The 68793-nt window shown below is 56.0% G+C and overlaps 3 protein-coding genes, 4 non-coding genes and 1 pseudogene across 8 annotated transcripts; 7 read left to right on the top strand and 1 right to left on the bottom strand.

Moving 5' to 3' along the window:
* Positions 1–10344: 10344 nt before the first annotated feature.
* On the top strand, positions 10345–19073 carry KLK15 (kallikrein related peptidase 15). Of its 2 annotated transcripts, XM_058529964.1 has the most exons (6): positions 10362–10742; positions 13919–13992; positions 16815–16971; positions 17279–17562; positions 17674–17810; positions 18423–19073. In XM_058529964.1, the coding sequence occupies exons 1-6, from the start codon at positions 10684–10686 to the stop codon at positions 18573–18575; spliced, it is 864 nt and encodes a 287-aa protein (XP_058385947.1). In that variant the 5' UTR covers positions 10362–10683; the 3' UTR covers positions 18576–19073. The 2 variants fall into 2 exon arrangements, with proteins under 2 accessions (XP_058385948.1, XP_058385947.1); XM_058529965.1 differs by lacking the exon at positions 17674–17810 and having other exon boundaries at positions 10345–10742; positions 18423–18480.
* Positions 19074–22040: 2967 nt separating this feature from the next.
* Positions 22041–24927, top strand: KLK1 (kallikrein 1; the record flags this gene model as incomplete). Its single annotated transcript, XM_058529983.1, has 4 exons — positions 22041–22207; positions 23558–23844; positions 23963–24099; positions 24698–24927. Coding segments are annotated over 4 exons (747 nt in total), but the record flags the coding sequence as incomplete, so codon positions are not given.
* Positions 24928–42988: 18061 nt separating this feature from the next.
* LOC131397649 (uncharacterized) lies at positions 42989–49812 on the top strand (annotated as a pseudogene).
* Positions 44779–44869, top strand: LOC131398015 (small nucleolar RNA SNORD88). The gene has a single exon (XR_009216812.1). It is a non-coding gene; the product is annotated as a small nucleolar RNA SNORD88 (small nucleolar RNA).
* Positions 47075–47165, top strand: LOC131398016 (small nucleolar RNA SNORD88). The gene has a single exon (XR_009216813.1). It is a non-coding gene; the product is annotated as a small nucleolar RNA SNORD88 (small nucleolar RNA).
* LOC131398018 (small nucleolar RNA SNORD88) lies at positions 48050–48140 on the top strand. Its single transcript, XR_009216815.1, has one exon. It is a non-coding gene; the product is annotated as a small nucleolar RNA SNORD88 (small nucleolar RNA).
* LOC131398017 (small nucleolar RNA SNORD88) lies at positions 48488–48578 on the top strand. The gene has a single exon (XR_009216814.1). It is a non-coding gene; the product is annotated as a small nucleolar RNA SNORD88 (small nucleolar RNA).
* A 2327-nt stretch (positions 49813–52139) lies between the features above and the next one.
* Positions 52140–56694, bottom strand: ACP4 (acid phosphatase 4). The gene is made up of 10 exons (XM_058530734.1): positions 56593–56694; positions 56412–56516; positions 56254–56340; positions 55270–55416; positions 54831–54929; positions 54494–54589; positions 53587–53719; positions 53407–53489; positions 52845–52969; positions 52140–52621 (listed from the first exon to the last, which is right to left on the bottom strand). Exons 1-10 carry the CDS (start codon positions 56692–56694, stop codon positions 52252–52254), a joined length of 1347 nt encoding a protein of 448 aa, XP_058386717.1. The 3' UTR covers positions 52140–52251.
* Positions 56695–68793: the final 12099 nt, after the last annotated feature.

The raw sequence follows: 68793 nt of genomic DNA, 5'->3' as shown, positions 1-68793 counted from the left end.
CCTCAAGATCAAGCCCCCAGGAACCACATGCCTGGTGCTATCTGGCCTTGGCCCCCAAAAATGCATCCAGGGTGATCGAAGACCTACAGGAAATAAGTTCTTGTTCCCCCTCCCCTTCAACAGCCTTGTGTATGGGAGGAGTTGTTCAGCTCCCAGGCAGCAGGGGCAGGGCCTTGGCCAGCATCTGGGTGCCAGCAGGGCAGGGGTGGGGCCCTAGGGGAACCAGAGCTTTAAAAGGCTCCCCAGGGAGTCTCTCTACCTCCAACCTCACCGCCTCCCTGCCCCTGGACACCTCTGTCACCATGTGGTTCCTGGTTCTGTGCTTTGACTTATCCCTGGTGGAGACTGGTGAGACAGTGGGGGGGATCCAGGAAGGGCAGCGGGCCATCTCCTCTGCATAAGACCTTCCCCTCTCACCCAGCACTCAAGCTTCATCCCCCAACCCATAGTCCGTTCCAAGACAGCCCTCCAACCCACAGTCCATCCCAGGTACCAGGATCTCCCCAGTCTCTCCAGCTCCACCCTAAAATCCTACCCCAGCCCCTCCACCTTTGTCAAATTCCTCACAGCCCTCATTCCCACACTAAGTCCCTGCTCCCTCCCAGGGCTTCCAGGAACCTTCTCCCCTTCCCCAGCCAACTCCCTGCCCCCAGCCACTTTACCAAAGAGGCGAATCCCGGGCCAGCTCTGTCTCTCTCTCAGGACTCCCATTCTTCCAAGGACTTCTCCCAATCACACTGGTCCCTGGGACCCTGGTCATCCCCTTCTACCCCCTGGTTCTCTACAGCTCAATGCTCTGGTGCCTGAGCCCATGCATCCCACCATATCCCAGTGACATTCCGCATCTAGCTGCCAGCTCTCAGTCCTGTCCCCCAGACCTTACCTCTGGCCTGCTGCTCCTGCTCCCAGGACACCCAAATTCCTCCAACCTCTCTTGCTTCTTCCCAGCCAAACTGCTTGACCTGTGACTCCATCTGGGCTCCCCATCCTGTTGTGGGGGTTCTGAACATTCCCCCTCCCTCACCGAATCTTTGCTCCAGACCCCCATCCAGCACCTTCTCCAGTCTTCTCCACCAAGACAAATACCCAGACCCCCCAACAGAAACTCCTTTCTCGCAGAATTTCCACCACTCCCCCACTTCAGGTCTTCTCCCATGCAAATCCCTTCCTTTAGCATCTCTGATTTTCTGGGACCCCCAAGATCCCCAGTACTTTACAAGCCCAGCTGTTCTGCCCTGACCTCCCTTGTGTACCCCAAGAGGTGATTCTAGGATTCCCAATCAAGCAGGGCCTTGAGTCCACTCCACATCTGCTTGGCCCCCGTGTCCCTCTCTTCTCCATTCCTGTCCTTGGAGCACACCAAAAGAACCATGAATCCCTTCAGGACCCTCACTCCATGACCCCCAGCCCCTTCAAACACAAGAATCCCAATCCACGTCCTATCCCATTGAGTGTCACTCACCACCCCCCCAGCCCTGCCCCAGCCTGACCCCAAATGTATCCCCGAGACCCCTCACCCCAGAGAATGCCATTCCTGGTTCACAGGACCCCAAACTCTCACAGGATCCCTTCCAGCCTAACCCTTTCATTCGCTCTTTGACCTGGAAACCCAAATTCCCCCTGCTCTCCCAGCGCCAATCCAGGACCTTAAATCACACCCAGATTCCCCAGCTCAGATGCTCCTCGTGGCCTCTCAGACCTGATTCCCCACATCTGCATCCTTTTCAGAACCTGAAAGGCCCAACCCAGGCCCTAAATGTTCCCTCAGCCTGGGGTCCCCTTAACCTCCCAAATCCTTCCTCCCCCAGCCTCTGAGCCACCCCCTTGGGGCCTTTATCCCTGGTTTTTAGAATCTCTTTCTCCTCTCAGAATTCACCACCTCCTGTCCCTCAGTCCAAGACCCCAAATCATCCCAAACACCCGACTCCCACACCACATGCTGCGTCAGACGCTGCCTTGTCTCCTACCCTGATCCCTGATCCCTGGGGTCGGCTCTGCTCTCAGCATAACATCACCTCACCCAGAACAACTACTATCCCACAATCCCAGGGACAATTCAGGAGTGCCAGGTCCTTCCCAACACCCACAGCCCATGTCCCCAGCCTGGTCCTCCGCCCCCGGGCCCCTCCAACCCCACAGTACAGCTCCCTCTCCTAGCGCAGCCCCCAGTCCCATTGCTAACTTCCACCCATCCTGACTCAGTACCCCTCTCACAGGTGCCGTGCCCCCCATCCAGTCCCGGATCACAGGAGGCTGGGAGTGTGAGAAGCATTCTCAACCCTGGCAGGCGGCTCTGTATCATGACAGCAACTTCCAGTGTGGGGGCGTCCTGGTGCACCCCCAGTGGGTGCTCACAGCCGCCCACTGCAAGACCAAGTGAGCAGGAGCAGGGGGTCTGGGGAGGGGGGCGTCTGTGCTCCCACAGGAATGGTCAGTCAGGGCCATTCCCCTGGGATCACCTCAGGGGAGGCTGGGGGCTGAGGAAGAGAAGGATGGGACTGGTCCAGGTCCCACGGAGAGAGGCAGGGCTGGGACTGGACGACCCCAGGGAAGCCCTCCCATGGCTGCCTGGTCTCTCTCTGTGTCTCCCCGTGTAACTATCTCTCTGTCTCCGTGTCTCCGTGTCTCTCCCTGTCTCTGTCCATCTCTGGGTCTCTCAGCTGTCACCCCTGTCTCTGTAGGTCTCACCTTCCATCTCTCTGCCCCGTCTCTGTCTCTGGTCTCTGCCTCACTCCCTCTCTCCATCACCGCTGAGCACAGTCAACCCCAAGATGGGACTGCGGGGGACCCCCAGGGAAAAGGATGCGATCATCCCCAACATGTGTGTGTGTCTGGGGGGGCTTCTCACACTGCCCAGCACCTCCCTCCAGGACAGTCGTCCATCCAGGGGGACACAGGGGAGGGCTGGTTTCAGCTGGCGCTGGTGGGGGCAGTGGAGGAAGGAGGAGGAGAAGTAAGGAGCAAGGGGGAAAGGTTCTGAGGAGGGAAGGGGGACGCCCACCTTGGGCTGGGGACCAGGCCACACGGCTGCTGGGGAACCAGCCCCACAGCCCCAGCTGCAGCTGAGCTGCTCTCAGGACCGCTCCTCCCTCCTGCCCCACCACCCGCCCTCCCTCCCTCTCCCCCTCACACTCTGTCTCCCCTCCCCACCTCTCCTCTGTTTCTCATCCGCTCTTTCTACTTCCTGCGTCCCTGCTCACTGTGTCTCTTTCTCCTTCTCCCGCCTCTTCTGTCTTTTCTCTCCTGCTTCTTCCCTGTGAGGAGTTCTCGCTGTCTGTTTTCCTCCTCCCATCTCCTTCGTGCTCTCTCTAGCTCACTGTTCACCTGCCTTCCTCATTCCCTGTATTTTTTTAAGTTTTCTCTTTTTCACTCCATTTCTCTTTGTCTGTGGGTCTGCCTTTCATATTGTCACATCCTTTTTTTTTCTCACTGTCTCTATTTCTCCATGACTCTAAATCTTTCCTTCTCTCTCTGTCTCTGTCTCTGTCTCTGTCTCTCTCTGTCTCTGTCTCTGTCTCTCTCTCTCTCTCTCTCTCATTTTCTCCTTGTTTCTCTTTGTCTCTTTGGGACCGTCTCCCAGGCTCCCTGCCCCGTCTCCCTTCCCCCCTCCTCTATCCTCCTCATTCCCTCCATCCCCCTCTCTTCCCAGCAATTAGCAGCCTGTTTGAGGATGAAGACACAGTCCAGTGCTTCCGGGTCACTCACAGCTTCCCACACCCTGACTTCAACCTGAGCCTTCTGGAGAACCACACCCGCCTTCCAGGAAAAGACTACAGCCACGACCTCATGCTGCTCCGCCTAGCACAGCCCGCCCAGATAACCAATGCCGTGAAGGTCCTGGCCCTGCCGACCCAGGAACCCGTCCTGGGGAGCACCTGCTATGCCTCCTGCTGGGGCAGTGTCAGACCAGAGAAGTGTATGTCAGGGGCCAGACAGTGCAGCCTGGACCCCAGACCCCTGGGTGTAAGGGAGGAGGGCTGAGGACACGTGGGTGTCTTTGTTTTCCTGGCCCGTAGTCACGTACCCAGATGATCTCCAGTGTATGGACCTCAAACTCACGTCCAGTGACCTGTGTGACACAGCCTACACTGAAAAGACTACAGAGTTCATGGTGTGGGTTGGGCTCTTGAAGGGCAGCAAATACTGCATGGTGAGACAGGCTTTCACCCAAAGGCCTTGAAGGAAGAGAAGGGAGGTGACCATGATTCTGGGCTGAAACATCAGAGCTAACCAGGCATCTGTCCCACTGCTTCCCAGCTGTAGCCCCCCTCCCACCAGTGCCTCAGCTCTCTCCCTGGTGCCCCCTTCCCCTTCCCACATCCCCATCCAGGCACCACCTGCATCTCACTCCCCCACATCACCCTTCACCCCTTCCTCCATGCAACATGTGTTCCTGAGCATCTGTGTGCCCAGCACTGTCCTCCCCCTTCAAGAAGACAGAAGTGACCAGACAGAACAGTCCCCTCACACAGCCCCGCTTCTGGCGAGAGGAGACAGACAGAAACAGTGAACATGACACAGAAGTGATGGTGCGTGTCAGGAGGTGATGGTGCTCTGGGATGGGAGGAGAGAGAGCAGAGCCAGGTAGTAGCCGGTGTGATGGGGGAGGAGACCTCCTGCGGAAGGTGAGGTGGAGCAGACACCTGCGGCAGGTGAGAGGGAGCCGTGTGCAGCAGGGGAAGGGCAGAGGGCACAGCAGGTCAGAGGCCCCAAGGGTTGTGGGCCTGGTGTGTGAGGACCAGCGAGGCGAGTGTGGACAGAGCCCAGTGAGCAGGGGAGAGGGGGAGGGGACAGCAGAGGGAGGAGAGGGGCCCATCCTGCGGGGCATCCCCTGGGGCCACGGGGGTGGGGGGGACTTTGCTCTTCCTCTGAGTGACCCGGCAGCTGTGGGCGGTGCTGAGCAGGAGAAGGACAGGGTCTGACTTGGGTGTCACAGGTCCCTCTGGCGTCCGTGTGGGGTCAGAGTGCAGGAGGAGGAGAGGCAGGGGGCCCAGGGGGGTGAGGACGGGGCTGACAGGGTGGTGGCAGGGAGGGGGAGACGGGGTCCACTCCCGACACCTCTAAAGGGAGCCCACGGGATTCGCTGACCGAGTGCAAGTGGGAGTGAGAGGCAGCGAGGACTCAAGATGATCCTGAGCTTTGAGCTAAGCGTCAGCTGAGCAACTTCAAGGAGCCGTCTACACCCCCCACCACACACACATACACACACACACAGCCCTGCACGTTCACCACGTCTTACTTGAGCCCAGCGTTTTCCGCCAAACCCGCTCCTCCTCCACACCCCCCCCCCGACCCCTAAGTCTCCGGGCCGCCCCCTTTCTTCCCGCCCCCAACCCATCAGTCCCCAAGCCTGGTCCCTCCTGCCCCCCGACTCTCACTGACTGTCCCCTCCTCTCTGTTGCACTAACTCCACTGACAGGTGGCTTTGTTCCCACCTGTTCTCACCCCAGCCTTCTTCACAGGCTCCCGACTCTTAGTCTCCCCTCTATTGTACCTTCCCCTGCCCCAGTCGGTCATTCTAATCTCAGCACTGACCTTGCCCGTGTGGTCACTTCAGGGCAGTGCTACAAGTAGGGAGCCCCGCGCTCTACCAGCCTGAGCTCACTCCACAAGCTTCGCTCTGTGACCTGCGCGCCGCCAGGACTGGGGGCGGGGCCTCGGCTCGTGGGCGTGGCTGGGCAGGGGCGTGGCCTCTGTTCCGTGGGTGGACCTGGGGCGTGGTCTCAGCTCCGTGGGCAGGGCTGGGCCAGGGGCGTGCCTCTGCTCCATGGGCGGGACTGGAAAGGGGCGTGGTCTCAGCTCCGTGGGCAGAACTGGGAAGGGGCGTGGCCTCTGCTCCGTGGGCGGGACTGGGAAGGGGCGTGGCCTCTACTCCATGGGCGGGACTGGGAAGGCTGTGTGGACTAAGCTCCGCGGGCAGGCCTGGATGGGGCCATGGCCTGGGGTGGCTGTTCTGTGGACAGGTCTAGGCGAGGCTGTGGAATTAAGTTAAATCTCTACTCCGGTGAGGGCAAGTGACCCAGCTAGGGAGACTCAGTATGAAGAGAAGGCTTTGAACCTGGACAAGAAGACCCAGCGAGTAGGGCAGAGGGTGGAGTGTGTTGTGATGGAGACTCCTTCAGCTCTGGGTACGAAGCCCAGCTCAGTCTCTCAGGCAGTGAGCAAGATCAGGCAAGCTGTCTTCAGTGAGCCCTGAGTCTTCATCCTTGGGGTAAAGGATGGAGATGTAACTGGAGATGAGTTTGGGGTTGAGGGTGGAGCTGGGCTCGTGATGGGGATGGAGACGCAGATGCGGTTGCCGAGGAACTGACCTGCCCACTCGTCCTCAGCTCCTATACCAGCAGGCTGGGTCTGCATAGCCTGACCACAACCGAGAGCTGGGCAGCCAGGTGATGGAGGCCATGTTCTCCATGCCACACCAGCCTGCAGCCACTCCACCAACATCAGCAACCTCATGCCACTCAAGCTGAATGCAGCATCCGCCGTGTCAGACTGCATCAGCTCCATCCGCATCACCTCCCAGTGTGCCAGCCCAGGTACCCCCTGCCTTATCTCCAGCTGGGGCTGGAGGAGGAAAAGTGAGCCCTGTCTTTGAGTCTCGCTGTTGTCTGTGCTTGACTCTCTCCCCTCCTCGGGGTGTGTCCCAGGCCAGCTCCCAGTGCTGCAGTGTGGCAATGTGCAGGAGGTGACCAAGGAGGTCTGCAAAGCCACCTGCTCATTGCTGTGCCTCTCAGCATGTTCTGGTCTAGCAGAGGCCAAAAGGCCAGAGGCCCTGCGTGTCACATCTGGGAAAGGCAGGTTTGGGGAGAGAGGAGGAGACCTGTACACACAGGGAGACAGGAGTGGGGCAGAGAGAAGGAGAGAGTGAGAACCAGGACACAGGGATGGGGAGAGATGAAATATGGAGACACAGGGAGGCCAAACAGAGCAAGATCCAGGCCCCATTCAGAGAGAGAGGGCAGGAGGAAGGGGAGATGTGGATCGCAGAGGGACACGTGAGGCTGGAGGCATAAAGGGAGAACAAAATGGAGAGAGCGGGATGGAGAGGAACAAGGGCCATCAGGGGAAAACGAGGAGGGAGATGTCCACACTGAGATAAGAGAGATGGAGGGAGGGAGAAAATCAGACACAGAGAGGCAGGGAAAAGGGTAAAGAAAACAAAGAAACAGAGGGAACCAGAGGTAAAATAGAGAAACAGAGAGAGAGAGACCGACACTGTGGGACGCTCGGAACGGCAGAGATTAAACTTGAGGAGGAGCGAGGAGAGGCACACAGAGGAGGAACGGCACCAGGGGAGCAGCAGGAGAAGGAAGCGATGGAGTGTGCAGGCGGGGTCCAGGCTCTGAGACAGGACTTCTTGAGGGTGGAGGCTGGGTTTTGGGGGAAAGGCCTGTCCCGCCTGTCGTTGTCTTATGTCCTGTTTTCTCTCTCTATCCCTCTTCTCCATCTCCCTCTCTCTCTCTCTCTCTCTCTCTCTCTCTCTCTTCCCCCCACCTTTGACATTCTGCCTGACTGGAGTTTTGGTCCGCCTCTCCCTCTCTCCCAGGGAGATGCTGGGAGCCCTCTGGTCTGGGGTGGGGTGATACCTGTGGGGCCTCAGTCCATGGGAGAGCACCCCTGTGGGAAACCCAACATGCCAAAGTTCTACACAAACTTGTGCAAGTTAACTAATTGGATCCAAAACGCCTGCAGACCAATTAAGGACCAAGGAGTCTCCAGCCTCCCCTCCCTGCAGCCACCAAGATCCACCACCTTCTTCAGTCAGTTAAACAATTCTTTTTTGGGGGTGGTTGGCGGGGGTGAGGAAGATTGCCCCTGAGCCAACATCCACTGCAATCCACTGCAAATCTTCCTCTTTTTGCTTGAGGAAGGTTGTCCCTAAGCTAACGTCTGTGCCCATCGTCCTCTATTTTGTATGTGAGACACCGCCACAGCATGGCTTGATGAGTGGTGTGTAGGTTCCGGGCGGGGATCCAGACTGGCAAACCCAGGGCCGCCAAAGCGGAGCACGCAATGTTGACCACTACACCATTGGGCGGGCCTCAGAGTTCCAGAATTCTAAGTCCTTCCTCCAGCCCCCTCCTCCCCCAGAAGCGAGCATCCGGGACACCCCCCCCCCCGCCCCCTCTTCCCCCGGAACCGGGGGTCGGCGCCCCCAGCCCCCTCCTCCTCCCCCAGACCTCGGGGGTCCGCGCCCCCTGGCACCCTCCTCCCCCAGACCCAGGAGAAAACCTCCTACAGACAAACGCACATTGGCGCCATCTGGCGGCGGGACCCTCCCAGGACAAGAAGAGAAGAGGCGGGTTTTCAGGCTCCGTTCCCTCCGCTCCCCACAGGCCAGCCCAAGAAATAAAGTCTCAGAGAAAGATTAGGCTCTGCGTCGCGTGGCGCCTCCCTGCTGGATGTCACACTCACGCTGGGGCCTCACAGATCCGCTTCCTCTCCCTGAGCCTCTGTTTCTCCATCTGTCTTGATAAAGGGGTTTCAGAGAAAGGTGCCACCCCTGAGAAATCACGAGACCCGGCTTCTTCAAGTCCCGGATCTGCCACTGCCTGGCTGTGTCATCTGAGAATGACCCCACGACCACCCCTCCCCAGGATTCTATTCCCAGGGGAAACTGATAATAATGGCCCAGGATTACTCAGCACTGAGTAAGAGCCAGGCACGGATTTCAGGCATGAAGACCTCAAAACTCTCCAAGGCAGAGCGATTATTATTCCCATGATACAGATGAGGAAACTGAGGCACAGAGAGGCCAAGTGACTTGCCCAAGAATGCACAGTATTATGTGTTGGAGGCAGGATTCGAACCCAGGCCGCCTGGCTCCAGAGTCCATGTCTGAATCACGTCCTGCAGTAACTGGTCTTTCAAGCACCAGCCTAATTTTATGATTTACACACCTGCTCCATGCATATTACCTCATCCACCCCTATCGACCATCCCACCCCTTTTCCACTCCTACCCCACCCTAAGATCACTTCACAGGTGAGCACCTGATAACCAGAGAGGTGATGTCTGCACCCAACATGCAACAGGACATGCCCCTCACCCTCAGCTTCTGCAGCCTGAGTGACCTTGAATAACCGGGGCCCCTCCTCCTCCACCGCTTGCTCACATGTAAAACAGGGTGAGATTAACAGTCATGGTCCACTACGTGCTCTTAGCTCCTTACACGCACTGACTCTTAGATACCCCTCGAAAAACTCTATCAGAGTCCTCTGATCATCCGATTTCGTGGATGAGAAACTGAAGCACGAAGAAGGGAAGACACTTACCAGGGTCTCCCAAATTAGCAAGTGGTGGAGCCGGGGTCTGAGCCCAGACCGTCTGACTGCAGAGCCAGCACCCTGAAACACCATCCTGGACTGGTCCCATAATGAATGGGGCTGTGTTGAGAGGAAATTACAGGAGGGCCGGCACCACGTGGGGGTTCATTCCCTCAGGCACCAGGAGTCGGGTCCCCCTCCCAGGGTGGGCAGGCCACAGTGACTCTCTCCCTGGGGGAGGGGGTTCAAGATGAGGCTTGTTCCAGCAGGGGGATCCAAAAGGGCTTCAAATGCCAGGCTGAGGGCGGGGACCTTGTCCAGGGGCAATGGGGAGTCACCACGGACAGGCAATGAGCAGAGGAGGTGGGGTCAGCTCTGAGTGTGGAGAGACCCTCTGAGGCCACCTAGTGATGGACAGGAGGGGACAGACTGGAGGGTGAGAGGACAGGGAAGAGGATGGGGTGGGGGTCCAGGGGAAGAGGAAGATGCCTGAGCTGCACCCAGGCCAAGGGGACAGAGAGGAGGTAACGGAGCAGAAAAAGGCAGGGCAGGGAAGGACGGGGATGGGGACCGTTGGGCGGTAGGGGATGAAGGGAGGGAGGGGTGCCCCAGGGGTCAAGCCACAGGACTAGGAGGATGGTGGGGCTGTCCCTGAGATGGGAAACATGGGAGGAGAGTTTGTGACACAGTCAGTGAGAGGGGCCTGGGGACACTGGGGAGGGGGGCTCCCAGGAGCAGGTGGCCGCCCTAGGCAGGAGCTCGGGGTCAAATGAGGAGAGCTGTGTGGCTGGTGACGGAACCCCAGGAGTTGAGGAGAGTCGGGGGGAGGAGGAGGAGCAAGGCAGAGGGCGGAACACAGGCCGCGGTGGGGGTGAAGGACATCTGGGGAGATGCCCCGGGATCGCAGGTATGACTCGAAAGAGGGGGTGGGAGGAGGGGCACTGACGTCACCGCTTGGGGCGGGGCGACCTCCCAGGGATTCTCCCAAGCGCTCAGTGTCCACATCTGTGTCATGGGGACGCTGACAGTACCTGCCTCTGTGCGTTAGTGGGAGGACCACGTGCGACCATGATGGAAAGCGCTTAGCCTGGCACTTCGGAAGCCACCCCTGTGGCTCACTTCCTTCCCCTCGCCACCACCCACGCCCAACAGAGGGAGGTGGCTCCAGGGCTGGGGGCAAAGGGCCAACCAGGTGTCCCTAGAGTCAGGACACTGGATTCCTCTTGCCCTTTGTGTAGCCTTTCCCTGTGATGCCCTTCTCTTGCCCTCAGTTTCCTCCATATTAGGGAGAAAGCCATAATAACCACCTGAGGATAAATGAGGATAAATGTCCAGAGGATAAATGAGATCATGTAAGCAGCGACTGCTCAGCTGAAGCTGTGGCCTACTGTGAATTTGAGTACAAATTTGAGGCGAGATGAAGGAACAAAGGAGTTCTAGAATAGCTCTCAGCCCGGGAATCCAGAATGCCTTAAGGTCTGGGGGTTCCAGAACATCTGGAGATCTAGGGTTCTAGGGTGTCTGGAGATCAGAGGTTCTAGATTATTTTTACATCTCGGGTTCTAGAGTGTCTGAGGACCTAGACTTCCAGAATGTCTTAGGGCCTGAGATTCTAGAAGGTCTGGTATTCTACAGATTTTGAGGGTCTGTGGTTCTAGAATGACTGGAACCCTAGGGTTCTAGAATAACTGAGGGTCTGTGGTTCCGGAATGTCTGAAAAACATCTGGCATTTACAGGCCATCATTCTCCCATATTATCTATGGGGAAATCAGGGTCCAGGGACCCTGGGCACTAGGCACTGATCTCCTAAACAGCCTCTTCCCATAAAGGTGATGCCTTTCCAGACACAGGGAGGGACCATACTTATAATAGGACTCATCCTTCACTGAGTGTTCTGAGGTCAATTCCTACTGCTCTCTGTGTCTCCTCACTAGTTAAACAAGCCAGGATAGACTCTACATAATTGTTCAGGGCCCTCTATGGTCTTGAGATACTGGAAGACAACTTCAAATTCCCAAAGCCTTGGGTCATCTTACTGATGATATCCAGCCTCAAAAAGCAGAATCCAGATTTCAAGCCTCAGAACCCAGAATCAAGACTGCAGGATCCAGAATAAAGGCTCCAGTCTCCCAGTCTCTAAATTCATACTCTAGAGTCAAGGGTCTAGGAATCTCAGAATCGTGGAAGCAAGGCCCATGTCTCCCTGCCCAGCCTCTTAAATGCACAATGCATATTTGAAACTCCAGATTTCACAATCCAAAGTCAACCCATGAAACCTCAGAATCAAGACCCAGACTCTAGAATCCAAGCCCCAAAACTCAAAATCCAAAATCTACCATTCATACCCCAGGCCCCAGGCTTCACACAGCAGCTGTAAAGGTTTCTGACCTCGAGTCCCAGATTCCAAACACCAGACTTCAGAATCCTAGTCTGGACTCTAGATGTGAAGGGCCAGGGTCTAGAATCCAAGCCTGAGACTTGTCATTCGAAGGCCAAACTCCAGGATCCAGATTCCAAAACCAAACTCCAGAACTCACACTCCAAAATCCACATTCTAGACTTCAGATCATGAATGCCCAACTCTAGCCCCCCAAACTGAGAATCCAGAATTGGAGGTTCAGAATCAAAGATCCAGAACCTGAGATCTGGATCCAGAATCCAGAACCAGAGATTAAGATCTAGAATCCACGATCCAGAATCTATAATTGGGAGGTCCAGAATCCAAGACCCAGAATTGGAGGTCTAGATGCAGAATCCACTGTCCAGAATCCAGAATCAGAGATTCAAAATCCAGAATCCAGACTTGAGAGTCCAGAATCCAGACTTGAGAGTCCAGAATCCAGAATAGGAGGTCTAGATCTAGGTCCAGGATCCAAGATCCAGAACCCTACTCCAGACACAAGAAGCATGACTCTAGAACCCAGTTTTGACTCTCCAGACCCCAAATTCCAGATTACAGGCTCCAGACTCCAGGCTTTATATTTTGATATCCTCTGATTTTCTGCTCTTTCCCTCCTGCCTCCTCCTCCTTTAGGAACTGCCCCTGACAGGGAATTCCTCCTTGCAGACTCAGACAAAAGCTTCAGACTAATAAATGCTCATTAGGCATCATCCCCCGCCCCACCAGCCACCCAGGCGTCCCGCCTGTAAACCCATCTTCAGCCACCTCCCACCCCACCCCACCCGGGTGGGTCTGGGATCTTATAAATTCAGGCATTTAGGTGCCTGCTCCCCTTCTTCTAGCATTCAGGCTGCCACAGATGCTGCTGGAGGATCTGGAGGGGGTAAGATCTTTGAGACAGAAGTGGCAGGGTGGGGAGAAACAGGTCTGCCCTGGTCTAGGGGAGATATAGATGCCTTGATCCCAGGGGACACACATGGATCACCCTGAGGGAGTTGAGTGCCCTTGACACTCAAGGGCACCTGGGTAGGTCCGTGTGTCCTTCACTGAGGCCCCAAGTTGAACCTGAACCAAGAAAACGTCCTGGAGATGCAAGAAGGAGCTGCAGTGGGGTGGAGGGGGAGGGGATGGCATGAATCAGGAGGACGTCCCTGAAAGCACTTGTACCAGAGCCAAGAACAGGGTCAGGAGTTATCACGGGTTCAGGTCAGCTCAGCACAGCCTCCCGCAGGCGACCTGTGTGCCCGGCCCCACACTGGGCAGTGCTGGAGACATAGAAAAGACCCAACCTGAGCATTCCTGGGGATCTGTGCTGTGGGACCCAGAAGAGATACCTGTAAGGTATCGGCGCCTCTCAGAAGAGGTGGGGGCTGAGCCTCAGAGGGCAAATATGAATTTGGAAGGGGGAGGGAGGAAGGACTTTAATTCATTCCCAAAGCTTGCCAAGGACAGGACCCTGCAGCTGGCAGTGCTGGGGATCCAGAGTCCACCCACACTGAGCCTGCCCTCAGGGAGTTCCCAGTCTGCTGGGGGAGGCAGACATCACTGACAGGGGGAGGTCAGAAAAAGCCTCAAGGAGGAAGTGGGCTTTGAAGGGAGTGGCATACCTGGGAGGAAGAACGGCCTGAGCAAAGGCACAGAGGCATGAAATTGCAGGAAGGAAAATGGAAGCATCGGCTGTGTCTAGAACAGCAAGGTCACGAGAGACCTGGCCAGAGGGGCTGGAAGGGGAGAGGTCACTCCTGTCCTCAAAAGTGAGGCTGGGGGTTGGGACCTTGGAACTTATACTGGGAGTGGTGGACATCCATGATGGCTGTGAGCAGGAAGGGGACATGGCCAACTCTGGGTGTAGAAAGACCCTGCAGGGCCACATAGGGGGACAGGCTGGGGGGTGGGGACATGAGTGGACGGACAGATTGGTGGGGGGGACCCAAGAGGCCAGATAGGAGCCTGGGATAGCGTCTGGGGAGAGAATGTATCCTGAGCCAGGCTTTGGGGATGGAGAGAGATCCAGGGGGCAAGTGGGATGGTGCTGGGGTCTGACGGGCTGGGGGTCTGTCCTGGAGCCTGGAGGAACAGCAGATCCTTCAGAGATGGGCAACCCAGGACGAAGAGCAAGTCGCGGGTGGAGAACAAGGATGTTGAAAACAAGTTTCTTAAGCAGCAGGTGGGATGAGTTTGTGTCTAGAGGTATCCAAGTGGGGACAGGAGGGTCCAGCCTCACCCTGGTTCATTCTCTCCCCTCCCTAGACTTCAGCAGAGCCCTGGTCCCTCCTCCACAATGTGGCTTCTCCTCACCTTCTCCTTGCTGCTGATGTCTGCAGGTGAGCGGGGCCAGGTCAGGTCCGGGGCTGTGGGAGTGCGGTGCCACCTTACGCCTCCATCCCGAGCATATGTGGGCCCTGCAATCTGCCAGCCCCTCTCTGACCTGGAGACCATGTGATGATCCCTCCCTCACTCCCACCTCCACCTCATCCCTGAGTTCTTACCCCACCCCAAGAGCTGTCAGGGGCCTGGGGCTGCTCTGGAGTCCCCACAACAATGAACACAGTCCTGGGGCGACATAGACCTGAGTTTGAGTTCTGGAGCTGCCCCTTCCTTGCTGTGTGACCTTGAGGAAACTACTTCTCCTCTCTGGGCTTCAAAAGCCTTCTCTAGAAGATGGCACCTACCTGCGACAATAATGATGAAGTTTCAACAGCATAATGTGGGTAAAGCTCATAATAAGCATTAAACAAGCATTGAGAGGCCAAGAACACAGACTCTGGTTCGAATCCCACCTCTGCCACTTTCTAGTTCCCCACCGTCTCTGTGACTCAGGTTGTCCAACTGTACCGTGGACACTAACAATAGACGTGTGGGCACTAGAAGGTGCGTGGCCCGGGGTAGTGCCCTGTAAGGGTGTGTTAGCATTGCCAGGCACTTAGTATATACCAGGCACAGGGCCCAGCACTAGGATGCTCATCTAATCCTCTGTGGGTGGGCTCTACTGGCCTCAATTGACAGGGGAGGGGGCTGTGGCTCAGAGAGGGACAGCCACTAGGTCAAGGTGACCTTGAGTGGCAGGAAAACTCCAGACCCGGTGTTCAGCCACCACCTGTGGAGAAATTAATTGTAACCTGATGCCTGCACCCTGGAGAAGTCGAGGATGGATTTTCATTGAACCCCCCCCCACCATCACCCTCGTCCCTGGGGGCCCCTCATCCCCCGCCCCTTGCTGCCAGCCTCCCCTCGGGCTCTCTCCGTACTCTCTCCTGCCTGCCTCCTGTCTGCCCGCTGCGCCCAGCTAGGGCCTCCCCTCGTCCGGCTTGGACTGGCCAAGTGCGGCCTCGGTGCCCAGCTGTTCAGCCGTACTCTCTGTCCTTTGCAGGACGCCCCACCCTTTTCTTGTTAAGCCCCTCGTCCAACACATCCGCCTTCCCCCTGCCTTCCTGGGGCCCTTGGCCCAGTTCCTCACCCTGGAAGGCAGACTGTGGGCATTTGGTCTGTCTGTGCAAATCCTGGCCCAGTGTGGGTGTCTGTGTGCCTGGCTGTGACCCTGAGGGGACATATCCACATTGCCCAGTGTGGGGGGTCGTAGTCTTGTGACCTTGAAACATCTCTGTTTATGTCCCTGTGCATGGTGCAGTTCTGTGTGTGTGTGGTGAGTGGGCAAGGCCCTGTGTGTCCACATTCTTCCCAACTGTGTGAACCAGATCCCCAGACACCAAACCCGATATGCGCCCTTGGAACCAAGTGACTGACTTAGCGGCTGATCTAGAAATGGATAAACATGTCCTGTCCTGGCTGCCTGTGTCTCTAGTTGTGTGTCTTTGATCTTGAATGCCCAGCCCTGTGTCCAGGTGTCGCCCTGGGGTCTGATCTAGTGGGTCCACATCTGAGTGTGGGCCTCTGGGTCGGTGTCTATAAGTTTGAATCTCCACAAAGAGGCTTGGTGATGAATCACAGTTTTGATCTTGGCTATCTTCATCCAGGTCTGCAGGTATGTCTGGCTTACTTTGGCCGTATTTGAGTCCACAACCTGAACACCCACACGTATGTCTGCATAAATAAATATGTCTCCTTTGTTTAAAATAACCAATATTTATTAGGAAGTTACAATGTGCCAGACACCACATCCACACATACGCACACACCTATTTACTTCTTACAACAATCCCATTTTACAGATGAGGAAACAGAAGCACAGAGAGGTCCAATATTTTGCTCAAAGTCTCACAGATAATATGTTTGGGCTCAGGGGACTTTATCACTCCAGATTTAACCACTATATGATAGACTCATATGTGTGAACGAGTCTCTGGGGGCCTGAATGCATATCGGTGTCTCTCCCCACGTACCCTTATTAAGGACCCAACCTTAGTACCCTTATTAAGGACCCCACCTTTTGTGTTCAGACCCCATGTGCAAGTGTGCGCATCTGGACCTAGTATATGCAGACCCACACTGTAAATTTAGGTCTGAGCTTCTACGTCCAAAGCTGAGTCTGTGAACGTGTTTTTGTGCCCGTGTCTTAACTGTCCGTATTCACACCCACATATGCACGTCTGTGCTATGATTCTTGAAGCTGCAACCCATGTGCGTGCAAGCTAGTTTCTGCTTAAAGCATTTTCCATATCAGTTCCTAAGTTTGGAAGGCTGGTTGTGGCTGTATGTTTGCCCACGACCTTGTGCGGCCGCATCTGTGTCCTTGTATGACACATTGCATTTGGCTGAGATGTCCAGACTCTGGAGCCAAGACTGTGTGTCATTCATACTGAATGGCCACATCCATTTGATGTCTGTGACAGCTCAGTGACCTTGAATGGCTGGTTCCAAGTGACCACCTGTCTGGACCTGTATCCATTGTCCCTGCCTCCACTCCCTATCACAGAGGACTTCTTGCCCTCTAGTCCTCTCAATTCCTCTCTCTCCCAGAGTCCTGCAGCGAATGGGGTCGGGGGGCGAGGGCAGGGGGACGGTTCTGGAGAAAACAAGCAGCAGTTGTAAAAGCTAGAGAGAAGGCAGTGCTTAAAAATCAACACCAGAGACGTCTTAAGGGAAGACAAGGATGAAAAATATGTAGTGAGGGCAGGGTGCAAGGAAGGCGTAGGGTATGAGGAAAAGGACTCTGTCCTCAGGCACCCTCCTCTGGCCCCTCTCCCAGCCTCGCAGGACGGCAGGGACAAGATACCGAGAGGTGAGGCGTGTGCACCCCACTCCCAGCCGTGGCAAGTGGCCCTCTTCGAGCGTGGACGTTTTAACTGTGGTGCTTCCCTCATCTCCCCACGCTGGGTGCTGTCTGCAGCCCACTGCCAAACCCGGTATGAAGGCAGGGCTCAAGGTCCTGAGGGGGCATGGTGGGAAGGGTCTAAGGGGATCTGGGGATCTGAGGATCTTGGATTCGGAGAAAGAAAGAGCTGAAGCCAGGGTGTGAGTTCAAAGTGTGTGCCTGACTCTGGACACCTTGGTCCCCGAGGGGCAGGGGCTGACACTATTGGCTTCAGGGCCTTGAGGAGAGGGCAATGGGATACCCAGATTCCCAAAGGGGCAGGGGACCCCAGGCGGCCTGCTCTTCGACTTTCCTATCTACTCCTCACTCCACCTGCGGGTAATCACTCGCCCGCACAGCTCCATGCGAGTGCGGCTGGGCGAGCACAATCTGCGCAAGCGCGAGGGCCCAGAGCAACTGCGGGCTGTTTCCCGCGTCATCCCACATCCGGGCTACGCAGCGCGCGGCCATCTCCATGACGTAATGTTGCTGCGACTAAGCCGGCCCGCGCTCCTCTCCCCGGAAGTGCGCCCCGTGGCGCTGCCCACGCGCTGCCCCCGACCTGGAGAGGTCTGCGTGGTGTCCGGCTGGGGCCTGGTGTCTGGCAGCGAGTCTAGGACCACGGGGAGCCGAGAGTCACAAGGTGCGTGAAAGGATGGAGCTGGATGTCAGGCCACCGGGGGCTCTATTCTCCAGGGCTCTTGGGCGGAGGGGACAAGGGCCTGAAAATTGATGGATTCGCTGTCCTCCCCAGTGAGTCTCCCAGATAAGTTGCATTGTGCCAACATCAGCATTATCTCGGCCGCGTCTTGTAGCAAGGACTACCCGGGGTGCCTGATGGACACCATGGTGTGTGCAGGCGTGGAGGGCGGAGGCACGAACTCCTGTGAGGTCAGAGCCGCGGGAGGGGAGAGGGTTGGGAGTGGGGATGGGTCGGGTCTTGCTTGCTTTGGGCCAGAGGAGATGCCCGGGGTAGGTGTGGGGCTGGAGAAGGAAGCGCAGTTAGAATAGGAGTGAGGTTGGAGTTGGGGTTAGAGATGGTGATGGGGTTGGGTTGGGTTTGGGGTGGACGATGTGGTGGTTGGTTTGGGATGGCACAGGCTGGAGTTGAGAATGGGAACGGGTTTGGTTTGATGTTGGATGGGAAATATGTCAGGGTTGAATTGGGGATGGGGGTAAATTCTGTTTGGGATGCGGAAAACATGACGATTGGGGTTGGGTTGTATTGGAAGTGAAGATGGGCATGGGTGTGGTTTAACTTTAAATGGGAAGATGTGGTTGGGTTGACTTGGCGTGGCATGGGGTGGGGTTGGACATGCGTTTGCTGAGTTGCACTGAGTTGTGTTGGGTTGGATTGGTTTGGGTTACGTTGAGTTGAGTTGAGGTGGGTTTGCATGGAGTGGGGTTGGACTGGATTTTGATTGAGTTTGGATGGTGATTAGGATGGGGATGCGGGCACCGGATCCAGCAGATTCCCATTCAAGCTTCCTCTTTTTCTCACAGGGTGACTCCGGGGGACCCCTGGTCTGTGGGGGCGTCCTACAGGGCATTGTGTCCTGGGGTGACGTCCCCTGTGACACCACCACCAAGCCTGGTGTCTATACTAAAGTCTGCCGCTACTTGGAGTGGATCAGGGAAACGGTGAAGAGGAACTGACTGTTTTGGCCTACCACCTGTGTCTCCGACTGAGCAGAAGCTCCCATGGCTGGCCAGCAGTCCCGACCTGACCTGGGATAGAATTGAGCCATCCCCCAAGACCCCATTTGTCCAAGGCCCAGATGTTAGCCAAGGACTTGTCCCTCTGAGGCCAGAGCTGGTGCTCTAGGTCACCTGTTTAACACCAAGATAACAGAGCGCTGATGCAAGTTTCTCTGTAGAACTTTCTGTGACTTTCTTCTGGGGATGGAGTGAAATGGAAGCCAGACACTGTCCACGGTTCCTTGTCACCCACTGCACGAATCCGTAGGTGAGGAGAGGTGGCTTGAAAGAGGGCTCTGTTCATTCAACACATAGGATCAGCTGTGTGATCTTAAGAAAAAGATCCAAGCTCACTCAGCCTCAGTTTTCCCATCTGTAAAACTGGCACTGGGAAAATATTCTATATCTCTGGACCCCGGTGAAAGGACCCAGCACACAATAAATGATCAAGAATGACTTCGTTTTTTTCAAGATTTAGTTCTGGGCTTCCTGGTAGCCATAGCAAAAAGGCAAATACTTTCCTTGGGGAGGTTCCTGACATACAGCAGCGACTGGGACCCTGTAACCTGCTTTGATTTTCCTAAAGAGCCAAGGGAACAGTCGGAAGCCCGTGGGTTTACCATTGAGGCTGCAGCAATCTGGTTCCCGATTCCCTTCAGAGATTCCAAATATGTGACTTTCAACGTCATTGAATGTTGAAATACATGAACCTGGCTCCTGAGACCTAAATATTTTATTGGGGGAGGGGGATTGGAATTTGTGGAGAGGATACTCTTGACCTTGGAGGGCAAGTAGTTTGGGATTCCTGGGACTTTGGACGACATAACCTTGAGCATCCAGATTTGGAGAACACGGTGTGGGTGGTAATGGGAACCCCAACATTGGGGGGGACATTGGATTTCAAAATGCTGGGAACTTATTCAGGGAAACCATTGAAATTTCATGTTCTGGGTCTAGGATGCTAGGATTGTGGTGACGGGTACCCTAAGATTTTACTATGAGAAGAACAGTAGGTTTGGGGGCCTAGGTCTGAGTCGGGGTATGAGAATAGAAAGCTATGTTTCAGGGGGAGTTGAAAGCTGAGAAGCTGACGTCTTGGGTCTGAGCGGTGCGGGGAGGGATCAGGGAATCAGCAGAACCCCGCTGCTGGTATTTGAGGGTACACTGGGTCTTGGGGTGCACGGCCTTACTTGGGGTTCAGGTGTATGGGCTTCGTATTACGGATCAGTGATTCCCCCCACTCCTGTTTCTGCTCCCACTCACTCTGACCTCTGCTCACTGGCTCTGTCCCCAAGAGCAAGGCCCCAGGAGCTCCAGGCCCTGCCCTGTCTGGCCGCAGGCCCCAGGAATGCTTCCAGCATGATTGAGGGCCTACAGCTCAACAGGTGCTCACGCTCCCTTTCCCCTGGGGTGGGAGGAGGTGTCCAGCCCCCAGGCAGCAGGGGCAGGGCCTTGGCCAGTGTCTGGGTGCCAGCAGGGCAGGGGTGGGGCCCAGGGGGATGAAGGCTTTAAAACCCTCCTCCAGGAGGCTCTCCAGCTCCTAGCTTACCGCCTGACTGCCCCTGGACACCTCTGTCACCATGTGGTTCCTGGTTCTGTGCCTTGCCCTGTCCCTGGCAGGGACCGGTGAGACAGTGGGGAAGATGCGGGAGGGGGAGCGGGCCCCGACTCTCATGCTGCCCTTCCCCCGCCCCCCATAAGTCCTTCCCCTCTTACCCGGAACCCCAGACTGTGCCCAGATCAGGGTAGCAGGCTCTTTCCTATCTCTCCCAGCCACAGCCTAAGATCCTACCCCAGCTCCTCTTCGTCAGTCCTCACTCCCACACTAGGTCTTCCCAGGAACTCCCAGAACTTTCTCCTCCCCACTCAGATCCCTGCCCCCACTCCCTTTACCAAAAGGGCAGATCCTGGGCCATCTCTGTCTCTCCCTTTGGGAGACTCCAACTCTTCCAAGGAGCCCCCCCAATCCCACCAGACCCTGGGACCCTGATCACCTCTTCCTACCCCCTAGTTCTTTATGACCCAATGGTCTGGCTCCTGAGTCCCCAGATCCTACCACACCCTGGTGACTTTTCCCATCCAGCTGTCAGCTGTCAACTAGGTCCTCCAGGTCATGGCGTCTGGTCTCCCCCAGTCCTCCCAGGACCCCCAAATTCCACCAGACACCTACACTTCTTCCCAAACAGACTTTCTGGTCCATGACACCCAGTGGGCCCCCCATCCTGGTTGGGGGTTCTGTGCATGTCTCTTCCTTCCCTGACTCTTTGCCCTAGAGCTTCCATTCAGCACCCCCAGCCTTCTACCCCAGGAAAAGCACCAGAATCCCCAACCACATGCTCCTTGGTAGAATTTCCATCCTTTCTCAAGCTCCAGCCCTTCTCCAACTGCGTCCCTCCTGTACAGGTCTGGTTTTCTGAGACCCTATCCCCGGATTCCCAAATCCCTTCCCAGCCCAGCTGTCCTGCCCTACCTCACCCAAGTACCCCAACATGTGATTATAAAACCCCACAACAAAGGGGTCCTCTCTGTGTTCCCACAGCTGCCTGGCCCCTGACATGCCTCCTCCATTTCTGCTCCCAAAAGAACCCCAGATCTTGCCAGTACCCTCCGACCATGAACCCCATCCCCACGGAATCACCTGATCCCAGAATGACTAACACTTGGCTCTCCCTCCTCTTGAGCCCAACCCAATCCTGACCCCAAACCTGGTCCCAGGGCCCCCACCCCTCTTAGAATGCCATTCCTGGTTCACAGGACCCCAAACCCTCATGGGATTATTCTCCCAACCTAACCCTTTCATTCACTCTTTGACCTGGAACCCCAAATTCTTCCAACTCTCCCAGCCCAGTTGACCCCTTCCAGTCCCAAATCCAGGGACCCCAAATTCCCCAGCCCAGATGCTCTCCTTGGCCTCTCAGACCTGATTCCCCACATCTGCATCCTTTTCAGAACCCCAAGAGCCCAACCTGGGCCTAAACATTTCCTCACCTGATAGCGCCTCAACCTTCCTCCAGATCCTCGCACAGCTCTGAACCTCTCCCTTAGGGTCGTTATTCCTGCTTTCTAGAATCTCTTTCCCCTCTCTGAACCCACAGCCCCCTAGCCCTCATCCAAGACCCCAAGTCACCCAACCCCCACACTCGATGCGTGCTCCAGCCGCCGTCTTGTCTCCACCCTGATTTCTGGGGTGGGCTCTGCTCTCAGCATAACGTCTCCCCAGCCAGGACCAGCCATCAACCCGCAATCCCAGGGATGGCACCAGAATTCCAGGCCCTTCCCAACACCTGTTGCTCATGTCCCCAGACCCCCAATCTGGCCCTCTGCCCCCCTGTCCCTTCAACCCCACAGCACAGCTGCCTCTCCTCGTCCAGTCCCCTGGCCTCTCCTGTCAGCCTTCACCCCCACCCCTGACCCACCACCCCTTTGGCAGGTGCCGTGCCCCCCATCCAGTCCCGGATCATAGGAGGCTGGGTGTGTGAGAATCATTCTCAACCCTGGCAGGCGGCTCTGTACCGTTACACTGACTTCCAGTGCGGGGGTGTCCTGGTGGACCCCCAATGGGTGCTCACAGCCGCCCACTGCAAGAGCGAGTGAGTAGGAACAGGGGGTCTGGGGATGGGGGGAGGGGAAGGGGCTTCCACAGGAATGCTCAGCCAGGGCCGTTAGCCCGGGATCACCTCAAGGGAGGCTGGGGGCTGAGGGAGAAAAGGATGGGACTGGTCCAGGTCCCACGGAGAGAGGCAGGGCTGGGACTGGACGACCCCAGGGAAGCCCTCCCATGGCTGCCTGGTCTCTCTCTGTGTCTCCCCGTGTAACTATCTCTCTGTCTTCCTGTGTCTCCCTGTGTGACTGTCTCTCTGTCTTCCTGTGCCCCCTCTGTCCTGTCTCTCAGTGTCTCTTGGTAACTGGCTCTGTTGTGTGTCTCCTTGTGTGACTATGATTTGTCTCTGTCTCCCTCTCTTCTGTCTCCATGTCTCTGTGTCTCTCCCTGTCTCTGTCCATCTCTGGGTCTCTCAGCTGTCACCCCTGTCTCTGTAGGTCTCACCCTCCATCTCTCTGCTCCGTCTCTGTCTCTGGTCTCTGCCTCACTCCCTCTCTCCATCACTGCAGAGCACAGTCACCCCCAGGATGGGACTGCGGGGGACCCCCAGAGAAAAGGAAGGGACTTCCCCAACATGTGGCGGGGGGGGGGGGGGCGGCGGCTTCTCACGCTGCCCAGCCCCTCCCTCCAGGACAACCGTCCATCCAGGGGGACACGGGGAAGGGCTGGTTTCAGCTGGCACTGGTGGGGGCAGTGGAGGGAGGAGGAGGAGGAGGAGAAGGGGAGAGAGGTGCTGGGTGGGAGGGGCCCGCCGGCCTTGGGGAACCGGCCCCACAGGCCCAGCTGCAGCTGAGCTGCTCTCAGGACCCCTCCTCCCTCCTGCCCCACCGCCGGCCCTCCGTCCCTCTCCCCTCTCACACTCTGTCTCCCCCTCCCCTCCTCTCCTCTGTTTCTCCTTCCCTCTTTTTACTTCCTGGGTCCCTGCTCACTGTGTCTCTGTCTCCTTCTCCCGCCTCTTCCATCTTTTCTCTCCTGCTTCTTCCCTGTGAGGAGTCCTCGCCATCTGTTCTCCTCCCATCTCCTTCGTGCTCTCTCTAGCTCACTGTTCACCTGCCTTCCTCACTCCCTGTGTTTTTTAAGGTTTCTCTTTTTCACTGCATTTCTCTTTGTCTGTGGACCTGCCTTTCACGCTGTCACATTCTTTTTTTTTCTCACTCTCTATTTCTCCATGACTCTAAATCTTTACTTCTTTCCCTGTCTCTCTCCCCCTCTCCCCCCCCCCCTCATGTTTTCTCACTGTTTTCTCATTCTCTCTTTGGGACCCTCCCCCAGGCTCCCCTGCCCCGTCTCCCTTCCCCCCTCCTCTCTCCTCATTCCCTCCATCCCCCTCTCTCTCCAGCAATTACCAGATCTGGCTGGGTCGCCACAACCTGTTTGAGGATGAAGACACAGTCCAGTACTTCTGGGTCACTCACAGCTTCCCACACCCTGACTTCAACCTGAGCCTCCTGGAGAACCACACCCGCCTTCCAGGAGAGGACTACAGCCACGACCTCATGCTGCTCCGCCTGGCGCAGCCCGCCCAGATAACAGATGCCGTGAAGGTCCTGGCCCTGCCCACCCAGGAACCCGTCCTGGGGAGCACCTGCTATGCCTCCGGCTGGGGCAGCATCGAACCAGATAAGTGTATGTTGGGGGCCAGACCATGCAGCCTGGAGTAGGGGAGGAGGGCTGGGACCTGCACTCCAGGGTCTGAGGGAGGAGGGCTCAGGACACTGGGTGCCTTTGTCTCCCTGGCCCATAGTCAAGTACCCAGATGAACTCCGGTGTGTGGACCTCAAACTCCTGTCCAACGACGTGTGTGACAACGCTCACCTCCAGAAGGTGACAGAGTTCATGCTGTGTGCTGGACACTTGGAGGGCGGCAAGGACACATGCGTGGTAAGCCAGCCTGTCCCCCCAGGTCTTCAAGGGCTGGGGGAGGGGACTTAGATTCGGGACTGGGTGTGAGACCTAAGCAGCCATCTGTCCCACTCTTCCCAGCTGTAGCCCACCCCCCGACCCCGCCTCAGCTCTCTCCCTGCCCCGTCTCTTTCCCAAACCCCCATCCAGGAATCACTGTATCTCCCTCCTCCACATCATAGTTCACCCGTTCCTCCCTCTAACACATATTTACTGTCAGTCAGAGAAAGCTTCTTAGGAGAGGTGACATCTGAGATGAGCCCTGAGGGTGGAAGGGTCCCATGGATGGATCCTGCTCCCCCTCCCCACTGACCTGTCTGCAGGGACTGTCCTCCCGGACACTACTGCCTGTGCAGAACCTGGACCCTGGAGTCCCATCCCCATGGGCCAGGACTTGAGCCACTGTGCCCTCTGTTGAAATCCCTGCATACCCCCTCTGGGAGTGGACTCTGGGGATACTGCCTCTCCCCATAGCTGGGGGGTCGCTGTGTGTGATCTGTGAGCCCAGGTCTGAGAGCTGGGGCTCTGCAGGCAGAACCCGGGCCTTGCTGACCTCTCTCTCCTCCTCGTGCTGTAGGGTGACTCAGGGGGCCCACTGATCTGCGATGGTGTGTTTCAAGGAACCACGTCATGGGGCCACATCCCGTGTGGCAGCCCCAATAGGCCGGCCGTCTACACCAAAGTGTTACCCCACGTGCAGTGGATCCAGGAGACCATAGCAGCCAATCCCTGAATGCCCCGCCCTGTCCCCTACCCCATTAAAATCTAATACGCATCAAGTCCTGGTATCATTGGGACTTCCCGGCGCTGGGCACTTCTGGAGGGGTGCAGCCATGAGCAGAGGGGAAGGGAGGGGCAGAGACAGGCATAGACCAACAGGCAGAGAGAGGCTGAGACCCCCAAAGGGCAAGGCAGGGACTCGAGCCCGGTTCGCACACGCTGGGCCTGACCCTGCCCTGGGAGCAGAGGAGGGCAATGGAGGGTCGGACTCTGAGAGGCTGACTGGTGCCCAGGTTTTATTGTGGCTGGGAAGCCAGGAAGGGGGCGGAGGGAGGTTATGGCAAGCCCCGCCTTCCTGGAGAGGGGCCTGTTCTGCAGAAGGGCGGGCTACACCAAATGCTGGGCGGTGTTCTGTCCGCCTGGGGCGAGACTGGACATCCAGGGGTGGGGGCTGGACCTCGGAGGCGGCGGAGTTCCGCTGATGGAGTGCGGCGTCGGGGGCGGGGCCTCACCGACTGGCCACACTGCCGGGGCTGCGCGCACACCTGGAGGGGGCGGCGACGGGCCTCGGGGTGAGGACTCCGTGGATGAGCACAGATCTGCAAGGGGTGGGCCCTAGCTCGAGGGTGTCCTCGGAGGGCGTGGCCCGTTCTTAGAGAGTGGGGTCCCAAGGGAGGTCTAATCCCGGACAGGGGGCCGAGATGAAGGAGGCGGGCCGGCACCTGGCCGCGGTTTCCGGTCAGTGTCCTGAGAAGCTCGGCTGCCGTTGCTTAGAGAGGCTCGGGGGGTGCCTGCGGGGTGAGTGAATTGGGCAGGTCCACGGTGTGCTTGGCGTCTGCGCCTGACTGCTGGTCCCATACGCGCCTCGGAGTGCTTTGCTGCGAGACCCACCGGCGGTGGCTCACCCGCCGCTCCGGGGTGGACGTCCCTTTGCTCCACATGCCCACGTGGTTTAGGTAGCTCAGGGCTCCTGGGGGAGGGGGCTAGGTGGGCCCTTGGACTCCGAACCCCGCCCTAGGCCCCGCCCCATCCCTCGAGGCACAGCTCCGCCCCGGGGCCGCCCCCATCCGGCACCAGGCTCTGCCTCGTCTCGTCCCCGGGCCCCGCCCCTTTCTCCCGAGGCCCCGCCCTCACCGGCCCAGAGCATCAAGGCGCCGGCACCCCAGCACAGGTAGGTGGTCACCAGGTAGGACACCTGTGGCCTCGGGCGCAGCGTCTCGCAGTTGACTACGAAGAGCGTCAGGCTGGAGACAATCAGGAGCCCTGCACTGGGGTGGGGCCAGAGACGGACACGAGGCTGCACAGGGACCCCAGGACCCCCAGAAAGAGAAGAGAGACAGAAACATCCTCTCCCACCCTCCATGACAAGCAGGCGCGCGCGCGCGCGCGCACACACGCACACACACGACAGACGAAAGATACCAGGAGAGGCAGAAAGAAAGGGGAACAGGAAGAGGGTGAGAGACAGATACCCGCACACTCGCCCCGACTGAGAAAGATAAAGTAGAACTGAGATGCACCAGAGAGAGTGGGGCAGAGATCCCAAGAGACCTTCAAAGACAGAGACCCAGCATATAGCAGGGCAGAAACTCTGAGATACACCTCTGCAAAGCCAGAAAGAGAGCCCCGGGGAGGGATGCTGCGGCGGGGAGGGCACCCCTTCCCCCAAGCCGACACTTACCGATGCTGAAGCTGAGGAAACTGAATACAAGGTCGATCTTGTTAAGGCGGCGGAAGACTGGCCGGAAGGAGATGCCCATGGTGGGGAGGAGGACTAGACACAGCGTCAGGGCCAGCATCATGAAGCCCATGCTCATGTGGATGAGAACTGGGGCGGGCGGGGGCAGAGTCATCCCCTGACACTTTCCAAGGTCACCCTCCAAACTCATCCCCACTGACACCCACGAGCAGCATCCCCAACAGACACCCCAAAGTTTAGCTACAGACATCCTCACAAGCAGCGCCTCTTGCATTGCCAAAGTCACCTCCTAGGACCCCAAAATGACACCCCATCTCACAAATCATCCCCAGGTACCCGTAAAGTCTACTCAAGTCATCCCCACTCGCACCCTCAAAGTTGTCCCAGGTCACACTCACTTACCCCAAATTCCACCCCCAGACACGCTCATAACCCCCACTCAACCCCCAAGGTCACCCCACTGATGACCCCGAGTCACCCCACTCACATCCTCAAGGTCACCGCACAGAATCATCTCAATTCTTTCTAGAGTCACCCCCACAGACATCCCTAAAGTCATCCGGCTCATACTCCTAAAAGATGTTCCACAGCAACTCTACCCCCAGTATCACTCCCAGACACTCCCACTAGCACCCCCAAAGTTACCCAAGATGCTTTAGTCATCTCCAAAGACACCCCACTTCTGCTAAAGTCTCTCCCACTCACACCCCAAGGTCCCCTAGTGACCCCATTCACACCCCCAGAACCTCCCCAGATAGCCCAATGTCACACTCATTCACACCCCAGAGCCCCCCACATTCTCCAAATGACCCCCCCATCCTCCAGAGCACACACACAGATGTGCACACAAGACAAACTTCCAATCAAATCCTCTAAAACCAACATACCTAAAAGATGTAATCACATTCAGTTTAAAACTGATATTTATCCAATTTACATTTCTGTATGTCAAGAGCTTCAGCCCCTTCTGAGAATGACATCTCCTCCTTTTAGCCTCTACCTACTTTGTCTGCTTTTGAACAAGCCAGACTGTTTCAGCAGAATGAGCTAAGACTCCCTCTGCTTCATTTCTGGAAACTGCACATCTCTAACACATAACCAGAAAGTGAAAGTTTAGTAATAGACACAGAATAGCAATAGCTTTCTCAGGATCAATCACATAATCCTGGATGAGGGCTTCTCCTGACATATCCTGCCCTCTGGTGCCACAGAGATAGTCATGTGACTCTGGCTGAGCCAATCACAGCGCCCCATGTGCGAGACCATGGTGATCGGCCCAAAGATGGGCACACGACCAAAGCCAACCAATCAAGCTCTGTCCTGGGACTTTTTCTAACTGAAGCCGTTAGGGATGAGCTCTCTCTCCTCTAATCAAGAGGATTATGATCCTGGAGCTACCTGAGCCTTGGATCCAGCCTCTTGGGGGACAGGAGACCTGAAAGAGTAAAACTAAGGAGGGAAAGCCGACCAGAGAAGGAAAGAAAGAGAGTTGAGCTGACCCTCAGATGCCTGGCTCTTGTCATCCAAGAGATCAGCCCACTCTGTGGTTTCATCAGAAGGCTACCTTTGCAGCTTACCTCCCCAACATGCATTTCACCCTCCTGCCCACTCGCCATCCTCAGCCCAAGTTATAAGCCAATCAGTACATCACATTGCTCTGGCCCCCAGGCTTGATTTGGGGTACCCGTGTGTCCCAGCCACGCAGGACTCTCAAAGAAAATTTTTGTGCTCTTTTTTCTGCCAGACTTGAGGCCCAAATTGTTAGCAGTTCTGCCAGTCACTGTCTGGGCTCACATCCACTCCCCACCCTTCCCTGCTGTGTATTGCAAAGACTACATTTCCCAGCCTCCTTTGCCCACTGACTTATCACTATGTGTGGCTAATGGGAGGCACTGGCAGAAGACTGACTCTGGGTGGCGGGGGACAAGCCAGGGTATTTATCCCTCTCTCTCTCTGCTTCACTTGGTGTCTTCAGCAGTAGCTGCATTTCTTCTGTGACTGTAGCCACCTCTAAGCAAATCCCACCATGAGTCTATGCCTTCCAGATGGTTCTAGCTTCTGGGCTCTGGTAATGCCACGTCCTCCCTTTGTCCTTCTGGCCTAGGGACTAGCAGCTTCCTGAGTTGCTAATCCCTGTCTTGCTTCACCGTCCCCTACTTGGCTTCTCAGCTCTTTTGTTACCCATGAAACCAATTCCCTACATTTACTACCCTCTGAAGCACCTAGAGTGATTTCTTTTCCTAGCTTGATCCTGACTTGCCACTACGTGGAGCCTTGAGAATGAAGCCAATTCAAGTAGCCAAGAAACAGACAGACAGTAGTGTCTGATGCTATCACTTGGAATCCTGGATTCAGCCATGCCTGAAAGCATTCTTACCCCGACCCTTTTTCACTTAGGCGAGCCCATAACTTCCTCCACTCTGGCTCTTTCAAGTTAGAGTTTCTGTCATTTGTGACCCAGACTCCTGACTAATTCCAGTCTATTCCGTAGGTTGGCAAGGAGCACAGGATTCAATGTTGCCTGCGTACCACCCATCAAAATTGCAGTCCAACCCTGAAGCACACACAAATACACAACCAGAATTGAATGTCCACCAAAAATCTGGAGCGAGAAGAACTCCCCAAAGCTGAGAAGCAATTGGTAAAGTCACAGAGGCAAAGGTGGAGAAATGAGACTATATAAAAATTCTAAATTTCTGTACCTTAAAAAAACAAAACCTTCATAACCTATATGTTATTTCTTTATGCCAACCATAAAGCTTTGTACATTCATAGCCTGCAATAAATGGTGATTTATCTTTAAAAACAGACTATAACACTGCCATGTGTGTTTTTAAAATGATAAATAAACACATATACATATACACATACCTATGTATGTGTGGGTGTATATATATATATGTTTGTATATGTATATATAGTCATATGCGTGTATAAAAATGTAGCCATTTTCTCATACATGCAGAGAATATGAGTAGAAGGACACGCAAGAGCTTAAAAATGGCTGAGTAACATCACGCCCCCAGGCAGGAGAATGGGAGGGATGGGGGACAGAAAAGAGAGGGAAACTTTTGAGCTTGTTAAAATGTTAAACCATGTAAATATATGACAGCATCGAATAAAATAAAACTAATTTAAATTTTAAAATAAAGAAAAAATTTTGAATCCCACAAACCAAGTTAACGTTCTAGAACAAATGGGGAATGTCATGAACATTCACCTCCCTGTTTGTCTTCCCGGCAGGTTTGAACACCAGTCCTGCGCTGGGGGGATTTTTCCCACCGTCTGCCTCCACCCCTCCCAGCAAGGAAACCAGCCTCCCTCACAGCGAGGACCTCGGCACGTGACCGGGCTCTGCCAATAAGATAGAGCCACGCTAGAACAGGAGTCTGCAGCCAGAAGCAGGGATGGACCCTGTTCCAGTGGGGGTGGCTGCAGCTACCTCCGGGGTCCTCAGGCAGCGGAGAAAGAGGTTCCCCAGTGGAGTCCAGACCCGGAGAGACTGGTCCACGGGGCAAGCTGCAGTGTGTGCCCAGCTAGACAGTCCTCCTGGGCATCTTCGTTGTGGTCCTGATCACTCTGCCCCTGGAGCTCAGTTCTCTGGCCTCGCAGAGATTCTGCAAGCTCCCTGACACCCTGGATAAATCTATCTTACGCTTAAACCAACTCAAGGGCCGGCCCCGTGGCTTAGCGGTTAAGTGTGCGTGCTCCGCTACTGGCGGCCTGGGTTGGGATCCCGGGCGCGCACCGACGCACTGCTTCTCCAGCCATGCTGAGGCGGCGTCCCACATACAGCAACTAGAAGGATGGGCAACTATGACATACAACTATCTACTGGGGCTTTGGGGTAAAAACAGGAGGAGGATTGGCAATGGATGTTAGCTCAGAGCCGGTCTTCCTCAGCAAAAAGAGGAGGATTGGCACGGATGTTAGCTCAGGGCTGATCTTCCTCACAAAAAAAATAATAATAATAAATAAAAAAATAAAAATAAACCGACTCGAAGTGGCTTCTGTTGCTTGTCGGGAGACTCCTGACCTCTCTGGGGAGTATATCAAAGGCTTACAAAGTTTCATCAGCCCTTTTGAAGCAGTGCTGTTCCGCTCTTGGGAATCCACCCCCAAAGGAATTATGCTCAAAGAAAGAATCGTAAATACAGGGGGAAATTGTGCACGGTCGTTTCTGCCCACCCAGCACCTGTTCCCGTTCTTCTGGCAACAGCAACCTGATTTTGTTCAGAGGAACTCTCCACCCACTGTTTGTCCTTGTGCTTCTGACAGAAATGACCCCTCCACTGCCTCAAGAAAAGTGTGTGATCCAGACCCAGCCAGTGACAGTGTGACCTCCTCCTGAGCACAGCAACTGGGAGGAGTGAGAAATCCCAGGGAAGGAAATCTGATCCTGTTGGAGCTAATCTTGAGAGCTTGAAGGCCACAGAAGGCAACTTATACTCCTTTTCCCAGGATTGTTTACAGAAAGGACGGACTCGAAGCACTGCTGGCGGCCCCATTGCCACTGCACGGGCACAGCTTGTCTGAGGGCCCAACAAACAGGAAGCTTTTCTGGAGAGATGGCAGGAGACAGATCCCTAATGACACCCTTTAGCACCTGGATCCAGCAGTACCTGAACCTGGAAAGACCTATGCCTCTGGATTTTTCCATAACTTGAAACCATGTTCGTCTTACTTACGCCAGCTCGAGTTTGGGAGGTATGAGAGAAAGAGACCTCCCAAATAAATAAATAAGATTAATACTACACAGTGTTCTGAAAGTTTCATAAGCACTTATCTGAGATCTGAAGTGAAGGGAGGTGCATTGGGTGGGGAAAAAAAAAAAGTCCTTATAATAATAACAGCTAACTCTGTTGTCGCACTTAATATGTGCCAGGCACTGTTCTAATTCCTTGGCTTGTTTTAACGCACTTTTTCCTCAAACAGTCCGTGAGTCGGGACTACTCTCACTGCCATTTTAGAAATGAGGAAACTGAGGCACAGAGCAGTGCCCAAGATCACCCAGCTACCAAGCAGTAGAGCCAGGATTCGAACCCAGTCACTCTGGTTCCAGGCTCTGGGCTGCCTCCTGTTGCAATGCTCAGAAGCCCTGGAAACGCAGAGACCTACAAGGAGGCAAAATATTTCTGAAGCAGCTGGAAGCCTCTTGTTATCTTGGAAAAAAAAAAAAAAACTATTTTAAAAAGTGAGAGAAGGGGGCCAGCCCCGTGGGCCTAGTGGTTAAATTCGGTGTGCTCTGCTTTGGCAGCCTGGGTTCAGTTCCCGGGTGCGGAGCTACACCACTCTTTGGCGGCCATGCTGTGGCGGCGACCCACATACAAAATAGAGGAAGATGGGAATAGATGTTAGCTCAGGGCCAATCTTCCTCAGGAAAAAAAAAAAAAAACTAGTGCATGAGAGAGAGAATGATGGTGCCTTTAGCCATCTAATCATGAGGCGGATTGGCTTGTGATCAAATGTGGTGCTCTCCTTCCCGTGAGATATGACAGGCCCATTTCCTTATAAGCCATATACGACTCCAGAAGACACCCTCACAAGGCCTTCAGAGAGTCTCCAGAGACCCTCTGGAGAATTCTAAAGATTATTCCCCAAGAACACCCAAAGATATTCCCCCAGAGATTCAAACCCCTGGTAATTTCCAAAGAACCGCACCCTCCTCCAGAGGGCCCCATAGCCTGTCCAGGCTCCTACTGACCGGTGACTTGGCCCAGGCTGGCACACTGGTGCTTCCTGCAGTCAATCCAGATGCCCACGTAGCCCGTGTAGGAGCCCCGCACGTAGACCATACGCCCATCCATTGTGGTGAGCACCATCAGGGTCGCAAGGATGCTGAAGGCGAGAGACCAGCCCCGCAGGATGAACTTGCGATCCTCCTCCCAGGAAGAGACTGTGTCCACTGGGAAAGAATAGAGTTCTGGGGGCCCAGATCGGCCTGCATCCCAGTCTCCATCTCCGACCACAGCCGCATCCCCATCCCCACACAAACCCCAATCCCAACCGCATCCCCATGTCTGTTCCTGTCCCATCACCAACTCTAACTTCCTCTCCAGCACCGTCCACAGCCCCATGCCATCCACGACATCCTCCTTGTCCTAAACCCCAAACACAACCTCATCCCCACCTCTGACTCCAAACGCACCCTCATCTCCATCTCTAACCCTAATGCCCAGCTCATCTCCCATCCACAACAACATCCTAAGCCCAAACCTACTTATTTTGTCTCCAACTCCATCCCCCGGTCCCTATTCCCCAATCCCCCAGCTCCATCTCCGCTCTCAACCTCATCCCCTTATCTCCATCTCTGTCGCAAATGCCAACCCGGGAAACAGACACAACTATGACACAGGTTCCAAAGTGTATTCACCAGGCCAAGACTCGAGGTGTTAAAATAATGAACACGGGTGGTGTACCCAGCATTCGCCAACCACCGTGATCCTGCCAATCTTCCCAGCTGGCGGGACATTGCTCACTTACCTCCAGCCATGCTGGACTTCACTGGGTCCCTCCCACACACCCAGAGCTTTCCGACCTTCACGCAGTTCAGTTCATGTTCCTTCTGCCCGGGGCACTCTCCCACCTTCACCCAGACTGCCCTCATCACCTCACCTCCAATGTCACTTTGTCCACATCTCCTGTCCTGAGCCCCCCACCCCACCCCCAGCCTCGGTTCTTGATCAGGTCACCCATCAAATGCTCCCATAGCGCCATGTGCAATTCTCCTTCACTGGTGTACCACAGACTTGTGATTCATTACTTCACTGACTACTTTTTTCCCTACGAGTAGTCCCCGACAGACCTCCATGAGGGTAGGGGACAAATCTTTGTTTCCCTTTGCACCCCCATCGCCTGGCACAGAGCCTTTGCTGTTTGTTAACTGAAAGGAGTAACAAATGAACATGTGAATAAATGAATGGGTGGATGCATTAATGTTATCCAGTAATAGTAACTCCTCTCTCTTCTTCTGTGGTACATCTCAATGTGGATTTCAGAGGAAGTTGGGTATAGGGGTCTGGAACTAGGAAGGAGCTCAGGGGATGGAGAAAGAAACTTTTAGAATCGAAATGAATATCTGTGAAGTGTAAAACTCCAACAGGTTTTTATCGCAATGGGTTCTAAGTGCTTTTACATGTTATCAACCCATTTCATCCTTGCAACCACCCTCTGGAGTATCATTATGTCCTTTGACTGATGGGGAAACAGAGGCACAGAGCAGTTAAATGGGTATGCATGTCATCAAAGACAGAAAGATTTGTGGGGGGTTTTGTTTTTTGTTTTTTCAAGAGGTCATCACAAAAGCGAAAGGAAAGGATGGGGGAAACGGCAGTTCCAAAAGTCGTCACTCTTGACTGGAAAGGCTGCACATATTGGTTGGGGTGCCCACACCCCTGTTGCCCTCTCCTGAGCCCTTCTCAAGCTGTGGCTGGGTCTGCCTCTACTTCCCAAGGTTGGAGGTCTTTGAAGGCAGGGAGCAGGCCCAATCTTCTCTGGGTCCCTGAGGCCTCAGAGAAAGGTGAAGAGAGACAGAGACAGAGGAGAAAGAAAGGGAGCAGGGGTAGATGTGGGACTAGAGAAGGGAATACAGGGATGAAACTGATTCAGAGAAGGTCTCGGAAGGAGGTTGGGTGGGGGCACACAGGAGGAGGGAATTGTAAATTCAGATCTCAGGCCCTCCAGAAACTGCAAGAATTGATCTCAGAGATGCCAGGGACCCAGTCCTGATTCAGCCCTGCCTAGCCCTGACCCTACTCTGGCCCCTGTCTGACCCTGTTGTCTCCACCCTGACCCCACCCTGGCCCCTCTCTGACCCTGATTTGTCTCCACCCTGGTCACTCCCTACCCTCCATCCCACCCCTGCCCCATCCTGACACTTCTCTGACCCAGCAGTGACCTCTTCTTGACCCAATCCTGCCCCTACTCAGAACCCACACTGAAAGCACCCTGGCCAGCCTCAGCCCCCACGTCACTCACATGGAGCTAGGGTGGAATATGAGTCCATGGCCGACGTCTCAACCTCCTGGAACCCCTCCAACTGTCATGGAACCTCCCCCGCCCCCAGCTGCAGGCCGGACTGAAACCCTGAGGCCTGCCTGTGGACAACAGGAGAGACCAAGAAACACAGAAGAAGGGACAGAGAGATCCAAATGCCAAGGGACAGTTCTTGAACCCTGGAGTGAGACCAACAGACTTCTGGGTAGCCATGGAGGTGCCTGGAAGGAGGGGCTGAGGCAGTTGGCAGGCTGTTGAGTGCATCTGGGGACTGGCCTTGCCCTGCTTCTCCACATGTCCCAGAGGCCCCAATCTGGCCCCCAGAGCACCCAGCCAGGTTTTCTTCCAGAATCTCCCAGTAACAACCAAGACAAGACCCAAGACCATTTGCCCCACTTCAGTACCCAAGACTCTCAGCCCATTGTCAACAGTCATGGGGTCAGTATCCAAGACTCGCCACCCATTATCCACAGTCGCCGCCGGGTCAGTATCCAAGAACCCCTGCCCATTATCCACAGTCGTCGGGTCAGTATCCAGGACCCTCCACCAGTCAACAGCCACCAAGTCAGTATCCAAGACACACCATCCATTATCAACAGTCGCCGGGTCAGTATCCAAGACACACCATCCATTACCCACAGTCGCCGGGTCAGTATCCAAGAACCCCTGCCCATTATCCACAGTCGTCGGGTCAGTATCCAAGACACACCATCCATTACCCACAGTCGCCGGGTCAGTATCCAAGACACACCATCCATTATCAACAGTCGCCAGGTCAGTATCCAAGACACACCATCCATTATCAACAGTCGCCAGGTCAGTATCCAAGACACACCGTCAGTTACCTACAGTCGCTGGGCCAATACCCGAGATGTTCCATCAGTTTTCCAAACTCGCCACTTCAGTGTCCAGAGCTCTCCATTAACTACCCAGACCATCCTGAGCGAGACAGAGTCAACTAACTACAGTAGTCAAGTCAGTAACCAAGACCACCCACCAACAACTGGGAGTTGGCCAACAACCCGGGCCAAAGTTGATGTCCCCCCTTCACTTACTCACAGCCCTGAGGCCAGTATCAAAAGCATGGAATCCATCATCTGGACCTCCCAGGAGACTTCCAAAGCCTCTACGGACAGCTCCCAATTCAACCAAAGTACTCTAGACAGCAACATCCTCAGCTCACCGTCAGGCAACTTCGTTGAGGTCAATTCTGGCGGGTGAGAGGAAGGGGTCCAGGCAGCAGGCCAGGCTCGGGGCTAGAGTTCTGGGGAAGGGCAGCAGTCAAAGGTCAGAGACCAGAATCATGGCCGGTATGTCAGAGACTGGAGGTTGGACCTAGGTGTGGCAGGGCTTGGAAGCTGGACCTGAAGGCTGGCCCTGGGTGGGGCATGGCATAGAGGCTGGACATGTGATTCAACCTAGAGACTGAATTTGGGGATGGCAGGGTCTGGAAGCTAGATCTGGAGGCAAGGGAGCCTGGAGGCTGAACCTGGGTGACATGTCCTAGAGGCAGACCTGGGGCATACAGGGATGGAGGAGGGACGTAGGGAAGATAGAGTCTGAAGGCTAGACTGGGTGGGGCAGCGTCTGGCAGCTGGACCTGGGGTAGCTGGGCTGGGTGGCTGGACTCAGTGCTGACACTGGCGGTGGGCGATCTGCTGCAGGTGTCAGAACAGGCGTAGATGCAGCCATTCACTGCTGCCCATACGCTGGTGGCTGCTGCATGAGGCCAAGAAGATCAGTCACCTGCTGAGCCTGGCACTGAGCCTGGTTGGCATGATGATCATCGGTCTCATCTCTCTGGGCCAGCCCTGGATCCACTTCCGGGTGCCACTGATGCCCCCTGGGGACCCTGCTGGCTCCCTGACCATCCCCATCAACACCATCTTCTTTGTGCGGTGCCCTGATATCTCCTGCCTGCATGAATACGACCAGAATGCTTGTAAGGCCTGCCCTATACTCACCACTCCTGGGACTCATCTTCCCTCTTTGTCTCAGGGACACCTTTCAGCCTTCCCTGGGATGGTCCTTGCTGCCCCGGGTTAGTTCTCCCTTCTCTGCGATGGTCCTCACTCCCTCTAGATTGTCCTCCCTTCCCCAGGACGGTCCTCACTGTCCTATGCCCCTCCTCATCTACATGATACCCATCCTCACAGTGCTCATAACCCTAGGGCCTTACACACTATTCTGAGACTTTTTCACCCCAGGAAATCTGTCCTCAGCACATCAAGCTGGTTCCTCAACTCCCACCCCACTTCTTACTGCCTGAGAACCTGTTCTCACTGACCCAGAGGTGTATCCTCAATGCTGAAGGCATCTGCCTGAATATCCCTTCCCTAGAGCCCAATTTCAATTTTCTTAAAATGGGGATGAGGGATTTGCAAGGGAGAGGGTTTGAAAATACTCCTAGACTCACTGGGGACCCTCTCCCCCATGGTCAGGGCCTGAGAGCCTGCCTTGGTGTCCCTGATTGTCTTTCTTCCCCAGACCTGCTGGACTTGTCCTGGGCCTTCCTCCTCATCGCCAGCATTGCCAGCTGCTGCCTCTGCATCATACTCATACACATCAACTTCTTCACCAGCTCCAACGTGCCAGTGCTGGACTTCTCCAACACCATCCTCAGCATCCTGACAGGCATGGCACTGAAATCTTCCCTCAGGACCCCAGGCGAGGAGTACCTCTCCCAGTGCCTATCATGATACTCAACCGCACTCCAGTCCCATCCCCATCCTCACCTTCATCCCCAATCCCAGTCTTATCTCCGTCCAGCTTTCCAACCCATCCCAATAAAAATACCAACTTCCAACCCAACCCCATCTGCAGCCCCAAGACAAGCCTCTACTTCACCTCCCACCTCGATCACCAACAAATCTCAAGTTCATTCATATCCCTTTCTGTGATGTCCATCCCCATCCCTACCTCCATTCCAATTCTATCTTCTTTCCAACCTCCAAACCATCCCCATACCATCTCCAACCCCTTTACAAATCTCAACACCCAACTCAACTCCATGCCTAACCCTCCTCAACACTCATTCCCAATCCAACCCAACTCTATCTCCTGTGAACCTCAACTTCAAACTCAACCTAACCCATTGTCAACTCCATCCTCTTACCAATCTCCAATCCATCTTCATCCTGACTACAATTGATCCCCATCCCCAACATCAGCCTCAGTCTCCAACCTTATCACTCAAACTTTAACCTCTACCCAATACCCAACCCCATTTCCAATTCCAAGCCCATCCCAAATCCTGTCTCCCCACCACCACCAGCTCTGTGATTTTGTTCAAGCTACTTAATCTCTCTGAGCCACAGTTTTCTCATCTGTAGGGTGGGGATAAAATTTCCTACCACGTGGAGATGTAATGAGGATTGAAGTAGAAAATGTTGGTACTTGATGGTAGCTATTTAACTTTGCACAAATCCTTATCATGATAATCCTCCTGCCCCTATGCAAATAACTCAAAATTCATATTGTGGGACCGGCTCCATAGCCTAGTGGTTAAGTTCAGCATGCTCTGCTTCAGTGGCCCCAGTTCGGTTCCCAGGCATGGACCTACACCACTTGGCAGCAGCCATGCTGTGACGGCGACCCACATACAAAACGGAGGAAGATTGGCACAGATGTTAGCTCAGGGAGAATCTTCCTCAGCAAAAAAGAAAAAGAAAATTGATATTGTGATTAGAATAATTTAGTTTTCCATTTGCGTGCCAAATCATACGTTTATTAGAAAAGGAGGTGGACTTTAATTTGGAAATGAAGGATATTGTGTTCCCGCCTCTTGTAGTAATTGACCATAACTCCCAGTTGCATCAAAAGAACATTCTTGGAGGGTGGCAGCACGGCCAAGAATAGAGAACACTCGACTTCCTGTTTCCTTTTTAGTAAATGGTATTTATCCAGGTTGTCTAGCGGCTCTTCCCGATCATTTAGATATAAGGTACAAAGGGTAGAAAACGTCTCAGTTTTACGCCATCTAAAATAGGACATTTTTCTATAAGAAAATCATTTTTGTCCATTCCCCCTTTTAAGGAAACGCAAAACACTTCCAATATTACTTTTCTGTAACATAAAGAAAAAATTACCCAGGACTCCACTACCTGAAAAAAAAAAAAAAAGCCGTTTCCTTTTCACAAATTATCCTTAATTCATGTCATTTTGAAATAAAGTTAAAATATCAAAAATGACTGAGTTCCTTGTCCGCTGCTTCAGAAGCCCAAAATTAAAGGCCCAATATAATGATGATAGTCGATCTCAATTCTTGAGGGCTCACTGTGTACCAGGATATGTGACGATCCCAATAACTCCTCATCACAGCCCAAGGAGATGGGTCCTATGATTATGCCCACCTTACAGATGAGGGAAATGAGGCTCACAGAGAGATGGAGTGGCTGCCCTAAGGTGAGAGGCAGAGGTAGGACAAGAGCTTCGGTCTGTTGGCCCCAAAGCCTGTGGTTTCAGACACCACCATGGCCTGGTGAAAGACCAAGGCTTGCTCTTCCAACGTCCTCCACCATGACATTGTCAAGAGCCCATTTTCCTGATTCTGAGCAGAGGTACAAGGAAGCAAAAGGAAGTGGGAAAATAATGAGCAAGAGACAGGTGGCCACACAACTATGAGCAGGGGTCCTTACACACCTGGTGCCCCGCCTCCTAACACCTGTACTCATGCAGGGATCAGCATGATATTGGGTGTCGTGTTCTACCTCGTGCAGGCCCATGGGTACCTGCAGGAAGGCATGACCTACAGGCTGGGGTGCAGCTTCTACCTGGCGTGGACCGGCGTCTTCTTCTTCCTGATGACTGGTCTGGGCTGGGGTGGGGCTGGGTTTGGGCATGGGTTCAGGATGCAGATGGAGACTTGGTGGGACAGAGTTTGGAGTGTGGGTGGGGTTGTGGACAGGGCTAAGTAGGATGAGATTGAGGTGGGAGATGGGCTGGGCACAGGGCTGGATGTAGGGATGGGGTTGGGTTGGGAGATGGGTTGGGGACAGTGTAGGGAACGGTGTCGGGTTTGGGGACAGTGCAGGGGATGGGTTTGGGTTTGGGTTTGAAGATGGGGCTTGAGGGATTGGGTTCAAGTTTAGGGATGGGTTTGGGGACAGGGTAGAGGATGAGGTGGGGCTGGGTTGGGAGATGGGTTGGGGACAGTGTAGGAAATGGTGTCGGGTCTGGGGACAGCGTAGGGGATGGGTTTGGGTTTGGGTTTGAAGATGGGGCTTGAGGGGTTGGGTTCAAGTTTAGGGATGGGTTTGGGGACAGGGTAGAGGATGAGGTGGGGTTGGGTTTGGAAATGGGTTGGTGACAGTGTAGGGGATAGGGTAGAGTTTGGGTTTAGGGATGCGTTTGGGGACAGGGTAGAGGATAAGACGGTGTTGGGTTTGGAAACGGGTTGGGGACAGTGTAGGGGATAGGGTTGAGTTTGGGTTTATGGATGGGTTTGGGGACAGGGTAGGGGGCGTGGTTGGGTTTGGGGAGAGGACTGGGATCAGGGTTGGGCTGGTGAACTCTGCATCTCACGCCCTCTGCTCTCTTCCTCCCCCCAGGTTTCTTTTCCTTTCTCAACTATGTGAATTTCTGGTCCATCCTGGCGCTCCAGGCCATCTGGACTCAGGACATGAGAATGACCCCACCTCTGGCCTCCTCCCATGGCTCCCTGACCAGCACCTGACAGGACTTGAGAAAGGACAAGACTCTTTTTAAGTCCCTTCCGAATCCCCTCCAACTCAGATTAATAATCTGTATTTTTAAATAATCTGTATTTTTCGCCCAGAATATTCTTTTAGCTCAGTACTTTGGAAATGCCATCCCTCCCTGGGGTCATCCATTGGGCCCTCTAGGCTAGAGGGATAGGCAAGGGAAGGGACTCAGGGGAAAGAGATGCAAGACACAAAATCAGCAAAGAGGCTGGGCCAATGGTTGCTGGCATACAGACGGTGCTCAATCAATGTTTGTTGAATAGCTGATTCTCCCCAAGTTCTTTGGGCTTCATCCTTTACTTTTGCACTTTTTCATACTTTCATTTTTTGTGACCCCAATCATTTGCCCCTCCTGAGATGAATTCTCCCCACACCCACACTTCACCTCCTGCCCTCACCAGCAGTTTCTGCCACTACCTCCTTTTCTTATCCCCAAATCCCCCAACACAACGCTATTCCTTTTTTTTTTTTTTTTTTAGTGAGGAAGATCAGCCCTGAGCTAACATCCATGCTAATCCTCCTCTTTTTGCTGAGGAAGACCGGCTCTGAGCTAACATCTATTGCCAACCCTCCTCTTTTTCTCCCCAAAGACCCAGTAGATGGTTGTACATCATAGTTGCACATCCTTCTAGTTGCTGTATGTGGGACGCGGCCTCAGCATGGCCGGACAAGTGGTGCGTCGGTGGCGCCCGGGATCTCAACCCGGGCAGCCAATAGCGGAGCGGCGCGCACTTAACCGCTAAGCCACAGGGCCGGCCCTATTCCTTTTTAAAAATTTTTTACTTATTTATTTATTTTCTATAGGGTCCCATTCCTTCCCTAATTCTCTTTCTTTCTTCCTTCCTCCTTTCTTTCCTCATTTCTTTTTTCGCAAGGCTGTTGTATGCAGCAGATGGTTTGGGGTAACAGAGTCATTTACTGAACAGGGCAGGGTTGAAACTCAATACAAAGTTATCTCATTGCCTGGGTGCCCCTGCAGGGCCCCGACCTGGGGGTCCCATCTATCTCCCTCTCACACGGTGGTTAAGCTGCCATATTTTGAGTGTGGGCTTGGCCACATACTAGCTCTGTGACCTGTGGCAAGGTGTTGAACCCATCTGGGTCTGTTTCCTCATCTGTGAAACAAGGATAGATAATGAGAGTACTTCCACCTAGATACAGTTGAACACATGCGTGGTCCAGAGTACGCGCTCTTTACGTACTGCTACAATAATCCTTCCTCTTCTCTCCCACAAAAGGCTCTCAAATGTGTTCATTTTCAACAAAACTTGAGCTGCAACTGCGTGCCAGACACTGGATCCATAGCAGGGATCACACTAGACACAAATCCTTGTCTTTATGGAATGGACATTTTAACAGGGAGGCAGAAAAATATACCCACAAACAGATATGTTAGGAGATAAACACAATGAAGAAACATATAGGGGGGTAGAGACAACCAGTCTGGGAAGGAGGGGCTGTGTTATACAGAGCGAAGGGGTCGGGGGCTCTACGCTAAGGTGACATCTGAGCAGTGACATGACTGAAGAGAGGAAGAGAGCCACGGGGATAGACTGGGGGGAAGAGTTCCAGGCAGAGGGAACAGCAAATACAAAGGGCCTCAGGTACAAATGTCCTTGGCAGGTTGCAGGTGACCAGGGAGGCCAGCTTGGTAGTGTGGCCTGAGAGAGGGACAGGGCGGAACAGGGGCCGGGTCACTCTGGGTCTTGTGGGCCACCGTGAGGACTCTGCTTTACTCTGAGTGAGGCAGGGGCCAGGGAAAGACATGTCTCTTCCTTTCTTAAGAGAGGAGTTTGGGTCTCTTCCTTTTAATTCAGAGCACAGGCTTCAGGAGAGGAGTCTCCCCACTGCAAGGAAGACAAACACCCAAAGGACCAGGGGGACCAGCTAAACAAAGTGTGTTCTCATCACACAAGGGAATACTTTGCCACCGTTTAAGGAATGAGGTCACTCTATGTACTGATGCGGGGAGACTACTTTTGGGGCAACTTGGAGTGAAAAAAAGCATCTTGGCCGGTAACTGTGTGTGTATTTGTGTGCGTGTGTGTGTAGCCATACAGTAAAAAGTCCACACCAAATTGTTGACACTGGCGACTCTGGTGAGTGGGTTTGGAGTAGAGAAGTTTCATTTTTTATCTTTGAAAAAAATTTTTACAGTCATGTCAGTTGAAACACACTCGTTAGATCTCCAATCCCAACAAGAATCCAAGCCCCCAGGTCTTACACTATCTAAACCCAGGGTGAGCCCCAAATCCAGTCCTCCCTTAGCCCCAGGAGTCCTGTCCCCCGGCCCCCTCCTCCCTCAGACCCGGAGTTCAACCTTCCCCCCGCTGCCACCAGGCTCGGACCCCTCCTCTCACCGCGCAGGCTCGGCCTCTAATTCTGCACCGCGTGGGCGCTGTCCCAGACACGCGCCCCTGTCAATCCGCGCACTGGCACCGCCTCCCACGCGGCCGTTGGGGCCTCGTCTGAGTCGGCCCCGCCCCCGCAGCCACGGCTCGCGCACTGCCGCGCTGGCAATTCCAGGGGCATCCCTTTCTGGCCCCGCCCACACTTGGGGTCCTTCCCCCTCCCGGCCCGCCCTGGGTGCCATCCGCAGAATTGCCTGACGCCCATAACAGGACAACGGGCCCCGATCTTTCCTTGCTTCTTTTTTTCCGCCTCCATCTCATCGCCTGATCAGGAAGACTCTAGCGGGAACAGGCATTCTTCCCTTCCCCAAGCACCAAACCAGGGTTTCCGACACCGGCGAATGTGCTGGACGCCTCGGGGCGGAGCCCGAACGGGCGCCGGGGGGCGGGCCTTGCGCGCGGCGCGCACTATAAAGTGGGACGCCGGGCCAGCCGCGCACGCTGTGGAGAGAGTGAGGGTTCGGTGAGCTTACAGTGCGCTTCGGTTCCTGTTAGTCTCTGTGGCGGGGATTTGGGATCTGGGCGGCGGCGAGGCGGCCACCTCGCCGCGTGGTCGGGGTCAGGGCCTTTGAAAGGACCCGGCGCGCGCGCTCCGAGGCGAGCCCGGGGGCTCCCTGCGGGGCGGGCGGTGGCGTCCGCGGAGGCTCGGGGGGACTCCTGCCGCCGGAGCAGACGGGGGCCGCCGGGGCTCGCCCTCCCTTGTCTGCACCGAGGCCCGGCTGCGCCGTTTCTGCGGCCCACGCTGCACGTCTCCGCCATCTTGGCCATCTTTCCTTGGGGGGCAGGTGGGGGCTTGTGACATTGAGTTTCTGTCTGAGGTTTTCCACCCACGTGCTAGCCACACGTGCTTCCCTTAGGAAATCGCTCTTGTTTTTTCCGATTCCAGGCGGCTGACGTTTTTGTGCAAGCTAGAACAAGTCCCATGGGGGAGATAGAGGCAGGATCTCGGGGGGTGGCTAAGGAAGAAATGGGAGGGGAGACTCTAAGTGAATGAATGGGTTGTTTCTGAGAGCTGGATAGGAGTGGTCTTAGGAGAAAGCAAACGGGGGCTTATTTCACTTTCAGGAATCATTCTGACATGATGTCTCAAGTATCAGAGTTTTGCGGTCACTCCAAACATCACAGTTTTGTTAAAGGTTCGTTCTGGGCTGATTGATTGGTCCTTAAGGCCTTGGCTATCAGTTTCCTGACGGCCGGGCAAGGCCACGCCCCTGCCAGGGGGGCCCAGTCCGGGGCAGCTCGCTGGTTTTCTGTCTCCCCATCTCGACCCAGGAAGAATTTCGTCTGGCTGTGTTCCTCTCTTCATGCAGCCACCTAGAAAACTGACTTTACCCTAGCTATCGCCATGTGACAAGTGGAACGATTTTTCTCCACTTTTCATCGTTATGCCCTCTTTCACCATTGTCTGATATATTCCTCTTTCATTCCTTTTTTTTTTACTTTTTATTATTAAAATCTTCATACAAGGAAATAGATATAAGTTTCAGAGTTGTAACGTTTCGCCCTGCTTGGTTTTGTTGTGCTTAGTGTTTTGAAAGTAAGTTTATTTCATCCAAAATAGTTAACAGTTGTGTCTCTAAAATAAAGTTTTTCTACTTAATGGCTATGCTGTTGTTCCTTTAATGAGACTAATGGCTTAGCGATGCCATCTCCTGTCTGCTTTGTGTTCATAGTTGCTAAGTCGTGTCTGAAATGTCTTTCACTGCTGATTTGTTCACAAATGGTTGCAGTGAAGGGTCTCTGGTCGTTGTTTGTGTCGCTTATATCTTAGGTTTCTTTTTTCCTAGAATAGCCCCTCCTCCGTATTCCTCCCAACAGGCTCTTCCAAGGGATTTGCATTGTCGAAGTTTTCATTGTGTAGGATTCTTAGCAGGTATAGCCAATGCTGAGAATGTGCAAAACTAGGTGAGGGTTGGTAGGTACCAGGTTCTCTCCATGTAGTGGCTTTGAGGACAGTTCCCTGTGGGCCTGGGACACTGGGGAGGTGGGAGCATCCTGCTGTCTCCATAGGGAGAGCTATGGGCCTTCATACCCTCCTGATGGATTTTGTGTTTCCCAGTCTCTCGCCTCTGTTAGTTTGGCCTCTGTCCCTGAAGGTGACTGGCCTTGGGACCTGATGGCAGAGGGACCAGGGCTCCCATGATGTCCAGCACTGGGCTCCGATCACCCCTGAGGACACAGTGCCCCCCAGGACCTTTGACACCTGGGGGTCTGAGGAGCCCTGGTTTTGATGTTCTGTGAACCCCCAAACCTTTTCTCCCGCACCCTCATCAAGTCCTTCCTATGTTAACAGGTGTGTCTTCAAGCTGAGGGGCCACCCACCACCAACCCATCTTGGTAAGAACCCTTGCTCCCATCCCCTGATGCACCCAGATCTAAAATATCTCACCCTCACTTTGGGTGACTTCACACCTGGTATCTCTGGGACCTAACTGATGTGCCAGTCATCGTGCTGGGGGTTTACGCCAAATCCCAAAGATATTAGTCAGGCGGTTGCTATCCTGAGCCTCAGTTTCTGTGTCTGTAGAATGGGTACAACACATCAGGGGTGGATAGGCCGGAGGCGTCTGCACGGTGGGTGGTGGACAGTAATGTTTCCTGCCTTCGAAGGGAAGAGTGAATAAGAGAATACGTGGGCTGTGGACGGAAAAAATACACACATATTTGGGCTTCAAGGAGGAGGACTAATCAGAAATCTAATTTGCAAACTCAGCAGAAGAAAAGAAACAGAAAGGCTTCTGCAGCATCATTGGGTTTTGTAGACTGAATACAAGTACCTTTCAGCAAAGCTTAGCTTCCCAGAAATCATGTATTTATAAACTGATACAGTTATTAAAGCTGCCCTTAATTTACACAACAGCCATTGTTAAATTGATACAAATTATCTGGAGAATGTTTCACAAGTGTTTCAAAGTGCTGAATCATACAATGGGCAGAAGTCTGTTCTTCAAAAAGAAACAAGAGTTCTCAGCTCTAGGGGGAATTTTCTCGGTCCTTTTGACATCAGGAGCCGGAAAACCAGTGGCTGTGGGGAAATAGGACTGAAGGTGTGTTCTCTGGGGTTCTTGGGGGGTTTCGACTCTTGCTGATGAGCATTTAGGGATGAGAAGCTGCTGTCTGTGAAGGGTGAGCTCAAATTTCGGGTCCTCTGAGTGTCTTTCTAAGGGGTCATGCCCTTTGTCCGAGGGCTCCTCTGCAGAGCTCTGAACGTTCCTTCGTTGTGGGCTGAGAGGGAATATCTGGGGAAGTGGGGAGTAGGGAAGGTGCCACTTGGGCAGTGATATGTGAGGGGGGTGAAAAGAGGAAAGAAAGTTGACTGCAGGATAGGGAAGACCTGAGGAACATGTCACATCTGTCGATTTCCCAGGTGGCGCTGGCCGACAGAACTGTCAGGATGGGAATGTTCTCTTCTGCGTTGTCCAATCCGGTAGCCACATGTGACTCTCGAGTACCTGAAATATAGCTAGTACAACTGGGAACCAGAATTTTAAATCGTATGTAAATTTAAGTAGCGACTGCAACTTTTGGACAGCACATTTCTACACAAAACTAGACTTAGGGGTCTAGGGGTCTGCGCTTGCTAAATAGTAGCTCAGAACTTGCCGTGTTTAAGTACTTGACGGTTAACTCTGAATCCTCTGGGGTCCCAGTGAGAGGCATGACCTTTCCCCGTTTCTCAGTCACCTCCCCAAATTACAGAGCAAGGGAGTACAGCCACACGTCGCTTAACGACGGGGATATGTTCTGAGAAATGCTTGTTAGGTGATGTCGTCGTTGTGTGAACATCATAGCGTGCACTTGCACAAACCTAGATGCTAGAGCCTCCTGCACACCCAGGCTCTATGCTGCTCATCTCATGGGACCACCATTGTATACGGGGTCCATTGTTGACCAAACGTCCTTATGTGGCGCGTGGCTGTAGTGATGGAGGACTCCCGCCTGGCCAGTTTGTCAAGACCTCGGCAGGACTGGAGGCTTTGGGTGGGGGAAGCGGACCTGAGGTGTGGGCAGAGCACGTGCAGGGGTTTTTCATTAGGGCACACCAAGGAGCTGAGCCGAAGGGGAGGCCAGCTTCATCTCACTGGATTCTGCCCTCAGCCTGTCTGCCTGGCGGATCTCTTCCATTTTCCAGATGAGGAAACAGCCTGGCGGGGGAGAGGGGGTTACTTGGGGTCAGTTGCTGCAGATCATACAAGAAATGACACTCTGGGAGGAGCTGGGCAGTGAGGGGTGGGCTAGGGGAGCTGGGGGGGTTGGGTGTGGTGTCAGAAGGTGAGCCATGGGGGCTTGCCTGTCGGCCCCCCAGGCACCAGATGGATACTGGCCATTTGTCCTGCCTGGATCTCTGAGCTCTTGTCTGTGTCGTCCCCTTAGGACTGCGGGCAAGTGACTCTGGGACCTGAGTGAGGAGGGGGCCAAGGGCATTGGGGCCCCCATGATGTCCAGCACTGGGCTCTGATCGCCTTTGAGGACACGGTGCCCCCCGGGACCTTTGACACCCGGGGGTCTGAGGGGCCCTGCTCTGGGGAGGGAGGAATGGGGGTCTGTGGATGCCCTGCACCCCACCCACCTCCTACCCCCCCGCACCCCACTCTTCCTCTCTGCAGGTGGTTCCTCCAGGCCTGGAACAGCCCCGCCATCCGTCTTGGTAAGAACAGAAGAGGCTTCCTCTTATTAGTACCATAATAGTCACATTAAGTTCATAATATTATAATTTATTCTTAATAAAATTTATAGATGATGGTAATGTTAGTTTAATACAGACAAATGCCGAACATTTGCTGAGCCAGGCGTGGTTGTGAGCCCTCGATTCGCTTCATCTTCCCAGTCACCTGATGATTTGAAATGGGTGCCGTCTCGTCCCTGTTTGCAGCTGAGGAGGTGGAGGCAGGAGAGGTTAGGGTTTGCCCACGCTCGTCTCCTTTTTGAGAGAGGGAGGTCTGATTTGTGCAGCCCCGCGCACATTCGCGTGCTGCAGGGTGAGGGGCCTTTCTCTGTTGCCCCTCTTCCCACAGTTGAGGATACGGAACCGAGGAGGCTGGTCTTGATCCCCGGTTCTGCCACTTAAGACCTCAGGGACCTCCATGACTTGTGGGCATGCCTCTGGCTGCAATGGAGGCACCCCCGCCCCTGGCGTGTGCGCTGTGGGCACGCCCCCCCTGGCCGCGTGAGGGCTTGCGGTGGCACCTGGGCTGGGAGCAGAGTCCTCCAGCGGTGGCAGAGGCGGCATGTTAACACCAGCCTCTGCAACCCCTGACGCTGCCGTGCCCTCAATGATGTGGCATCCCCCGTGCAGAGACTGGGGGCATGAGGGGTGCAGGAAGGGCTGGGATTAGAAGCGGGGGGCCGGGAGGGTTGCAGTGAGATGTGCTCCATCAGGGATCCTGAACAGGCTGCGCTTGGGGCCCCCATGATGTCCAGCACTGGGCTCTGACCGCCTGTGAGGACACGGTGCCCCCCGGGACCTTTGACACCCGGGGTTCTGAGGGGCCCAGCTCTGGGGAGGGAGGGAGAGATGGGGGGCTGTGAATGCCCTGCACCCCACCCACCTCCTCTTCCCCTCTCCACCCTTCCTGTCTGCAGGTGGTTCCTCCAGGACTGGAACAGCCCCGCCATCCCTCGGTAAGAACAGAAGAGGCTCCCACTTATTAATACCATGACAGTCATTAAATTTATTATAAGTTTATAGTGAATAACCTATAGATCATGGCAATGATATAAAGGTAGGGACTCAGCACTTGCTCTCAGCCAGGTGCTGTTGTAAGCACTCAATTCATTTAGTCTCGGGGTGGGGGTGCAGCCAACATCCTGTGTCAGGGATACTGGACAGGCTGCACGTGGGGCCCCCGTGATGTCCAGCACTGGGCTCTGACCGCCTGTGAGGACACGGTGCCCCCCGGGACCTTTGACACCCAGGGGTCTGAGGGGCCCCACTCTGGGGAGGTGCCGGGGGGGGAGGTGTGGCTATTTCCCCGCCTGATGTCCCTCTGTGTCCTTCCCGCAGCTCCCATGGCAGCCCCCCGCGGGCTCCCCTGCCATTCCCACCTGGGGCACCCGTGGCCACGGGCGAGAGAGTGCTGGCGCCTGCCCGGGGGGGCGGGGGGAGCGCTGCTACACGTACACCAGGCTCCCGGCTATCTCGCGGCGCTTCAAGCAGAACCCCAACGAGCTCGCGATCACCTGGGTCCTGCGGGTGTGTGACCAGGGGGCCTCGGCCCTGTCCCTGAGTTCCGGGGAGCTGGTGCTGCTGGGTGACCTGGCCAGTGATGCCGTCTTCAACTGCCGCTGCAAGGGGCTGCCCGGCGGCTGCGAGCCGCTGCTCGCCTGGCTGCTGCAGGCCTGGCACCGGCACTGGGAGTCCTTCCAGCTCTTCGAGGCCACCGAGCTGCCCTTCCGGCCCTGGACCACCATGGAAGAGGGCATCCAGCTGGTGCGCGAGCTGGGCATGGTGGATTGATCTACCGCGCGCCACCCTCGCCCCCGGGCTGGAGCAGGCGCCCGAGGCCATGCCCTTGAGGCAGGGCCTGCAGTGACGCCTGCTCACGGGCGCGCCCTCCGAGCTGCGGCTCTCGCTGGGCAGCCTGGTGGTCAAGGGCATGACCGTGCTGGAGGCGGTGATGAAGACCCAGGCCATCGCCGACGTCGGCCTGCTCTGGCGCCACAATCAGCTGGGCCGCGCCAGGCTCACGCTGGGGCCCGACCCCACGCGCAAGGACCTCGTGGGCTGACTGCTGAGCCACGGCGTGCCCCAGGGGAGGGTGGACAAGCAGCCCACCAAGGGCCTCCTGGAGCTGAACATCAAAGAGGCCAGCGCAGCTGCAGCCGCCTGGCCTGCGTGCGGGGCCGGGGCGAGCAGCCCCCGCCGCCCCCCTGCTCCCACCGGGCCTGCGGGGACAGCCGTGCACCACGACTAGGCCTCCGGGGCGCGCCCTTCCACTGTGTCCAGAGCCCAGGAGGGAGGCTCGATTCCGGGGAGCCAGCAGGGCAGGGAGCCGGGGACATTGTAGGGACACGGTTCTCCAGCCTCCTGTGGGCAGGCCCCCCCGACAGCATGTTTGAGGAGCCCAAAAGGGAGGGGTGGCCTTGCCCCTCGCCACCCCACGGGCGTCCCCAGCCAGGGCTGGTGGAGGGGAGCAGGCCAGCTGGTAGCCGCTGGGCGCCGTGACCCCTCTGGAATGAGAGGGCCCCCCGGGGGCACCGCCCGTCACATTTCAGTCTGTTACACTGCAGCCCGATCGGCATGGTGGGTCGGTACCACCCCTCTGCCACACGGGCCCCCAAAGCACTACAGGCCGAGCAGGGAGACCCCACAGCCCACGACACGAAAGCACCTTGAAGTTTGTATCCTTTTTCTTAAGGTATTTTTAAAAGCAGTGTTTTTACTTAACACTTTGAGCAACACTATGAGCGTTTACAACACTTCAGTTTTAGGGACTCTTGTGTCTCTTTTTTAGGGGTTTTGAAGACTGTTTTTGGCCAGGCCTTTTCCCTTTTAAAGTGGACTTGTGCTATTAAGTCACCGCGGGAAGGAGCGGCTGTTCTTATCCCTTTTCTCTAGCTGCCTGTGTGGCCTCTGGCCGGTGTCGGTGTGACATCTGCATTAAGGGTGTTGGGGCCAAGAATCACAGCCTTGGGAGGGCAGACAGCCCCGGGGTCAGCGCTGGGCACGATGCCCGTTAAATATCACCCACGTCGCTACGTGTGGAGTTGAATCCAGGACCCTCCCAGGGTGTAGACGGGGGCGCGGGGCAGCCGCGGGAGGCCCCGTCTCTCCATGGGCCGTCGCAGCAGTCTGCTGAGGAGAAGGCTGGGCTCCTTCGCGCCCATGGGAGCTGCCCTGCAGAAGCAGGGTGAGGGAACTTGCTAGAACTTGGGGTCTTCCTGGATCTCCAAGCAAGAAGCTGGGCCTCTTCCCCGGACCGAGAAGTGGCAGAGGCTCTTCCGAGGCCTTCCCCGGGGCGAGACCACCCCGCACCTCCAGGGGCGATGATGGGCAGGGTGCGGGGGAGTGATGGGGGCTCCTGACGAGGCTACCTGGGGGGTCCAGGGCAGGACTCCCCGCCCCATGCCGTGAAGTGGGTGGGCCTGTGGGGAGGCTGTGCTGGTGGCCCCAACACAAGAGTGATGTCCCAGCCTTTCTGGCTGTGAGGACGCCTGCTGGCTCCAGTCCTCCCTCCAGCCCCTTGCCTCCCACAGTCCAGGGGCCCCTGCACCCTGTTTCCCCCAGGGTAAGGTTTGGGGACCTTGGAGGCTGGGACTAGCTCTTCTGGCCACAAGCTGCCCGAGCCTCCAACTACCACCAAGTGACTTAGTGAGCGCCCACTGCACGCCAGGCTCCCCGCCGATAGTCCAGTGGGGTGTTCACACATTTGCCCAGTGATGCAGGCACAGCCGTTCATGCCACACACGGGGGGCAAGGCCCCCGAGGGGGGCTGGTGCCCCAGCCCGGGCCACACCCGGAGGAGGCAGCTGGCAGCCCCTGCTGCCTGGCGCCTAGTGTGTGATGGGAGGGTGTGGAGCGCCTCCTCGTGGGTCGAGGGGCTGAATGCAGGGGCACGAGTGCCCAGGCTGCTGGTTTATGGTCGGGTGTGTGGTGGCTTATCTTCAGTGCTGGCCCGTAGAACGTCTGTGGGGATGGAAACTTCCTGTCTGCACTGCCCAATGTGGCTGGTGCGACTGGGCCCAGATTTGACGTTTGGTTTATGTAATTTAAATTTAAGTAGCTGACGCAGCCAGTGGCTGCCGTACTGGACAGTGCCCTGTTGGGGTACCAGCCCCCCTAGATCATTCAGCATGGGCTCTGCTGGGCACCCTGAGGGAAGGTCACCAGCCCCACCTGCTCTGGACCCTGGGAGGTTAATTTCAGGGCTCTTGGAGCCTGATGGGTGAATCTTGTCCCTGCCAAATGAGATGGGGGCACAGAGCGGCCAGTCACTTGCCCAGAGTCACACAGCCTCAGGATTGGTCCCAGCTGGCTGGCTGTGGGGCCAGGCTTTGAGCCCTGTGCCTTCTGAGCCCTCCCCTCTACAAGGTGGGCACCAGAGCGTGTGACCCGCAGAGAGGCTCACCCAGGAGGCGTGGCTTTGTTGCACAGCACACACCCACAGGCATGAACAACACACGTGCCTAACCTGCAGAGGAAGGTTCCCATGTGTACCACGTGTTCCTGTGCATGTCTAGAAACTTGCACGTAAACGCCTGTACACATATTACCCACACATGCAGACACTGCACACGTACCACATATTCGTGTGTGCAGAAATGTCACATGTAGACGTGTGTGCATACACCAACTCGTATATGCAGACACTGCACACAAGTGCAGAAATGTCCACACATACCACGTGTATACACACGTGCCTCATACATGTGTGCACAGCAACAGCCCATCACGCCCTTGTACACGCACATACATGCATGCACGCTTGAGCACACAAAGAACCACTTGTTTCCAGGCTAGGGAGCCCTTTCTGCTGCGGCCCCCGCCCCCGCCTTCCCCACGCACACAGGCACACGCAGTAAGTCACAGAAACCAGAGCAGCAAGTGAGCATACATGTTGGGGTCCAGTGTCAGCTGTGGGGAGGGGGTGCCCGGTTTCCCGGCTCACACGGGCCCCCCCCAGGCCCGCAGGCAGCTGGGCCTCCAGGCCAGCAGGCCCAGCCCCATGCTGAGTGCCGCCAGCACAGCCACAGCCCCGGCCAGCAGGGGCACCACAGTGGCTGCAGGGAGAACACGGGGATGTGAATCTCGAGACTTGCCCCCCCCACTCCCACCCCAGCACCGAGGGCTGTCACCTGTGGGGGTGGCAGGCTGGTGGGAGCCGTGGCAGGGGACCCCGTGTGCCGGAGGCCGGGCGGGGGCGGTCAGCTGGCGGAAGCGGCCCAGTGGGCAGGGGGCTGGGCACCCGGGGACGCTGAGGGGCAGCGGCAGGCCAGCAGAGTCATTGCGGTAGAAGAGGGAGATGGTGACATTCCTGGAGGGAGAGAGGAGAGGGTGGCATGCAGGCCCTCACCTTCCCTACCCCTGACCTTCAGTCGAGAAGAGCAACTCAGTGGAGAAACTGGGCTCCTGACTCCTACCTGTCAATCTGCTGATGCCAACCCAGCCACATTCCCCCTCCAGGCCCCCGCCTGGCACCCATCTCTTCCCTGGAGAGTTCTGTCCCACCCATTCCCGGCCGCCACTCCCTGCCTCACCCTGAGTCCTCATCCGGGTCCCCCAGGCGTCTCCGGAACTCGAAGCCGAGGCAGGCAGCATACGGTGGGGTGTGCCCGTCGTAGAGACCCAGGGCCCCCTGGAGGGCCAGCAGAGTGCTGTCGTGCTGCAGGTGGATCCCAGAGCTGAGACACGGCTCCTCTCCTGATGTCTCCCCTCTCCTGAACTCCAGACTTGTGCATCCAGATGTCCCCCAGACCTCTTAGAACCAACTCCCCTAACTCTGCTCACCCTGGAGGCAGTACCACCAGTTACAGCTAATCATTTAATAAAGGATGGTCACATAGATGCAAAATATGATTGGACACCTCAATCAAACAGCTTTCGTCTTTCCAGAACTAAATTCTTTCATAACACTATCACCTCCCTCTTTCCAAACTATATTCCTCTAGTGATATGGTCCGAGAGTATGGTTTGGAGATAGGAGTTGCCCAAGGCAGTAGGCTGAGGTTCCACTGAGACCACTGGCTCTTCCTCACCCAAATCGCCATCCCCCCTCATCCCTGTGCCCACGTGGCACTACCTCCCTTCCCAAAGACTCACAGCTGAGTACATAACCATCTTGAGGGGCAGCCCCAGGCGCTGGACCCGAGAAAAGTTGGCAAGGATGGCATCTAGCAGGATCCCTGAGAGGGCAAGAACAGAATGCTGAGACACGCTTACCCCCCCCCCCCCGACCGGGAAGGCACCTCAGCCTCCGGGCCTCCCAGCCCCACACCTCACCCCCTGTCAGCTGGGCCTTCTCTGCTGCCCGGGGTGGGCCCACGTGGGCCCCAATATCCAAAGCTGAGATCCGGGCTAGAGTCTGCAGGACATCCGGGGAGGCCCAGGAGGGGAGAGGAAGGCCGTGAGCTCGCTGGGGAGAGACGGGGGAGAGGACAAAGTGACCAGGATGTCCTGAGCTCTTCCTGCTCCCCCCAGGCCCTCCCAAGGCCAGTGCTGTCCCCATTAACTGCCGTCCTCGCTCCCACCCCTCATTTGAACCCCTCATGGGCTGGGTCTGGCCAGGAAGTTATGGGGTGGGCAATAGCAATTATTAATTAACGATAGTAATGACCATTCCACAGACCAGAAGCCCTTATCTGAAACCCTCGGGGCCAGAGGGGTTTCAGAATTCAGACATTTTGGATTTTAGAAAGGTCTATGGTGCTAATACCATGTGCCTTGGAACACATCCCATGGGATCTGGGGCAGCCCCCTTAATCATACCCATTGCTATTCGCCCAGTGCATTTAGGAACATCCCCATGAAGTGGGGTAAGCAAAGACTATGAAGCGCATCGCCCCGTTTCAGGTCAACTCCTGCTGCCCAAGTTTTGGTTTTGGACGCTTTTCCGATAACGGACTGCGGAGGAAGGATTGCAAACCCGCAGCTTCAAACCCCCGTGCGCCCCTCACTGTGTGCCAGGCGCTGTTCCGAGCGCATGGCGCGGATAACCCATTCTGATCACAGCAACCCCAGGGGGTGTTGATACGGGTGTCGCCATCCCCATTGTGCAGATGGGTAAACTGAGGCACTAAGGGTTAAGTGGCTTGCCTGAGGGAACGCAGAGAGTGAGCTAGCTGCAAGGCTGGGATTTGAACCCAGCTGCACTTAACCACTTGGCTGCGTGGGTGGGCCGGAGGCTCACCTGGCATATTAGCGTGTCCAGAACCTTCCACGCCCTGCGGAGCGGCTCCCCGACCAGCGACAGCCCGGTGAAGTTCTCCAGGCGAGTCAAGAAGTCCTGGAGGCGCCGGGCGGGGTGAGCGTGGCAGACCTCCGCGCCCCGTCCCGCAAGCCACGCCCCGTCCCGCAGGCCACGCCTCGTCCCGCAAGCCACGCCCCGTCCCGCAGGCCACGCCCCGTCCCTGCACGCAGGTAACGCCACGCCCCACCGGCCCCCGCCCCTCCCACAGGCCTCGGCCCCGCCCCTCTGCACAGGCCCCGCCCCCACCCACCGGCCCCGCCCCGCAGGTCTCTCTCACCGTCCAGCCCTCCAGGGCCATCTGGTACTCGGCAGCCTCCGTGGCCTCCCGCAGCAGCTCGTGGTATCGGGGACAGCTGCGCATGGGGAACCTCAGGAGCTGGGGGAAACTGAGGCTCAGAGAGGACGGCAGCGTGACTGGGGTCCCACTGCCAGGGGAGGGGGGTGGGGAGGATGGGTGGCGCGGGGAGTCCGGTCTGCGGGGCCCTGGCCTGTGGCCCATGGTCTCTCCCAGATCTGGCCGTGCAGCGTGGGGACAGTGGCTCAGCCCATCTGGACAGCTCCGCCCCAGGGAAGGTCTGGGGCTCAGAGCAGCTCAGGCCTCCGGGAGCCGCCCAGCCAGGTGCAGAGCTGCCTCTCCCAGCTGCTGGCTCTCTCCATCTCGGGGTCTCTGTCTCTCTCCATCCCTCCCCCTCTCTGGCCCTGTCCAGCCCCCCAACCTTGTCCTCAGAGGTGGGCACCGTGTGCACAGGGATGGGCCTCCAGGCGGACTCTGGGCGCCCTGGGGCAGCCTCGGGGAACAGCCCTGCGAGGTTGGCCTGAGCGCTCTCCAGCGTCCGGTCAAAGTCGGTGCTGCGAATGTACACCTGGGGTGGGGAGAGGGCAGGCAAGGGGACCAGGGTCGGGGTCAGAGGTCAGCTACAGCGGCAAACCAAAAGCTTCAGATTCAGTTCTGGGTCGAAAGTCAGGTGCTGGGAGTCAAAATTCAGGGCGGGCTCAAGTGTCTGGACCTCAGTGTTAGAAGTTGGGATCAAGGGTCAGAGGTCAGTGTCGAGAGCAGTTGGGTTGGAAGCCAGAAGTTGGGCGGACATGTAAGATTAAGGGGGTCAGCTGGGCCGATGGAAGTCAGGAAGATCAGAATCACTGGAGGCTGGAGGTTAGAGGTCAAGATGAGGAGGGCAGGTTGGGGGTCATGGGGTCAGAGTTCAGTACCTGTCTGTCAGGGATCAGAGGTCAGAGACTAGGAGAAAAGATCCTAATTGGAGGAAGCCAGAAGACAGAGGAAGAGATAGGAGAGGAAAGTCAGATTTGATGAAGGGTAGAGGTCAAAAGTCAGAGGTCAGGAGGGCAAGTTGAATCAATGAGGGGCAAAGACAGAATCAATCAAGTTTTGGAGTCAAAGATCAGAGGTCAGACAGTCTGGTCGGAGTCACTGGGAGTCAGAAGCCAGAGATGGAGGCCAGAAAATAAAGTCAGAGCTGACAGAGGTCAGAGGTCAGAGGTCAAGATGTGACTCAGGTTGAGATGGGGGCAGAGGTCAGGGTGGGTTACTTGATGGTTTGGAGGTCAAAGATCAGACATAGGGTGCAGGGCAGGTTGATGGGGGTCAAAGGCCAGAGGTGGAGGCCCCAGGGGAGCGTTGGAGTCAGTGGAGGTCAGAGGTGGGAGGTCAGGGGGCCCGGTGAGAGTCAACATGGCAGTACCTCCTCCCGCCGGTACTCAGGGCTCAGAAAGTTCTCGTAGCGGCTCCTCAGGAAGCGGCCCAGCTCCAGCTGCTGGCGGACCCCCTCCTGGGGACAGAGCAGGCTCAGCTGACCCCTCCCCACCCCGCCCCGCCTCTCACCCCACCCCAGCTTCTCACCGTGGTCAGCTGGCCCAGGCCGCGCGGCCACAGGGTGGAGATGGCCCCCTTGTGTGGGTCGGTGGGGTAGGACACCAGCGGGGCCCGGTCGCCATGGCGGAACACCTGGGGAGAGGACCGGGTCAGGGCTGGCCTGGGGGAGGTGAGAGGCCAGGCTGGGGGGTGGGGGTGGGAACCTCACCACAGCCACAAACACCAGGGGTCCCTCCGTCAGCGCCTGGGGCAAGAGCAGCAGCAGCAGGAGAGGTCCTGTGGGGTGGCCCCGAAACCCTGGGCCGGCCATGTCCACACAGCCAGACGCTGAGCTCAGCCCACCGTCTGTGCCGCAGCCCCACCTGCTCATTACCCTGTGCCTCGGCACCCCCCCAGAAGAGCAGGTCTCAGCAAGCCTCCCCCGGGAGCCGAGCCGAGGCGGGATCCAGCTCCCCCAGGGCCTTTGCCAGCCTTGGATTAACCCATGGATTAACCCATTTAATCCACCACAACCTTCCTCATTGTGCAGATGGAGAAACTGAGGCATAGAGGGCTAAGTAATTTGCCTGAGGGAACACAGCTAGTGAGTGGCAAAGCTGGGCGCAGAGAGAGAGAGGCCGCACTCCACATTCTAGATTCACATTCTCTGCTCTCTCCTCCCTCCCCTCCCCACCCTCTGAGTCTGTTCTTCCTTTTTTCTCCCCTTCCATATTGGGGCTCTTTGAGGCTTTCTTGGGCTTCTTGGAGATTTCACCTTCTTCGAGGGCCACCCACAGCTGGCCAAAGCCAGTGTGGCCCAGTGGTTGAACACCCAGACCCTGGAGCTGGACAGGCTGGGTTCAAACCCGAATTTCACCATTTGCAAGCTGTGTGACTTTGGGCAAGTTACTGCACCTCTCTGTGCCTTAGTTTCCTCATTCATAAAATGGGAACAAGCACAATCTGTACATCAGAGAGTTGCCTTGAGGATTAATGAGTTCAAATATATTTGGCACTCAGAACAGGGTTTTGCAGAGTAAGTGCTAAGTAGTGTTCGTTATTTACTGCTGTGTAACAAGTTATCCTAAAACTTAGTGGCTCAAGACAGTAGCCATTTATAATCACTCACGCGTTTCATGAGTCAGGGATTTGGGAGTGGCTTAGCTGCGTGAGTCCGGCTCAGGGTCTCTCACCAGGGCTGCAGTCATTTGGAAACTTGAGTGGGCCTGGAATAGCCACTTCCAAGCTTACAGACGTGGCTGTTGGCAGGCGGCCCCAGCCCGTCGCCGCGTGGGCCTCTCCACAGCACTGCCTGAGCATCCTCCCAACATGGCCGCCAGCTCCACCAGAGCAAGTGACCCAAGAGGTCACAATTTCTTTTATAGTCTCGCCTCAGAAGTCACCCTCACCGTTTCCGCCTTATTCTGTTTTCACAGGTCAGTCCTATTCGATGAGGGATGGGACACGGGGCATGAAGACCGGGGGTGACAGTGGGGGCTGTCTTGGAGGCTGGCTCTATGATGATGTTCTTTAAATAAATAAAGATGCCTCTTCAGACTGAGTCCCCCTCAAATTCATATGCTGAAACCCTAACCCCCATGTGATGGTGTTAGGAGGTGGGGCCTTTGGGGGGTCATCAGGTCGTGAGGGTGGCGCTCTCATGAATGGGACTCTGGTGTCCTTAGGAAAGAGACCCCAGAGAGCCCCCTCGCCCCTTCACCACATGAAGACACAGCGAGAAGCCAGCTGTCTGTGCACCGAGAGGCGGGCCCCCACCAGACACCAAATCTGCCATCACCCCTTGATTTTGGACTTCCCAGCCTCCAGAAGTGTGAGAAATAAATCTGTATTGTTCGTAAGCCCCCAGTCTATGGTATTCTGTTAGCACAGCCCCAGCGGACCAAGATGCCCCCCGTCTCAAGATCCTTCACATAATCACCTCTGCCAAGTCCCAGGCGAGGGAACATATTCACAGGGTCTGGGGATTAGGGCGTGGACATTTTGGGGGCCATTATTCAGCCTCCAACAGAAGTAAATATGGGAAAACACCCTCCCTGGTTCTTCCCCCATTGGCCCACCCACCCCTCCAATCCCCGCCCTTCTCTACCCTGCTGTACGCCCTTGAGGGGGCCTCTGTCTTCAGCCCCACCCGGGCCCCCCTGCCCTCTGGATTCCGGCTGGGGCCAGCCAGCAGGGAGGGCAGGAACTCCGACAATGAGAGGTGCTGGCTGTGGAGTAGCTCCCCTCCAGGGCCCCCTGTCTCTTGGGGCTCAGGTGACACAGATCCTCTCCCGCCCCTTGACACAGAGGGGTGTGTATTAGTTTGCTGGGGCTGCCGTAACAAACGACCACTAACTAGGTGGCTTAGAACAACAGAAGTTTATTCTCTCATGGTTCTGGAGGCCAGAAATCTGAAATCACGGTGTCGGCAGGTTGGTGCCTTCTGAGGCTGGGAGGATGGATTTATTCTAGGCCTCTCCCATTGCTTCTAGGGGAGATATATATATGTGTGTGTGTGTGTGTGTGTATAAATATATATATTTAAATATATAATATAAATGTAAATATATATATCACATAGATTATAATCTTAAATCCTAAAAACTACTCATCCTGGGAGATTCAATTTTCTTTATTTTACAAACTTTATTTTGCCCGAGGCCACCCCGCTCACAGGCGCCAGAGCTGGGGTTCAAACCCGCCCAGCTGGCCCCAGGGCGGGAGCTCCTGGCCCGGTGCCACCCCTCCAGGCTCCGTCTCTGGGCTGAGAACTACGATGAGAGGGCAGAGTGCCACCTAGTCCGACCTCGGCTGGGAATGTGCGCATCCAGCGACTCAAAACTTGAGCCGCTCTGGGCATGTCCACGAATGAGCGCGAGAAGGCCTCGCGTCGTCATCGGCGGGTTACAAGTGACTCTTAGCGAGTAGGCGAATTCGCAAAGATGGAATCCACGGGTAGTGAGGGTCGACTGTCCTTGTTTCTCTGTGCTGTGTTTCTGGTAACCTGGAAGTTAGTTCTAAAGGCGTGATGGACAAAAAGAAACGGGTCTACAAAACTAACAGGAGGGCTGGCGGAATAAAAGGCAGGGACCGTGGGTGGGCTGTGCGAGTCACGGGGCGTCACTGTCTCTGGGGCTCAGAGACCGGAACCTGCTGCCACTGCCAGGATTTCTACCATTAGAACTGCCACTCCCACCCCCAAAACTGGTGACCAGGCTCAGTCCAACCAGTCCTGTGTGTCTTAACTTTGCTCTGGCAAACAACGCTAGAGCCAATGGTGGGCTGCTCTCCCAGCCTCCACCTCCTCCTGCTGGGGGATATTTCTGGAACTCAGAGTTGACCCCGTGCCTCCTCTGCTCACAGCCCTCCCATGGCTCCCCAGCACCCTCCGGGGAAACAGACTCTTCAGTGTGGTGTTGGAGGTCTGGACTCTCGAATCTCAAATGTCCCGATCCCCATGTGACATCCTGCATCCCAATCCCCCTCTCCCCCAAGCCTCTGCCCCAATGTCCCCTCTACCCAGAATGCCCTTCTCTCGTTGCCATGGCAACCATTCTGGTCTCCCAGACAACCCCTCTCAGGTTCTGGTGGCTCATCTCCCCTCCCTGGCTCAGACACCCAGGAAAGGGAGAGAGAGGTCAAGCAGCGAGTGTGTGCGGCTGAATACCTATGGCCATGAACTTCCAGGAAGTGAGGAGGGATCCGGCAGGGGGAGGGGGGCCTGCGGGGGAGGGGAGGGAGGGGAGGGGCCCTGACCTCTGAACCCTCCCCCAGAATGTGACCCTGGCCATGGCCGTGTTCACCATCCTCGCCTCCATCTACTTCTTCAACAAGGTGAGTGGTCCAGGGCGGCGGTGGCGGGCTGGGTCTCTGTGCCTTTGGTCCCCTTTTTATCGTCTTGGTCTCTCTTTCTCTCCCGTGTCTCTGTGGATCTCTCTGTCTCTCTTCCTCTCTTAGGCTCAGCAATGAGGAGGCACAGGGTCCCCGGATCCCAGAGCCCTGCCTTTCCCCTACCATGACTCTGCCTCCGAGACCAAATAAATGTGACTGAACCCGCACAGCTTGCTCCATCTCACTGCCCCGCCGGTGCACAGCCTTGGCCGGCTCCGTGTGAGGGCCAGGCCTCTGGACCAGACCCCGACTCCTGGGTCTGAGGGAGGAGGGGCTGGAGCCTGGACTCCTGGGTCTGAGGGAGGAGGGGCTGGAGCCTGGACTCCTGGGTCTGAGGGAGGAGGGGCTGGAACCTGGACTCTCAGGTTTAAGGCTCAGGGCCCAGAATATGAGCTGGGTTTTGAGGGATAAGTAGGAGTCTGTCAGGACATTTAGAGATGATGAAAGGACATTCCAACTTTGGGTGCAAGAGCACAGAGGAGAGAAAGAGCAGGGCCGGTTCACCTGGTACCAACACAGACTGCTGGGAACTTCAAATTCCTTCCTTCTCTCTGGGCCCTGGTTTTCTTGTCAGTCAGACAAAGACTCAAAGGTGACAGTCTTTGTCCAACGGGCCCCAGAGGGCCATGGCAAGGACGGCCTGAGATCAAAGACGTGAACGGAATCTGTAAGCTGCAAAGGGTCTGTCCTTATCATCTTCATTGTCATATTGTATCAACATGTCTTTCTCTTTTCTTAGCAAACTCCTATTCAACCTTCAATACCATGGTCAGTGCCCTTTCCTGTAGAAGCGTCCGGACCCCCAGACAGAGAGTCTGTTACCGGCTCCCTCGCTCACCGCCTCCTCCCCACCACTGCCTGCATCTCCAGTAGGTGGAACGCCCCGGGTGACACCCAGCCTTTGGTTGAGTTTCATCCACTGTCTCATCTGATAAGAAACAATTTCATTTCGACTCAAGATCTGAAAAAGCGGTGTCTGGATAGGATGACCAGGCATCTGGGTTTCCCGGGAAAGGCGTAGCCAATTCCGATTAGGAACGGATTTATGGTCTCGCTGTAATTTCAGCTCGTGGGTTACAAACACTCTGGGCTCCTCCAGCATCACCCGTAAGAGCGCCCCCCTTCATTCTCCCCCTGACTGATTTGGAGCATAGACTTGCTTCTAGGAGGCCTTGGTTGCAAAACTCTGAACAGCCACACGGGGGCGGTGTTGGCCTATTTTCGCAGCTAGAAGTTGGTCCGCGGCTCCAGGAGGGAAGTTGGTTTAAACCGTAATTCTGGGACCTGATGGGGGGAGCGGTCTTTGCTGCGCCCTCAACCCCCTCCCTGCCTGGCCTTCCTCTTTCCCTGGACTTCTCCTCCGTCCTCCATCTCTCCTCTAGTCCTCTCAGGGGTCTTGCTATACCCTGAGCTGACTCTGTCCTGCCCTGCTCACAGCTCTCCTGTGGCTCCTCAGCCCACTCTGGGACCAGAGGCCCAGCCCCTCGTTTGTCATCGGAGGCTGTGTGTCACCTGACTCCCTCCAGTCTTCCTTTTTTATCTCACCCACCTCCTACACCCCCTCCGTGCTGTAACCTTAACCACATGTAACTCAGAGATGGCAAAAAAAAAAAAAAACAATGCCATACCCCAGGGCCTTTGCACATGCTGTGCCTGCTGCCTGGAGCGCCCTCTCCACCTCTATTTTGTGTCAGCTCCCCCTGGATGGCATCCTGGAAATCTCTCCCAATCGGAGTGAGTTGGCCTGCCTCCCCCTCCCACCCCGTACTACTCTCCCCTCCCGTCCTTGGTGGCTGTAACTGGGAGCTTGAGGGTTGGTGGTGCACAGAATAGGATCTGACTCCTGCTGGCCCCCAGCTTGAGTCTTGGCTGTCTTTGCGTCTCCCTGGACCCAGGGGTTTCAACCACTTGGTGCTGGGTTTCTCGGTTCCCTGGGAGCTATCAAGTTGCATTTTCACAACCACAGGTACTTGGAGATGGATGGGGCTCAGCGGCTGCCCGCGGGAACCCCTGGGGAGCTTTTGAAACTCCCAGAGCCCAGCTCCACCCTGGCTCGCTTAAACCACAATGCCTAGGGATGGGGCCCGGGCATCCATCGGGTTTTAAAAGCTCCCTTGTGGAGTCTAATGCACAGACAGGGTGAGGAGGCATGGCTGTAATGTGTTTTCCAAAGACAGAAGAGACAGATTTTAGTGCATTTCTGCAGGAGCTCCGTGGATACAGCGGGAGATTCAGAATGTGGAGCAAAAATTAACCTTTAGTTTGGAAACGTTTGAAAAACAAAGACAGCAAACCAAGGCGTCCTGGTGCGTGTGGGACTTTCCCAGTTTTAGCCCCAAAAGCCCTGCATCCCGGGAATCGCTCCGTCTGGAATAGCTGGGATGGTGGGTCACCCCAGTTCAAATTCCTAGCCCATGTCTATGTTCCTGTCTTGAGATCCAGGCCCAGGTCTCTCTCTCTCAAGACCGTCTCTCTCTGCGTCTCTGTGTCTCTGTCTCTCTCTCCGTCTCTTTCTCGCTGTCTGTCTGTCCCTCTCCCCACTCATCCTCTCCTTCAGCCCGACGCCAGTTCTGCCTCCATCTGTCGCCAGAGCTCTCTGTGTTCCCGTCTCTCGCTGGGTCTTGGTCTCCATATCTTTTTCTGTCTCGTCCCCCACTTGGTCCCTCCTGGCAGCCTGGTCTGTCTCTCACCTCCGCCCCCTGCCTCGGCCTCCGCCGCCCGCGTCTGTGTGATCCCAGCCCGTTTCTCCCTCTGCCCTTCTTCCACTCGGCCTGCTTTCTCTCTGGCCTCTGTCCCCCTCTCTCTGGGTCTCTGTTCCCCTCTCCCTGGGTCTCTGTCCCCCTCTCCCTGGGTCTCTGTCCCCCTCTCCCTGGATCTCTGTCCCCCTCTCCCTGGATCTCTGTCCCCCTCTCTCTGGGTCTCTGTCTCCCTCTCTCTGGGTCCCTGTCCCCCTCTCTCTGGGTCCTTGTCCCCTTTTCTCACCTCTGTCTCTGTGCCTCCCTGTTCTGTTCATCATCTCTCAGTACATCTCAGTGTCTCACATTCTCTGGAGGTTGAGGAGATGGGAGACTCCCCCTGCCCCCACCCCTACACTGTCCCCATCCCCCCAGGAATTTCCCTTCAGGTCCTCGCAGGCCGGCTGGACCTCCATCTCCAGTACCCCACTCACCTGTCTCCTCCTCAGACCCTCCCCCGTGGCAGGACCAGAGACCCCGGCACAGCTGCTGCCTGAAGGCCCCGCCTCCGCACACATAGAGCAGAGGGTAGAGGCGAGCCCCAGGGGTCTGAGCAGCACCCAAACCTCCCCATGTCCAGCCCCGCCTCCCGTGTCCCCACCAGCCTCAGCAGAGGCAGCAGGTGGAAGGAGAATCAGCAGAGGAAAACACGGCCCCCCCAGCAGGTGGGCCTCCCCGTGAGCCTCGCCAGCTGCAGCCTGGCCCTCGGGAGGCTCTGAAGGGTGCTCAGCACCCACAGGGGCACCCCAAAACCAAACACGAGCTGACTCAGTGGCGGGCTGGAGGAGTGGGGTGGCGGCTCCCCCGCGGGCGTCCTGTTATGAGGGTCGGCCCTGCTCCCTTGGTCCGCCAGGGTTTGCAGGGCTGGGGCGCCCAGGACCAGCACTTGCCAACCCAGGGAACTGCCTTGCAGGCTGCATGGTGGTCCAGCGCCCAGGCGGGCTGGAGCTCCGAGGTGCAGCGGTGGGCCGCCGTTGGCGAAGAAGTTCAGGAAGACGAGACCGGGGTCCAGGTGGCGGAAGATGCCGCCCAGGGGCCAGCCGGAGTGTGTCCAGGTCAGGGTCAGCGGCAGGAGGACTATGAAGGCAACATCGGCCGCGGCCTGGTGGCCAAACCAGGCGGCCACCAGAGGGGGAGGCAGGAGAGGCCAGGCCGCGCGGATCACCAGGCCGTGGCTGGCGCCTCCGGGAGGTAGGAGGTGAGGGCGGCCAGGGAACAGAGCAGGAAGACGGCAGCCCCGGTGGGCACAGGGCTCCAGGGAGGGCCGGCCACTGAATCTCCGAAGGGTCCTCCACGGGCTGGACGGTGCTGTGGGGACCCATAGCCCCCACACTCGTCCCCCCAAACTTCCCCAGGGCCTGCATCTCAGGGACGTCCCCACCATCCACCCAGACCCCTTTGTCCCCCTCGCCTCTCACCGTCACCCTCCTTCTGATTCCCTCTGCTCTGTCCCCATCGCCCTGGCCCAGCCCAGGCCTCCACCTCACCCGGCTGGACTCAGCCTGGCCTCCTCCCTGGCCTCCCTGCCTCCAGTCTCCCCCTCCAATCCATCCGCCACATGGCTCTGGAGCTGACCTGTCCCCGCACCCCCTCTGCTCACACACCTCCCCTGGCTCCCCAGCACCCTGGACAAAACCCAGCCCCGCCTGGGGTGGAAGCCCTGGGAGGTCAGCCCCATCCTCCTCTGCAGCCCCTTCTCCTGTCCTCATCGTGTCACACCTACCCACTCCCGGAACTAGCCCCTCTCCCGTCTCACGCCCCTCACTCCTGTGGTCCTCCTCCATCCTCTCAGGAAACCCGTATCCTTCAAGGATTGCAGGATCCGAGCTGCGCCATGCCCCACGAGGTGGCTACTCTTAACGGCTCCACCATTCCGGTGGGGAAACGGAGGCTCAGAGGGGGCGACTCGCTTGCTCAAAATCAAAGGCGACAAAGCAGAGACCAAGCCCGGATTTGAACTCACGTCTGTGCAACCTCAGAGGCCTGGATCTTAACTCGGGGGATCTGCAGCCGGGTCCTGCTCTGTTCGTGGGCCTCAGTTTACCCACTCTGTTCCCTCGTTGTCCTGGGCTCGCCAGAAGGTGGGGGACAGGTGTCTTCCAGGGTGTCTGACCAGGAGCGGGTGGCCTGGTCTCCCCTGGAGGACTCGGGATGGGGAGGAGAGGGCAGCTCACAAGTGGACAGAAGAGGAAGTCAGAGCCGGGGCCTGGCAGGAAATCAGAGGGGCTGCCACGCAGGGTCTGAGCATGGGCCTCAGTTTCCCCACCTGTGAACTGAAGCATTAGCTTGTTCACCTGGGCGCTGTCTTCCCGTCGCCCCAGGATAAGGTCCGAGCCCCCGAGCCTGGCATTTGCAGCCCTACCTGTTGCGGCCCCGCCCACATCCCCAGCTTCATAGCTCACCGCATCCCTCCCATCTGCTCTGGCCGCAGGGTTTCATGCACACACGCACACACCCAGCCTCTGGCCTTGCTGTTTCCTCATCCCAGAGCACTTTGCTTTACCCATCGCTTCAGCCAGCAAACTCCTACTCATCCTTCAAAACCCTATTGAGCACCACCCTCCCCGGAAACCCCTCTCAGTCTACTGCTCACCCCACCAGACTGGATCAGGTGTCACCTTCCTTGTATGTAGGGTCTCTAAGAGTGGGTTCAAGCTACACAATGAGCAGGAACTAAGTACTAACTATGTACGGGGCCATGTGCTATAACTGTCACAGGCAGCATTTTAATTTATTCTTCCAAGACCCCCATGAGGATGATACTATTGCTGTCTTCGTTTTATCAAGGGAGAAACTGAGGCATAGCAAGGTTGGGTAACTGGACCATCGGTAAATGAAAGAACCGAGAAAGGAACCCAGGTTAATGGACTCCAGGATCTGAAGTCCTAACCATTGTATTATCTTGCCCAGACAAATACATATCGAAGGAATGCACAAATCACCCTTGAGCAACCAACCCACACAAGCCCTCAGGACGTGTTTGTAAATGAATGAGCAAATGGATGTATTCCCATCTCCACTTGGTGAACTCCTACTCATACATCAATTTCCAATGCAAATGTCCCCTCCTCCAGGAAGCCCTCCCTGACTTTTCCAGACAGAGTCCTCCTACAGCCTCCCTCCCTCCCTCTAATCCCCTTAATCCCCCCAGGCTGGAACTGTCTGTGCTTTACTTGTGTCCTGCTCCAGCCAGGGAGCCCCCCCGAAGGGCTGGTTCACATCCATGTTCCCAATATCTGCCAGCCCAGGACCAGGCCCCCAGGAGGCCTCAGGACATATTTGCATATGCAGCTGATGGTCTGCAGACAGACCAGAAGGAAAAAGGGGCTAAAGCCAACAACGAGAGAGATATGCAAAACCTCCGGCTGGTTCTTCAGAAAAGAGACAGGGCAGGCTGAGTGAGCACTGTACCGGGAGTCCAGAGACAATCCACCTTCTCTCCCTCACTCTGCCTCAGCCTCCTTGTATGACCCAATGCCTCATGCATCTCTGAGCCCCAGTTTTCTCAGCTGGAGAGTGAGGATCCATCAGCGATTTGGTAAGTGAATAATTTCACGCATCATAGAGGCCATCTTGGAGCCTCCTTGCTGTTCCTTAAATGCCTGGCACATTCCCGCCTCCAAGCCTTTGCACCCACTGTGCCTCCTGCCTGGAGTGCCCTTCCTCCCCCATCCTTCCAGCCGCCTTGTGTCGTTCAGGGCTCCACTCAAGGTCACCCCTAAACAGCAGCCCCCTGGCCACTCGCCTGAACCCTCCTGTTTGCCCCTCCTTAGCACGGATGATCGTGTAATATTTTTAATCTCTGTTTTGTCGAATGGTCTGCCTGCACCCCCGCCCCCAACGCTGCAACATAGAAATTCCACAGCAAGAGGGATTTTCACCTTGAAGCAGTGCCTGGCACACAAATATTGTGGAATAAATGGACGCATGGGTGCGAGTAGGGAGCCCCGTGCCTGGTGTGGTTGGGCAATTGATGACCCCAAAGACGTCCACGTCCGGATCCCCGGAACCTGTGAGTATGTGACCTTACGTGGCACGGGGAAACGGAGTCACAGAGATAAGGCTGCTGATTAGCTGACCCTAAAATACGGAAAGGAGCCTGGATCACGCAGGGAGGCCCAGTGTAGTCACCGGGATGCTTATAAGGGGAAGACGGAGGCAGAGAGAGATTTGCTACCCTGCTGGCTTTAAAGATGGAGGAAGGGGCCCTGAGGAGTGAAATGGGGGCAGTCTCTAGAAGCTGGAAGAAGAAAGGAAATGGATTCTCCTCTGGAGCCTAGTGACACCCATTTAGGACCTCTGATCCCCAGAATCGTGAAATAAATTTGTGTGGTTTTAAGCCACTAAGTTTGTGGGAATTTGTTACAGTGGACATGGGATACGAACACATCCATCTTGTAGACCAGCAGATGGAGGCTCTCTGAAGGTCACGTAGTCAGTCAATTACTGAGTTTTGCTCTGGAATGGGAACAGAGTAGGAAGTTGGGGACAAGCCACAGAGAGAAGAGGGTCTGGACCTAGAAAGGAGTGTCTAGGCTGTGGAGGGAGGGGTGGGGCTGGTGTCAGGGAAGAGGAAGGAGTGGGAGCTGGGAGAGGTGTGAGTGCCATGCTCAGCCAGGCCTTGTCCTGTGGCTCCTGTGGGCCTCAAAGTGCCCAAGCCTGGGAGGGGGATGAGGTGAGCAAGGAGGAGAGGGGGTCCTGGATTACAGCCCACCACCAGACTTTCCCTCCCTTCACTCCCTCTGGCCCTGTCCTGCCCCTCTCCCCAATCACCTCCATCTCCACGGCCTGACCCCTGCTCAGGCCTCCTGGTCTCCCTCTGGACCCCCGCCCCAGCCTTCTCCTGGCCTCTGCCCATCCCCCACCAGGCCCCAGAGGGGTCTTTCTACACCCAGCATTGACCCTGCCCCTCCCCTGCTCACACACCTCCCATGGCTCCCCAGTGCCTCTGGACAAAGTCCCAGCCCCTCAGCCTGGCTTCCCACTGTGGCCCATCTTAGCCCCCGATTCCACCTCCCACAGCTTCCTCCTTGAGCTCTGGGCCCCACACACCTGGTACTGCCTGGGTTGCTCACTGTCCGTGTCCATCTCTGCGGCCAGCCCGTGGCCTCTTTGAGATCAGGGTCCTGATCTGACTCCTCCGGGATCCCCAGCATCACCCGTCACAGAAGGAGGCACACGAGAGGCCCCCATTTTCAAATTAGTGAATCATTAACACTCTATAAACCCAGGTCTAAGTCAGCATGAGATCGAGAGGGTGGGACCATACATCATTCATCACAGGCCACGTCCCAGGAGCAGGCGACACAGAAGCAAAGGAGAGAGAAAAGGGTGTCAGGCTATCACATCGCCCCCTCTTCATTTTATGCCACATGAACGAGAACGGGAGACCCAGAGTGCAGCTGTCCAAGGTCCCGAGTTCGAATCCTGACTCCAACATCTTGACCCTGGCTGGGACCTCGGCAAGGAAGTCTCTACCCCCATTTGGGTGCTCAGCCAACAGGAGTAGAACCCACGGCTTTGCAGCTGCCCGGGGAGGGGAAGGTGTCAGGTGTCAGGGTCTGAGGAGTCTCATGACAGCTATTTCCCAACATTTGGTGACAGTCTGTCTGTCTCCCACGGCTGGAGCATCTCAAACCAGGCCAGGTGGGGGGCGGCGCCTCCCTTCTCTCCCACTGAGAGAAACAGAGGTAGTGATTAAGAGGGTAACTGCCGCCCTCCTGCCTGGGAGCGTAATGTCTGCTGTGGGATCCTTAGTTCAGGACTGTCTTCCCAGGGCTGCGAGCTCCGTGAGGGCAGAGGCT

Source organism: Diceros bicornis, chromosome 34, assembly GCF_020826845.1.
Source record: "Diceros bicornis minor isolate mBicDic1 chromosome 34, mDicBic1.mat.cur, whole genome shotgun sequence".
Classification (NCBI taxonomy): domain Eukaryota; kingdom Metazoa; phylum Chordata; class Mammalia; order Perissodactyla; family Rhinocerotidae; genus Diceros; species Diceros bicornis.
This window is presented reverse-complemented; position numbering and strand designations above follow the sequence as displayed.

Coding starts and splice junctions, on each gene's coding strand:
- KLK15 (XM_058529964.1), top strand. CDS start 10,684: ATGAAGGAACAAAGGAGTTCTAGAATAGCTCTCAGCCCGGGAATCCAG. Junction 10,743..13,918: donor GGAATCCAGAATGCCTTAAG/GTCTGGGGGTTC, acceptor TCCCCTCCCTAG/ACTTCAGCAGAGCCCTGGTC. Junction 17,563..17,673: donor GGGGAGCCGAGAGTCACAAG/GTGCGTGAAAGG, acceptor TGTCCTCCCCAG/TGAGTCTCCCAGATAAGTTG.
- ACP4 (XM_058530734.1), bottom strand. CDS start 56,694: ATGGCCGGCCCAGGGTTTCGGGGCCACCCCACAGGACCTCTCCTGCTG. Junction 56,341..56,411: donor GCCTGGGCCAGCTGACCACG/GTGAGAAGCTGG, acceptor CTCTGTCCCCAG/GAGGGGGTCCGCCAGCAGCT. Junction 54,930..55,269: donor TGCCCACCTCTGAGGACAAG/GTTGGGGGGCTG, acceptor AGTTTCCCCCAG/CTCCTGAGGTTCCCCATGCG.